We start from the raw sequence: 72,089 nt of genomic DNA, 5'->3' as shown, positions 1-72,089 counted from the left end.
CATAAAGACCAGCCCTACTTACCCTGATATTTCAAACATAAAAACCAGCCCTACTTACCCTGATATTTCAAACATAAAGACCTGCCCTACTTACCCTGATATTTCAAACATAAAGACCAGCCCTACTTACCCTGATATTTCAAACATAAAGACCAGCCCTACTTACCCTGATATTTCAAACATAAAGACCAGCCCTACTTACCCTGATATTTCAAACATAAAGACCAGCTCTACTTACCCTGATATTTCAAACATAAAGACCAGCCCTACTTACCCTGATATTTCAAACATAAAGACCAGCCCTACTTACCCTGATATTTCAAACATAAAGACCAGCCCTACTACCCTGATATTTCAAACATAAAGACCAGCCTTACTTACCCTGATATTTCAAACATAAAGACCAGCCCTACTTACCCTGATATTTATGACATAAAGACCAGCCCTACTTACCCTGATATTTCAAACATAAAGACCAGCCCTACTTACCCTGATATTTCAAACATAAAGATCAGCCCTACTTACCCTGATATTTCAAACATAAATACCAGCTCTACTTACCCTGATATTTCAAACATAAAGACCAGCCCTACTTACCCTGATATTTCAAACATAAAGACCAGCCCTACTTACCCTGATGTTTATGACATAAAGACCAGCCCTACTTACCCTGATATTTCAAACATAAAGACCAGCCCTACTTACCCTGATATTTCAAACATAAAGATCAGCCTTACTTACCCTGATATTTCAAACATAAAGACCAGCCCTACTTACCCTGATATTTCAAACATAAAGACCAGCACTACTTACCCTGATATTTCAAACATAAAGACCAGCCCTACTTACCCTGATATTTCAAACATAAAGATCAGCCTTACTTACCCTGATATTTCAAACATAAAGACCAGCCCTACTTACCCTGATATTTATGACATAAAGACCAGCCCTACTTACCTCTGATATTTGAAACATAAAGACCAGCCCTACTTACCCTGATATTTCAAACATAAAGACCAGCCCTACTTACCCTGATATTTCAAACATAAAGACCTGCCCTACTTACCCTGATATTTCAAACATAAAGACCAGCCCTACTTACCCTGATATTTCAAACATAAAGACCAGCCCTACTTACCCTGATATTTCAAACATAAATACCAGCCCTACTTACCCTGATATTTCAAACATAAAGACCAGCTCTACTTACCCTGATATTTCAAACATAAAGACCAGCCCTACTTACCCTGATATTTCAAACATAAAGACCAGCCCTACTTACCCTGATATTTCAAACATAAAGACCAGCCCTACTTACCCTGATATTTCAAACATAAAGACCAGCCCTACTTACCCTGATATTTCAAACATAAAGACCAGCCCTACTTACCCTGATATTTCACACATAAAGACCAGCCCTACTTACCCTGATATTTCAAACATAAAGACCAGCCCTACTTACCCTGATATTTCAAAGATAAAAACAATTTTTCGAGATTACTGATGGATATGTTCATTGCGAACGAAAAATGACATTATTAGCTTTACCACGAGTTATGACTTGACTTTTCATCTATCTAACATATTTCACATTAAATGATCTAGACCTTATGCAGTTGTCTAAAGATATGCAAAAGTCACACCTTCCTCTTCTCATAAATTGTTCTTTGACCTGTAAACTTGGTCCAGGTTGGATAATACCAAAATATTAGGTTGTCCAGAAATAAATAATACCAACATATTTACAACAAAAATTTATTCATAAAAGTCACAAAGCGTCATTTGTATTCCATATAATCACGTGTTTCTGTTTAAAATGTATTATCTTAATTAGTATATTTGTATTCCATACAATCACGTGTTTTTGTTTAAAATGTATTATCTTAATTAGTATATTTGTATTCCATACAATCACGTGTTTCTGTTTAAAATGTATTATCTTAATTAGTATATTTGTATTAGATACAATCACGAGTTTCTGTTTTAAAATTTATTATTTTAATTAGTATATTTGTATTAGATACAATCACGAGTTTCTGTTTTAAAATTTATTATTTTAATTAGTATATTTGTATTAGATACAATCACGTGTTTCTGGTTAAAATGTATTATCTTAATTAGTATATTTGTATTAAATACAATCACGTGTTTCTGTTTTAAAATGTATTATTTTAATTAGTATATTTGTATTAGATACAATCACGTGTTTCTGTTTAAAATGTATTATCTTAATTAGTATATTTGTATTTAATACAATCACGTGTTTCTGTTTAAAATGTATTATCTTAATTAGTATATTTGTATTAGATACAATCACGTGTTTCTGGTTAAAATGTATTATCTTAATTAGTATATTTGTATTAAATACAATCACGTGTTTCTGTTTTAAAATGTATTATTTTAATTAGTATATTTGTATTAGATACAATCACGTGTTTCTGTTTAAAATGTATTATCTTAATTAGTATATTTGTATTTCATACAATCACGTGTTTCTGTTTAAAATGTATTATCTTTTGTATTTGTATACAATCACGTGTTTCTGTTTAAAATGTATTATCTTAATTAGTATATTTGTATTAGATACAATCACGTGTTTCTGTTTTAAAATGTATTATCTTAATTAGTATATTTCTATTAGATACAATCACGTGTTTCTGGTTAAAATGTATTATCTTAATTAGTATATTTGTATTTCATACAATCACGTGTTTCTGTTTAAAATGTATTATCTTAATTAGTATATTTGTATTAGATACAATCACGTGTTTCTGTTTTAAAATGTATTATCTTAATTAGTATATTTGTATTCCATACAATCACGTGTTTCTGTTTAAAATGTATTATCTTAATTAGTATATTTGTATTAGATACAATCACGTGTTTCTGTTTTAAAATGTATTATCTTAATTAGTATATTTGTATTAGATACAATCACGTGTTTCTGTTTTAAAATGTATTATCTTAATTAGTATATTTCTATTAGATACAATCACGTGTTTCTGGTTAAAATGTATTATCTTAATTAGTATATTTGTATTTCATACAATCACGTGTTTCTGTTTAAAATGTATTATCTTAATTAGTATATTTGTATTAGATACAATCACGTGTTTCTGTTTTAAAATGTATTATCCTAATTAGTATATTTGTATTAGATACAATCACGTGTTTCTGTTTTAAAATGTATTATCTTAATTAGTATATTTGTATTCCATAAAATCACGTGTTTCTGTTTAAAATGTATTATCTTAATTAGTATATTTGTATTAGATACAATCACGTGTTTCTGTTTTAAAATGTATTATCTTAATTAGTATATTTCTATTAGATACAATCACGTGTTTCTGGTTAAAATGTATTATCTTAATTAGTATATTTCTATTCCATACAAACACGTGTTTCTGTTTAAAATGTATTATCTTAATTAGTATATTTGTATTAGATACAATCACGTGTTTCTGGTTAAAATGTATTATCTTAATTAGTATATTTGTATTAGATACAATCACGTGTTTCTGGTTAAAATGTATTATCTTAATTAGTATATTTGTATTCCATAAAATCACGTGTTTCTGTCTAAAATGTATTATCTTAATTAGTATATTTGTATTACATACAATCACGTGTTTCTGTTTTAAAATGTATTATCTTAATTAGTATATTTGTATTAGATACAATCACGTGTTTCTGTTTTAAAATGTATTATCTTAATTAGTATATTTGTATTTCATACAATCACGTGTTTCTGTTTTAAAATGTATTATCTTAATTAGTATATTTGTATTACATACAATCACGTGTTTCTGTTTTAAAATGTATTATCTTAATTAGTATATTTGTATTAGATACAATCACGTGTTTCTGTTTTAAGATGTATTATCTTAATGTTTAGAGAACGGCAGGGTTTGTCAACATTATGGAAGGTCATCTCCAATTACATTAATGACTGTGTTTATCATATTAACATGACGATATTGTTTGTCAACATTACAGAAAATTAAATATTTATGTAAAAACGGTTCGTTTGGGTTGAGAAAATTTTTATGTAAAGGAGCGAACAACGTTTCGACTTTCTTCGGTCATCATCAGGTTCTCAAAGAAAGAAAGAGGTAACTGACCGATAGCTGACCAGATGTTGGTTATTTTTCTGCTGATGTCAGGAATATATGGTATGCAGCAGTATATGGTTTCGTGATTTTTTGATTCGTTAGATATATTTACTTTTGTTACTTGATTTTGCTTTCTGTCTAGGTGTGTGCGTAAAATGTTTTCTACGGTTTGTGAAGGAAGCTTATTCATGCTGATGAAATATTGTTTTATTTTGTCTAATTCATCGTTAATTTTATCTTGTGAGCATAGTTTTATGGCTGTGTTTATTTGGTTTCTTAGTATGTTGAGATATTGTTTTGTTTCATGTGCTGAGTCCCAAGGAATGTATAGTCCAGTATGGGTGATTTTTCGGTGGATTTCTGTTTTGAATTGTGTATCGGTTCTTGTAATTTTGAGGTTAAGAAATGATATTTGATTGCTTTCTTCCTGTTCATATGTGAAGTTAATGTTGGGATGTATAGAGTTAATGTGATTGAAAAAATTAAGTGTGTGTTCTGTAGATCTGAATCCCACAACCGTGTCATCTACATACCTGTACCAGTATAGTGGTGGATGTAATGCTGTGTTAACTTCTTGTGTTTCAACTTGTGTCATAAAAATATTGGCTAGAACTGGTGATACTGGGTTGCCCATGCTTAGGCCATTTGTTTGTATACAGTTGTGGTTGTTGAACATTTGGCAAAAACTAGTAACAAAATATGACATTCCAGTTAACACTAAATTTATTCAAAAACCAGGCACAAAACTGAGGTCTATACTATGTAAAGACTACACTGACAAATACCACACCAACATTATTTATAAAATACAATGTGATAACTGCCACAACTTCTATATTGAAAAATGGAAACCAGATTCAAAGAACATAAAAAAGTCACCTTCACACGTTTTCGAACACTGCAAATCAAATAACCACAACATAACCATAGAAACTACTCAAATACTAAATAAAGAAACAAACATAAACAAACGCAAAATTAAAGAAGCCTTACTTATACAACAACACAAGCCCAAAATAAACCAATACAAAAGAATCCCTTTATACCTATATTAATAAATATAGTCAAATATAACATCTAAGTACCTCCTCTAGATTCATATAGTCAGTTACACAACCCCCTTCAAACATGTGGTCAGCTTCGGTCAGTTACCTCTTTCTTTCTTTGAGAACCTGACGACGACCTAAGAAGGTCGAAACGTTGTTCGCTCCTCTACATAAAAATTTCCTCAACCCAAACCAGTCGTTTTTACATATATATTTCTCTACAAGTGGGTCATCACTGATTACAGAAGGTTGTCTCTAATTAAATCAATGACTACTTTCATCATGTCTCAGTCTTCTCGCTGCGACAATGAAATCAGAGCATTATCTCTATCTTGAAACGTATTCCACAAAATTTAAGACACATCTATATGGATCCTAATTGTTCAACAAACAGATAAGTTTTAAATTAGTTTCTGGTGTTACTAAAAACATATAATAATCACCATTGTGGTAATAGATATTTTGGTATATTGAGAAAAGATATTCAATACTATTGCAGATCAGAAATGAATATATCAGCTATTTATTTGTGTAAATATTGTAATCAGGTATTTTTCGATTAATGTCCTTTTGTTTTATTAGTTTACCTTCAAATCTCACGTTAATTGTAGGCCTAACCTCACGTTACTAGTAGGCCTAATTATATATATGACTAATTGTTTTTTTATCAAACAGCTACGACAGAGGGCGACATCTGGTGGAATAAAGAAAAACAGTTTAATGCTAACGTTTTGGTGAGTCTTTTGTATTAAGTTTTTCAAACGTTTTTTCAGTGAAGTAGAGACAGGGGGATCTGATACCCAGTAATTTTTTGTTCCCTCAACCACTATCTTAAAATAAAACACGTGTTTCAGAGAAAGAGAGATGACCATTGGTGCAACGATTGAAAGAGAACAGATACCCATTATGTACCTTTGGCCATAGAAAACAACATACAGAGAGAGTTAAAGAAGCTGAACATGTATAGACTAAGATAACCAATAAATAAGTATCCTGTGTTGGAAAATTGGTCTATAATTCTCAGAATTTTTATAACAGTCTCAGGCAACAAATATATAACACATTAGTAACAGTATCACGGTATTTAATATATGACACTTTACTAACCGGATCACGGTATTTGATACATAACACTTTACTAACCGGATCACGGTATTTACTATATGACACTTTACTAACCGGATCACGGTATTTAATATACGACACTTTACTAACCGGATCACGGTATTTGATATATGACACTTTACTAACTGGGTCACGGTATTTAATATATGACACTTTACTAACCGGATCACGGTATTTAATATATGGCACTTTACTAACTGGATCACGGTATTTAATATATGACACTTTACTAACCGGATCATGGTATTTAATATATGACACTTTACTAACCGGATCACGGTATTTGATATATGACACTTTACTAACCGGATCACGGTATTTAATATATGACACTTTACTAACCGGATCACGGTATTTGATATATGACACTTTACTAACCGGATCACTGTATTTGATATATGACACTTTACTAACCGCATCACGGTATTTAATGTATGACACTTTACTAACCGGATCACGGTATTTCATATATGACACTTTACTAACAGGATCACGGTATTTAATATATAACACTTTACTAACCGGATCACGGTATTTGATATATGACACTTTACTAACCGGATCACGGTATTTACTATATGACACTTTACTAACCGGATCACGGTATTTAATATACGACACTTTACTAACCGGATCACGGTATTTGATATATGACACTTTACTAACTGGGTCACGGTATTTAATATATGACACTTTACTAACCGGATTACGGTATTTAATATATGACACTTTACTAACCGGATCATGGTATTTAATATATGACACTTTACTAACCGGATCACGGTATTTGATATATGACACTTTACTAACCGGATCACGGTATTTAATATATGACACTTTACAAACCGAATCACGGTATTTGATATATGACACTTTACTAACCGGATCACTGTATTTAATATATGACACTTTACTAACCGCATCACGGTATTTAATGTATGACACTTTACTAACCGGATCACGGTATTTCATATATGACACTTTACTAACCGGATCACAGTATTTAATATATGACACTTTACTAACCGGATCACGGTATTTAATATATGACACTTTACTAACCGGATCACTGTATTTGATATATGACACTTTACTAACCGGATCACTGTATTTGATATATGACACTTTACGAACCAGATCACGGTATTTAATATATGACACTTTACTAACCGAATCACGGTATTTGATATATGACACTTTACTAACCGGATAACGGTATTTAATATATAACACTTTACTAACCGGATCACAGTATTTGATATATGACACTTTACTAATCGGATCACGGTATTTAATATATGACACTTTACTAACCGGATCACGGTATTTGATATATAACACTTTACTAACCGGATCACGGTATTTACTATATGACACTTTACTAACCGGATCACGGTATTTAATATATGACACTTTACTAACCGGATCACGGTATTTGATATATGACACTTTACTAACCGGATCACGGTATTTAATATATGACACTTTACAAACCGAATCACGGTATTTGATATATGACACTTTACTAACCGGATCACGGTATTTAATATATGACACTTTACTAACCGGATCACGGTATTTAATATATGACACTTTACTAACCGGATCACGGTATTTGATATATGACACTTTACTCACCGGATCACGGTATTTGATATATGACACTTTACGAACCAGATCACGGTATTTAATATATGACACTTTACTAACCGAATCACGGTATTTGATATATGACACTTTACTAACCGGATAACGGTATTTAATATATAACACTTTACTAACCGGATCACGGTATTTACTATATGACACTTTACTAACCGGATCACGGTATTTGATATATAACACTTTACTAACCGGATCACGGTATTTACTATATGACACTTTACTAACCGGATCACGGTATTTAATATATGACACTTTACTAACCGGATCACGGTATTTGATATATGACACTTTACTAACTGGATCACGGTATTTACTATTTGACACTTTACTAACCGGATCACGGTATTTAATATATGACACTTTACTAACCGGATCGCGGTATTTGATATATGACACTTTACTAACCGGATCACGGTATTTAATATATGAAACTTTACTAACCGGATCACGGTATTTAATATATGACACTTTACTAACCGGATCACGGTATTTGATATATGACACTTTACTAACCGGATCACGGTATTTAATATATGGCACTTTACTAACTGGATCACGGTATTTAATATATGACACTTTACTAACCGGATCATGGTATTTAATATATGACACTTTACTAACCGGATCACGGTATTTGATATATGACACTTTACTAACCGGATCACTGTATTTGATATATGAAACTTTACTAACCGGATCACGGTATTTCATATATGACACTTTACTAACCGGATCACGGTATTTGATATATGACACTTTACTAACCGGATCACGGTATTTAATATATGACACTTTACTAACCGGATCACTGTATTTGTTATATGACACTTTACTAACCGGATCACGGAATTTAATATATAACACTTTACTAACCGGATCACGGTATTTGATATATGACACTTTACTAACCGGATCACGGTATTTGATATATGACACTTTACTAACCGGATCACGGTATTTAATATATGGCACTTTACTAACTGGATCACGGTATTTAATATATGACACTTTACTAACCGGATCATGGTATTTAATATATGGCACTTTACTAACCGCATCACGGTATTTAATATATGTCCTCTCCTAAAAGTCCACTGTCTAGACTGATTTGATACAGCGAGTGGCATCTCTTCAAAGTCCAGTCTAGATTTGTTTGATACAGTGTCTAGCCTCTCCTCAAAGTCCACTGTCTCGGTTCGTCTGAAACAGTGTATACTCTCTCCTCAGCGTCCACTGTCTATATTAGTTTGATACAGTGTGTAACGTCTCTTCAAGTCCACTCACTGTCTTGGATTGAAACAATGTGTACTCTATCCTCAGAGTCCGCTGTCTAGGTTGAATTAAAAAGTGTGTACTCTCTCCTCAAAGTACACTGTCTAGGTTGGTTTGATATAGTGTGTACTCTCTCCTCAAAGTCCACTATCTAGATTGGTTTGATACAGTATGTAGCGTCTCCTCAAATCCACTCACTGTCTAGGTTGGTTTGATACAGTGTGCACTCTCTGTTCAACGTCAACTGTTTAGGTTGCTTTGATACAGTGTGTACTCTCTCCTCAAAGTCCACTGTCTAGGTTGGATTGATGCAGTGTTTTCTGTCTCCTCAAGGTCCACTGTCAAGGTCGGTTTGATACAGTGTGTACTCTCTCCCCAATGCCCACTATCTAGGTTGGTCTGAAACAGCGTGTAGCGTATCCTCAATGTCCTCTGTCTAGGTTAGTCTGATACAGTGTGTACTCTCTCCTCAAAATCCTCTGTCAAGATTGGTTTGATACAGTGTGTACTCTTTCCTCAATGTCCACTGTCAAGATTGGTTTGATACAGTATGTACTCTTTCCTCAATGTCCACTGTCAAGATTGGTTTGATACGGTGTGTACTCTTTCCTCAATGTCCACTGTCAAGATTAGTTTGATACGGTGTGTACTCTTTCCTCAATGTCCACTGTCAAGATTGGTTTGATACAGTGTGTACTCTTTCCTCAATGTCCACTGTCAAGATTGGTTTGATACAGTGTGTACTCTTTCCTCAATGTCCACTGTCAAGATTGGTTTGATACAGTGTGTACTCTTTCCTCAATGTCCACTGTCTAGGTTGGATTGATACAGTGTGTACTCTCTCCTCAAAGTCCACTGTCTATGTTGGTGTGATACAGTGATTGTATAGGCTGTATCACGTCTTGCTGACTGTACAATAAACATTTCGATGTATCTTTAATTAATAATTATTCACTCCTAATATCTCTTTTGTCATTGTCTGTTTCAGTGCAACCAGGTAGTTAACTCATGTATCCATGATATTTCTGTGCTCATGGTTACGAGGAGAAACTGAGTTTTAGAATATTTTCATCAATATGAAAATACCAAATCATGTCAGTCACACAACCGTTTAAACCGTGGTGACGTTATAATGTGACGGTCAATCCCACTATTCGTTGTTAAAAGAGTAGCCCAAGATTTGGCATTGGGTGGCAATGACTAGCTGCACTCCCTCTAATCTTACACTGCTAAATTAGGGACGGCTAGCGCGGATAGCCCTCGTGTAGGTTTGCGTGAAATTAAAAACCAAAAAACATTTTAATGAATAGAAATTATTACTAGGAAATATTAATTCGAAGAACTTCTTTACTGGGGAAGTGTTGTTTTGTGACGACTCGGGTCATTTAACAACTAAACACAAAAGTCTGGTATGGAATATTACAGGAATATCTTTCTGGTATCAGCTATCCTTTATTTTGTCTTTTTGCTGAACGTGAGGTTCTGCGTTTTCCAAATAATTTAAAATTCACATGTGAGAAGGATCTCGTTCACCCAAATAGCTTGATATTAACAACTGCGTCACGTTACCTGTCATAACCTCTGTCTCACTTCTAAATCTATTTATATCCATCACAAAATTATTTGTCCGCTTTACTAAACAAAGACATTAACATGTGGCTACATCACACTTCAAATACACGAGTTGTGTGGAAATGAAAGTCAAACACTTAACGCTAGGTGTCCTGTCCTCGTTTCCATTACTGCCACATGACAAAATCATTTTATTTAACTAATTATTAAATAGAGCATCAAAACATTTATCATATCGTTGGTTTAGTCCGGTTTATAGGACTTCCCTGAATTAAAACATCTGTTATTCGTTTTGGATCTATCATTATAATAAAATATTTCTTATTCTCAAAACAAATAAACCATTTCAATTTTTCAAACAAAAGTTAAAACGGGAGATATTAAACCAGTTTTATATATAACAGAAATTACACAAATGACCTTACTTCGTTCAGTTTTCGTTTCGGTTTTGTTGTTTACAAGTTCTACCACCATGGAAATGATAGCTACGGTAACTCCATTATCCCCTAACGTAGAAATACAAAACAAACAAATACTAACTTTGGAACAATCGTGTAAAAGTTTTAATCTCTCTACCGAAAACTTAACATACTTTGGTGTATCTAGAGCAGTGGTGCACAAAGTCCGGCCCGCGGGCCAAATCCGGCCTGCGACGAGTCGCCGAGTGGTCCGCGATGTCCAACGGGAAAGTAAAACATAGAAAAATCGCGCGCTTAGAGTTCGCGCCTGCGCGAAGATTAAGCGCAATCGAAAGAATATGCATTAGATTAGATACTGGATGGTTCCATATTTGTATCGAGCAATAAAGAAAATTTTATAAGCAAATCTCGTTAATGCATAGGCATTTAATTATTGGCGCAATGACGTAATATTTCCGTAATTACGAAATCTCACGCGTTCCAATTGTTCTTCGAGATTTACTTACGAGCCCTATTTTAATATTATTTCGTAACAAAAACGGCAGCTTATTGTAAAAGAAAAGTTGACGACGAAACCGGCAGTTTCATGATGATTGGGCTGCGCAATACTGTTTGTTCAACAACAGTGTGTTTGTGTTTTTGTGTGTTTTACTTTTAGCAAAGCCACAAAGGCTATCTGCTCAGCCCACCGAGGGGAATCGAACCCCTGATTTTAGCGTTGTAAATCCGGAGACATACCGCTGTACTAGCGGGGGGCATTCAATAACAGAAGAACGTGATTTGTCTGCTGTGTCATTCGACAGTAGCAGTGGCGAAGGTATCCAATATAAAGCGTCATTATAAGTCGAAGTATAAAGATTTCCATAATGTTGTCGGGGATGAACGAACAGCTTGAATTGAATCTCTGTGGCGGTCGCTGAATCACCAGCAGAACGTTTTCTCAAAGCAGTCAGCAGATTTAGGTACAGCATGTGAGGTAAGTTACGATAATTCATTGATGATAGCGAAATCTGGCCGACCGTTCACTGACGGTGATTTTGTCAAGCAATGTATGATTACTGCATCGAAAAAGTTGTGTCCGGAAGCAGTTCGCAAGCTACAGACAGTGGCTTTGAATCGTATGACAGTTCAACAAAGAATTTCACACCTCTCAGCAGACGTGACAAGGCAGCTAACAAATAAAGCAACCAACTTTGTTTAGTTCTCTTTGGCAGCAGACGAGTCGACTGATATCAGTTCAACAGCACAGCTACTAGTTTTTGTTCGTGGTGTGTCGTCATCGTTTGATATCACAGAGGAACTAATCGGCATGGGTTCCATGAAGGGTCAGACAACTGGGTTTGCTCTATTCGAGGAGACAGTACGATTGTGTAGTAGTGTTTCATTGGATTTCACGAAACTGGTAAGTGTGACAACTGATGGAGCACCAGCCATGACCGGAGAAAGTAGCGGGCTGGTAGCACTGTTGATGAAACACCGAGGAAAGCAGAACAGACAGTTGGTGAAGTTGCACTGTATTATTCACCAACAGAACCTGTGCTGTAAAGAACTTGGTTTTCAGGCACTGATGGCATTAGTGACGAAAACCATTAATTTAATCAATTTACGAGGGCTCAATCACCGTCAGTTTCGAAGTCTTCTTGAAGAAATTGATTCAGACTATGGTGACCTTGTGTATCACTGTGAAGTATGCTGGCTGAGTCGAGGGAAGATGTTCAGAAGATTCTGGGAGTTGATTGATGAGGCTATAGAATTCCTCAGAAGCAAGAACAAAGACACAGAAGTGATTTCCATGACTGATCCAGCATGGCAAGCTGATTTGACCTTTCTGGTAGACATGACACAACACTTGAATGATCTGAATTTGAAGTTGCAAGGCAAAAATCAGCTTGTCTGTCAGCTTGCAAATCACGTCTCAGCTTTCAGGACAAAGCAGCAAGAAGCATCAGGCAACTTCGTGCACTTTCCCACTTTTCAGTCACAGCTACAGAAGAATCAGGACATTGACACACAGGTTTATGTTGGGAAGCTAGATACCTTGATTCAATCCTTAAACTCACGGTTTCATCACTTTGACATATGCAGATTGTTGATGAGAGTTCTTCCTTATCTGTTCAGTGTGTTAGTAGATCACTTGTCAGCAGAATGTCAGCTCAAACTTACTAATCTCCAGGCATATGATGAACTGTGTGCTATTTACCGAGAAAACAGTTTGCTTGACTTCTACAAAACATCGTCTAATACATTTGCTAATCTGAAAGAGAACACACTTGTCCACACCAGCATGTTTGGCAGCACGTACTGCTGCGAACAGGCTTTCTCGCATATGAAACTGAACAAAAACAACACTCGCAATCAGCTGACTGATGATCATCTGGAATCAGTCTTGCGTCTTTCAACGTCAAACATCAAGTCGGACATTTCTAAGCTCGTAGATGACATGCAGCACCATCCATCGCAATGACTTTGTGACAGTTGACGTATCATAACATTTCTTAGAATAATGTGCAAACTCTTTGATGTAATCGTTATTTGTGTGTTCTTAAATGTGATGTCCATCTTGTGTGAAACAACTGTGAGACGATTTTAGTCTTCACTTTTTTGTGGCTCCCAACGGTTACGAGAAGTCTGTTTGTGGCCCCTGACTCAAAAAGATTGTGCACCACTGATCTAGAACTTTAGATATTTTATACGTGTGATCATTAGTGAAAAAAACACGTATAAGTTATCCACTTATTAATGACAAGTTATCCACTTATTAATGACAAGTTATCCACTTATTAATGACAAGTTACCCACTTATTAATGACAAGTTATCCACTTATTAATGACAAGTTATCCACTTTTTAATGCCAAGTTATCTACTTATTAATGACAAGTTATCCACTTATTAATGACAAGTTATCCACTTATTAATGACAAGTTATCTACTTATTAATGACAAGTTATCTACTTATTAATGACAAGTTATCCACTTATTAATGACAAGTTACCCACTTATTAATAACAAGTTATCCACTTTTTAATGACAAGTTATCCACTTATTAATAACAAGTTATCCACTTATTAATGACAAGTTATCCACTTATTAATAACAAGTTATCCACTTATTAATGACAAGTTATCCACTTATTAATGACAAGTTATCCACTTATTAATGACAAGTTATCCACTTATTAATAACAAGTTATCCACTTATTAATGACAAGTTATCCACTTATTAATAACAAGTTATCCACTTATTAATGACAAGTTACCCACTTATTAATAACAAGTTATCCACTTATTAATGACAAGTTACCCACTTATTAATAACAAGTTATCCACTTATTAATAACAAGTTATCCACTTTTTAATGACAAGTTATCCACTTATTAATGACAAGTTATCCACTTTTTAATGACAAGTTATCCACTTTTTAATGACAAGTTATCCACTTATTAATGACAAGTTATCCACTTATTAATGACAAGTTATCCACTTATTAATAACAAGTTATCAACTTATTAATGACAAGTTATCCACTTATTAATGACAAGTTATCCACTTATTAATAACAAGTTATCCACTTATTAATGACAAGTTATCCACTTATTAATAACAAGTTATCCACTTATTAATGACAAGTTATCCACTTATTAATGACAAGTTATCCACTTATTAATAACAAGTTATCCACTTATTAATAACAAGTTATCCACTTATTAATGACAAGTTATCCACTTATTAATGACAAGTTATCCACTTATTAATGACAAGTTATCCACTTTTTAATGACAAGTTATCCACTTATTAATGACAAGTTATCCACTTATTAATAACAAGTTATCCACTTATTAATGACAAGTTATCCACTTATTAATGACAAGTTATCCACTTATTAATGACAAGTTATCCACTTATTAATAACAAGTTATCCACTTATTAATGACAAGTTATCCACTTATTAATGACAAGTTATCCACTTTTTAATGACAAGTTATCTACTTATTAATGACAAGTTATCCACTTATTAATGACAAGTTATCCACTTATTAATGACAAGTTATCCACTTTTTAATGACAAGTTATCCACTTATTAATGACAAGTTATCCACTTATTAATGACAAGTTATCCACTTTTTAATGACAAGTTATCCACTTATTAATGACAAGTTATCCACTTATTAATAACAAGTTATCCACTTATTAATGACAAGTTATCCACCTATTAATAACAAGTTATCCACTTATTAATAACAAGTTATCCACTTATTAATGACAAGTTATCCACTTATTAATGACAAGTTATCTACTTATTAATGACAAGTTATCCACTTATTAATGACAAGTTATCTACTTATTAATAACAAGTTATCCACTTATTAATGACAAGTTATCCACTTATTAATGACAAGTTATCCACTTATTAATAACAAGTTATCCACTTATTAATAACAAGTTATCCACTTATTAATAACAAGTTATCCACTTTTTAATGACAAGTTATCTACTTATTAATGACAAGTTATCCACTTATTAATGACAAGTTATCTACTTATTAATAACAAGTTATCCACTTATTAATGACAAGTTATCCACTTATTAATGACAAGTTATCCACTTATTAATAACAAGTTATCCACTTATTAATAACAAGTTATCCACTTTTTAATGACAAGTTATCCACTTATTAATGACAAGTTATCCACTTTTTAATGACAAGTTATCTACTTATTAATGACAAGTTATCCACTTTTTAATGACAAGTTATCCACTTATTAATGACAAGTTATCCACTTTTTAATGACAAGTTATCTACTTATTAATGACAAGTTATCCACTTATTAATAACAAGTTATCCACTTATTAATAACAAGTTATCTACTTATTAATGACAAGTTATCCACTTATTAATAACAAGTTATCTACTTATTAATAACAAGTTATCCACTTATTAATGACAAGTTATCCACTTATTAATGACAAGTTATCTACTTATTAATAACAAGTTATCCACTTATTAGTGACAAGTTATCTTATTAATGACTGAATGATTTCAAAATATGGTTAGTTAGTAAAATTTATTACAGTTTATTATATTTTTTTTAAATTAAACAAAATTAATTTCAGCATGTGTTTATTAAAAGTAATATTTCAAGTTCATCTTGATCAGACGAGAGACAAATGCGTGAATTATTAACAAAACTGTCAACTTTCTAATATCTGTCATAGTTACACCCTAACGTGTATTAAAATAAAGGTGAAATGTAACTCAAATAACACCTGCTATAACATACTTCCAAGAGTTACAATTAATAGTAGTTATGTATAGTTTCTCTCAATACAGTCACATCTAATCCTATAATTAATGAATTATGTCCAACCCCACGTGGGAAGTGTTATTCTAACCCCATGATAAATCATATCCTGCCACAGCGTGGTTTTGAAAGTTTCACTATATGACTATATAAAACACGCATATCTGCCACTGCGTGGTTTTGAAAGCTTTACTATATGACTATATAAAACACGCATGTGGTTTTCAGAGCGTTATTATATGAATTTACAAATTCTGGTAAATCATACAGTCTCAAATAAGATATCACCGTTATTCCGTGAACGTCATTACACACGTCATGTCCCAACACAAATGTATGGTGTTTGCACGTTTATACTTATAACACAACAATGCTGTGGTCATGAGAGTATCGAAACTCAGTTTCTAATGTCGCAGACTTCTGTGCCATTAGTAGGTGAGTGGGAGAACGTGAAATTGCTAACAGCATTCTAGCTACAAATCGGACAAGCTTTAGGTGAATTGGTCAGCTACACTTAGGTACAATTCTATCATAACGAAAGTTCCATTTCTTAAAGTTGACGAAAGTTAGAAGGGTGTTCTGTGGTGTGTGAAGAAGGGTGTTCTGTGGTGTGTGAATTATTTTTAAAAAGTGGAATTTCTTTAAAATGGTGAAACATTAAATATTGTAGCGTGATGCAAAACAAATAATTTAAATAATTAACTACTTCTTTATTAGTTTAGTTTAGATTAGAACTTGAAGATGTGTAACTAATGTCACTATTAGTTTCACTGCTGCTCAGGGTTTCGGTGTTTAAAACCATTAGAGGATTGACATTAATTGATCTGCGAATATGCTATTGTTCGTCATTAATTAATCTGAGAATGTTGTATGTCATTGGTTCGTCATTAATTAATCTGAGAATATTGTATGTTATTGGTTCGTCATTAATTGATCTGATAATGTTGTATGTTATTGGTTCGTCATTAATTAATCTGAGAATATTATATGTTATTGTCCCGTCGACCTGACAAGTTCCAGGATTAAACGAAAGCCCTTATTAAAATCAGGCAACAACCTGAGTTCGTTTATTCTTTCTTCTCTTTTTAGTTTTCTATGGAAACCCTTCTTGGATTTATAAAATGTGAAACGGCTGACATGTTTCTAGTTCTATTTTGATTTTTATTACACTTACGAACTTGTTAGTTACCTAAGCTCTAGTCCAAAATAAACTGCCTTATTCAAAACGGTTTATTGGAATTCCTAACACGAGGGTACAGCTATTATAGAAATGTTGTATACATTATAATCGTACCTGGTCGGTCAAGCCACACTAGGAACCAATAGAAAGAATAAAGTGGGTTTACAATGAAGGCCTACTTCGAGAACCTATTAATGACAGGGTTTGTAGCCTATCTCATGTTATCTTAGTATTTTTCGTTAAAATTACAGAGAACAAGTACTTGTAAAGTCCACACTTCGTTATGAAAATAACAACAAAACGTTAAAAAAAACCTACATTGTTCTATAAACCTTCAAGAATCAAGTCTCCGTTTTTTGAGTTTCTTTGAGATGATATCATAGTATTAGGCTTAGCACAGGTATACGAAATGGAGCGTATGATTTGAAAAGTTGTATCGTTACTGTGGTTATATTTCTTCTTGTCACATTCAATTTCTCTTCATAAGAAGACGACCCTAAAAACTGCAACATCGCAAGGGAAACTTGGTTGTAATTTAACTACTTAAAATAAGTATTGAAATTAACAGATAATACCCGTTTTTACCGACATTAACAGTACACACCTTTCTCATGGGTAGGTCACGCTCTCTGCTGAACTAGGCCACGTCTTCTACTAAACTATAATTATTCTGCTTATCCTTGCACGACAGATAGGAGTTACTTAAATTTATAACCAATTAGATCAGCTTAAAGCGCCGGCCTAATCAATAGTTAAAAAAGATGGCATTTTATAAATGACTTTCTGTAGCTTTAGATATCCCATATACACAAGAATGTCGATATAACAAAAGAAACAAACAAAAATGAACGAGAGCATTTTATCTTAAAGCTCTATTTTCTGCTTTTCATTCTTATACCAATGTGCGTCTGTACAGATGATAAATTAACTAACTATATAGATTTACTATAATCAGTTTTAGATCACCAAATTTTCGCTCTGATAGATATCGAGAGGAGAAATTATTCAGGATAGAATAAATTTTATTTGTAATTGAATTTCAACAGTAATTTGAAAGAGTTATTTTATTCGCCATAAAAGTCTACAGAATATGATATATGAATTTCGGTTGTTTAAAATAATTACGAGTCTATTTATTTATTGCTCATATTTACTTGCCAAGAAGATAACTAACTAGGAAAATTAATACCTAAGAAAATTAGCTGTTACCTAGCGTTAGCCTAACAATTATTATTTAATTATAGGTAAAACAACAAGATGGCGAACACAACTCTACTCAGAATCAAGACCCTCTGTCAGAAATCATTTCGCGGATGACTTTCAAGTGTGAAAATAGAAGAGAAGGATATTACCCAGACAGAACTTTCAACTGTCAAGTGTTCCACTACTGCAACCAAGATGGAAAAAGATTCACATTCATCTGTCCTCCAAAATCCTATTTCAACCAAAAGTTCTTGATTTGTCGTTATCAGTCAGAGAGTATTTGTACAGGTTCGAAAACATACTTTCACTTGAAAGAAAATGTTAATCATAAACAAAATATTACATCAGATAAAGGCGTTGTTTCTCCGATAGAAACCACTCAGAAAGTAAGTTCTCGCAGACGTGTGAAAACTTTCAATCAGGAAAATACCTTTTTAAAAACCCCAACAACGTCCAATCAAGAAGAACCCCTTATACCTCAAACCACGACCAGTGAGGAAGAAACTATCTACAAACCTACGCCAACAATTAGCCAGGAAGAAATATCTCTGACAATGACAGATCGAGAATTAACCTTCCTAGAATCTCAAGGAATGATAAATCAGGAAGAAATTCTCTCAGAATTTTCGACAACGGCGAATTACGAAGAACCCACCTTAAAACTCCCAACAATGATCAATGGGGAAGAAGCTACTCAGAAACATCCGACAACGATAAATGAGGAAGAAACCCCACCCGAATCTTTGACAATGATAGGTGAAGGAGACACCTCACCCAAACTCCAAACAACAACAGGTCAGAAACGTATTGTTCACAAACCTTTGACAATGATAGGTGAAGGAGACACCTTATCCAAACTCCAGACAACAACAGATCAGAAACGAACTGTCCACAAACCTTTGACAATGATAGGTGAAGGAGACACCTTATCCAAACTCCAGACAACAACAGATCAGAAACGAACTGTCCACAAACCTTTGACAATGATAGGTGAAAGAGACACCTTATCCAAACTCCAGACAACAACAGATCAGAAACGAACTGTCCACAAACCGCCCCTTGAAAACGGTAAGCCTCTTGAAACTCCCTCCTTAAGGATTCAAGATCCACTTAAAACAAAAATATCGCTCTCACATCTTCCTCACTCTGCTGCAACTTACTCAGACGATACAAGAAATGCTACTTTCAGTGAGCATCCATCAAGTGTAGATTCATATGAAGAAGGCCTCAATCCTTTTGGAGCGATAGGAAGAATATATGAAAAAGATTATCTTACACTCTCTCGCTTCAAAGAACAAGAGTTACCCTTGTTAGAGGAAGAAAACAAAGCAGTGTTCAACACCAGGAATCCACACAAGAGAAGAAAAGAACACTTAATCTACAGGAAAGTGAACGAAAAAGCCGATCTACGCCATGCGAAAGCTAAAACATCAAGTCTATCTGATAAATACCCTAATAAAGAAGTAACGTTGAGTCATCTGTCTGAAATAACTAAAAATGGTGACACTAACTACAGGCTAGCTGGAGATTACAAATACCCACAGAATATTGTAGGAAAATACCATCTACCCAGCAAAATGCAAGACAATAATGGTTCCAGAAGAAAAGAGTATAGTCAAAACGTGAAGCATTACGGTGGTAAACATGCATATGGTTCCAGGTTGAGCACCAATACACATTATCAACCGATCTCAAACAGTTTTAGACATCCAGCACCACACATCCAGTACAACCATCTGATACTCAACAAACATAATACTCAAGATGATTTGCTATTTACTCCAGCACAAATAACCAGATCAGAAGAATCATCCCATTCCTTTTCTAATATTAATAAACATTTCACATTTCCAAATGAGATTGATTTTGAAACAAATTATGAACACTCAAGACCATTTCGGCAATACAACCAATCTCTGCACTTAACCAAACACCAACAAAATTATTATGATCTTTCACTGAATACTAATGCAAGGAATAAATATCTTAATCCCCCTTTTATTGGTACAACAAACGTAAAGCATCCTCAGCTTTCATCTGTAAGCTACCCATTACAACATAATAATGAGCAAGAGTTTTGCACAGTCTAAAAACAAGACAGGGTGTGGAAGACTTTAAGTTAATTCTAACAGGACTGGAAGATCATCCAGAAAACGAGAATTTCATAGTAAGAACTTCAAAATTCAAGGTCCCATAATCAATGTATCTTTTCGACCCCGCCAATACAACCAAAAACGTTTACAGAGTCGTCCATTTAAAAGGATAGAAAAGTCATCCCCTACTTCTCCAACCATAAATACATATTTTCAAAGTGCTCACCTAAGTCCTTCTAATATTCCTACGACACTTTATATAAAGAAGAAAACGATCCAATCATTCGAACCAAAAGGGAGACTTCTGTCCACGTAGAGATAGAAGAAAGTCTTCCTTCGTTTCATGATTTACAGTTCAAAATTCTAAAAGATATACAAAATGTTGGCATCCAACGTAAAAGACATCGTCGTCAGTTGTACAATGGTTCTATTAATCGTTCAGGAAACAGTAACTTACCAAATGCTTTCATTGACCATTCCTCTTCCCGAGGATCCTTGTTGCCCTATCAGCAACATTTCTTTAGAGACTCTAGTGTTGGGAAGGCAGAGCAGGCTTATCCATCATTCGAAGATGCAACAAATTATTTCAAATTTCGGCCTTCCCAAAATTTGGCATATGAAAGAGGTTTTCACCAGTTCCCTACAATAAATCCCTCTCCAGTTTTTTATCCCGAATTTCAAGATGTGAGAATTTTACAATCGTTTTCGCCTTTTAGGTCACAAGAAAATGAAAATTCAAACAATGTCCATTCTAACCACAATCCTACACCAAATACGTCTTCTCAAACTAAAGAAAATGAAGACGCTGAAACAGATCTGAAAGGTAAGACTGATGAAAACTCTGAAAGGATATCACATTCACTCAGAGGTACATCAAATGGATATAATAATCCACACACGCAACAAAATGGCATTTCAAATTATCGAAAACCTCTCATTTCTCCCCCTGTTAGATACCCATATTCACCAAGAGAAATCACACCTGCTCTTGGATACGGTCCTAATCCTTATACTAGATTCCAACATTCACCATTCTCCAACTTAAATAAAGAGATTCGTCAACAACCAGAACGACCATCTAGTACTAACCCACAAACTGATGATTTACAACAGCCAAAACCTTCATATGGTGTGTCAAGACCTGACCATCCCCTACAGTTTAATCGTTTCAGGCCATTTCCTTCTTTTCGTTTTGTACCTAGAAACGGTAATCGTCCATTTTTTATTCATTCGGATTTGTTTCAAGGTCCTGTGCTGATTCCTCCCTCAAGAAATCTGTCAAAAAATACAAGACAAAGACCAGATATAAATCTTAAGGATGATAATAATCCATTTGAAAGATTTTTCTCAGAAAATGACAGAGGAATACCTAAGCAAGATCTCAGATATCCCAAACAATTTGAAAAAGAATTTCAGTCACCCTTCTCTCCATATAGTGAGAAACAAAGATTTGAACTTGATTCTAATGTCCAAGACAATCATAAACTACCATTTTTACCTAGAAATGTACCAGGATCGATAAATTTAGATAAAGATCCATATTCTCTCGAGGTACATTCCGAACTCCCATCCACAGGAAAGTTTACATTGGAAAGTGATAAAAGAAGACTTGAACATGGTGTTGGTTATCCTGGAAAAGGCACTAAATTCCCTGGAAATGTTTTTAGAATCCATACAGAACTGAAACCTCACGAAAAGGCCCTTCGAACACAACTTTCTCAGATTCGTCGACCTCATATAATGTTTCCAGGACCAAGAGTAGATCATAAAGAAGAGAGTTTGAGAAATCCTCTATCAGAATCTGATATAGCAGACGATGTTGGCCTAAAATCGCAACTTGTTTCCAGCAACAAAGAACATACTCAGATATACAGTACTATAGAAAAAACTAAAGTTGGTTTGGAGAATGATCCTAACAAGTTAAATCGTGGCCAAGCTTCTACTGAAGGTAGCAATCATCAAACAGTAAATACGACAAGAAAATCGCTAAAATTTAAGAATTTGAGCCTTCCAGATCCTTTTGTCTCATCACTTCATGAAGATGTGAAAATACCATTTGGAGTAAGAATTAAAGCATTAGACGAACCTTCGGAGAGTAAAGAGCATCAGGTCCACCATCAAAAAGGAAACATTGAACCTGAAACGTTTCCTACTAAACACTCTCAGTCATTTGAATCTTCAAGAAAACATCATCGCCCCCAACATGATATTAAACAAAATCCTTTTTCCGAAACGTCCGACAGAGGACTAAAGACTAAAGAGAATAGACCAGCTCAGTCTGTAGAGCTGCCAAGATCATTCTCAAGTCATCAGATTCTAGCCAAGCCAAATATTCAAGAAGGTTTTCATCTGAAGCAGTAGTATCAGATAAAAAAGAAAAAATAATTTTGAGCATCAAGGAACTTTGAGGTCTGAAGAAAATCCACATTCTACAATAGGACCACTATCACGAAACGCTTACATATCGAACAAAAACAGACTATTCACAAGAGATTCCCATTTCCAAAACCTTTACGTCTGGTTAATGATTCAAGAAGAACACACAACAAACGACTAGAGCCAGAAGATGATAATTCGTTTACTAATGATGATGATCAAGAAGAAAACAAATACCCATCCACTTCATCATCAGTGCCACATCCCATCCCTGCACCTCATCAAGGAGGATCTACTCCTATCACCTTGTCAGATTTACCGCATGATTCTCTTTCAGTTACAGATGATGAAGTAACGCGCAGTTCTTCTGAAACTGAAAACACAAAAGATACTGTACGACATGGACCTCGTGTCTTTGAACGTATATCTTTTAGAAATCGAAAGAGACGACCCTCTTTTACGAGAAGATTTCGACGTCTACATCTGCATCCCAACAATAGGAAAACTGTTAAAGAAACAACTCCTGAAGGAGATGGGAAATATGAAGAAGAAATTAAATATAAAACTGAATATAGTTTGACACAACAGCCCTTACAAGAAGTGAAAACAGATCATAAGGACGTTACAACAGAAACTACAGGTAACAAAAGACTTACTTTCACACGAAGAAAATTCAATAATTTTCGACGTCCATCTTTGTTTAATAGTCCGCGAAGGTCATCTACGCATAACAACAAACATTTTCATGCAACCATAACATCAACTTCCACCCCAGAAAATAATATCAATCCAACTCAGACTTCGACTCAAGAAAGTATCATTCGTGTTTTATCATCTACCAAGACAGAGACAAACACTCACAAAGAAGAAACAACAACGAACAAACCTAGAAGAGTCTATTCCTCTAGGAGTGGGGGATCCCTCAGTTCAACCCTCGGAAGGTTCAAGAAAAGACCGAGGTTATTATCATTTGGACGACCACGCCTTGACCATGAGGGCTCAAATGACCACGAGACACAAGATCAGGCTACAATAAATGTATAATAATAATTAACTTCATATATCAACAATTTGATTCTACAAATGTGCTCTTTCAACGTCTTTTAATTTTAAAGACAAAGATCAAATCTCAGTAAATTTAGAAGCACTCCAACAAAAAATAAAAAATAAAACTGTCACCGAATTTAAATGTCATGAGATTATGTAATCCTTGGATATTTAAGACACACTTTATTAATCTGTCGTTTTAAGCTATTTAGCTTATATTGTGTTACCAAACCTGTAGGTAATAGTTGTAGCTTATATCCTGCTACAAGAAGCCAGTAGGTAGTTGTTGTAGGTTATATCCTGCTACAGGTAGCTTGTAAGTAATGGTTGTAGCTCATACATATTCTGCTACAGACAGCCTGTTGGTGGTGATTATATATCTTGCTATGGTAGCGACTGTTTCAAAGTAGAAGGTGACAATAATTACTTTTTATCATAACTTTTGATCATGAGTTGTAAACGTCCAATAATCGATGTTGTTACATAATGTATTTTACTGTTTATATAAACGCCTGTCTAATCCTCTTTATCATTGGCTTAACGAAAGCATATCTTAGATTAGTGCTATTTATCGTTAAAACTGTCGTATCTGCTTCAATATTGTTAATACATAACCATAGAGTATTAGGTTCTAAGAATTTGTATTTCGATATGATTATTGTTTATTGAACTTCTATGAAATATTAAATACATTTATGAAATAAAACTAAACTACCAGTTGTGCTTTTTCGCGTTATGAATGTATTATTACTGTGACAGCAATACGTCAATGTGTTGTGTTTAATACATCACAGTAGCACTACAAGAATGTGTTGCGTTTAACACACCATAGTAGCACTACAAGAATGTGTTAGGCTTAATACATTACAGTAGCACTACATTAATGTGTTGTGTGTTTAACACACTTTAGTAATGCATAAAATATTAAGTATATATTTTCTAAACAATACTAGTTGATTCCATGCTGCTTTCTTCTTTGAACGCTCTAGTGGACTAGATGAGAAACTATGTTTTGAGCTCGATACTAAAGCTACCGTATCTGTAACAATTGTTTAACGTATAATTTGAATATACTTGATTTTTCAGTTGACAAACACTGCCACTCGCCATCTTTACACTTGATTGTAAAACGCTTATAAGTCAACTTTTGTATTGCAGACAAGAACAATAAACAGAAGAAATAAAAAGAACAAGTTTAACATTTCTGGAGTATCTCTGATGCGCAGACCAGAGATATTAAAACACAAAGAATTAGTTGGTTCTAAAGAACGGAGGTAGCTGCTTTTACCGTTTTCATATAAACTTGCAGAGACCTGCAAAGTATTTACGGTCAGAATAGTATCTTTATTACAACCAGGGGCGTAGATCCTGGGGGAAATGGGGTATACACTCCCCTTCATTTTATGTGTCGGGTATGGTACATACAATCATCCCCCTACAGTTTGGTCTGTTGAATTGTTTTATTGCATCACAGGCTTGCACATTGTGTGTTTGTTCTTGTGATTCTCGTGTTCTTACCAATCGAATTACATAATTAGGCCTATATGTAGGATTTTTCAAGAGCCGAGATGTACATCTTTAATATAGGCGTGCTTCTAAGCTTTTCGATCTAAGCGATAGTTCGTAAGTATCAGTCAGTTTGCTTTCTTCACAAGAGCAGTTATAAAGCGTCTCTGATGAACAAGCGTATACTCGCCACAGATATAGAAGAATGTATCGCGGCTGTTACGACATTCACGAGACATATTGACCGACACTAATCGTCCTGTAAAACGTCTATAACATCTAACTTACTTGTTACAGTGCTACTGAGGCAATGCTATATTCTGAAACAATACATACACACTATAAGGTCTATATTAATTCAATGAGCAGCATCTATGTATGGAAGCCACTTTTATAGCCTGCTGAGACAGTGTCAAACTGGCTCTGGCCTGCCAAGACATGCCCGGGCTGCATACTTTCACAGAACAGCTTCCAACCAGGCCTGATTTCATACTTGGACATGCCCAGACTGCACAAAACATTGTTCATAGATCTCTTACAGAAGAAAATTTTTGGGCCCAAATATAAGAAAAAACATGACAAAACTAAAGATTTCAATTAAACGATACGTGATGGGCGAATTTAAATATGATTTTCGTGATCAGCAACCAAGAATCTATAAGGAATACCCAACAGTGTTGAAGAAGCAAAAACTTTGTTGTACAGTGACATTAACACAATTTGAGGTCTGTTTCTATTTGAGACGTACTTTCTTATTCCTAATTTTTTATTTTTAGTAAATTAAAAAAATAACACATGCGCATTAAGTACCTTTATGATTCTTTTACCCAGTAATTTTCTAATGTTGATAATTTGATTTTGCTAAGTTTACACATGGTACTCGACCGATTGTATGTTTACTTAGTATATTCATTTCTTATTAAAATTATTGTGACTAAGTCTATATACACACGGTACTTGGCAAACAGACAATACGTTTTTTTTGGGTATTAACAATTGCAATTTCCATTATTTTCCTAAGCTGATACTTGACAGGCTTTTAGTGAAAATTATATTTCTGTCGCAAACTTAAGGAGACCAAATATTTAAGCTAAAAGACAAATAGAAATCATTAATACAAGAGACAGATCCTTACAGTTTCACCCCTTGTGTAATAAAATGATAGCATGTTGTTAGGCGGTTAATTGTATCAATTATTTAGACAGGTTTTTCTTGTGGGTAACTTGTGTCATCGTAGCAATAAGTTGCAGTCGTGACGAGTTCAAAAAGAATCGAATCGTGTGACACAAGCTTCAATAGTTTCAGGATGTTGTGTTATAAACCTAAACAACTCGTGTCTCCTTTTGACAAGACTGATTAATTATATTTGAGAGAAGTGGAAAATACAAATCTTTTAATGTTACTTTACGTAGAAAGGAATAAGATAAGAAATTAATTCAGGTCCTAGAATCGATAACGAGGTTTTCTAAGATACAACACATATTGCTTTACAACGAGCATGAGGTATCGAGGCAAGTTAGGCCTTCACTATGGGTTATGAGCCTATTCAAAGATAAACATTATATAAATAGTACTAATAATACAAATAACTAGCTTAAATTAACGAGTCTGAGCTGATAAGTAAGTCTAAATAGAAAAACAAATGACATTATAGAGGAGAGTAAATGTAGTACTTTAACATCTGTTAACACAGTTTTCTATAGAAAATTAATTTAGTAGGTTAAAGAACTTACATTTTTCTTTTCTATACTCGTAAGAACAATTTATCATTAGATTACTTGTTAAACTTAGCGTGGGGGATAATCTCTAGAGCAGATCTTACTGATGATTATCTCCGCTGCTACTTGTGGCTATTATAGAATTAATATTCTCCATCCCCAGAGTTAACGCTTGCAGCTTTCACTTAGGTTTGTATTTATCATTGTGAGTATTTTACTGATGGAAAAGTAAAATCTCTCTCTTTATGGGATGAAATAAATTTTGAGGTAATGGGTTATCCTCCCCTACCTTCCTGTCTACAGCCCTGGGTTGTTATACAGAGCAATCAGCGCTTACTTAGTGTGAGATCACGCACGTGAACAGAAATATATTCTCTTTTCAGAAATTTAACAAAATTGTGATTAGTTGCATTTAGAGAATTATCGTGGAGGTTTCCCAACTTTTGTTGTTTTTATTGTTCTTCAGAAGTACTAGAAGGTAGACATAGAAGCTGCTGTACGTTTTTAATTACTCTCCTTTTAGTAAATTCACAATTAGTGCCTTCACTATTTTTAATTGCATGTTTATGTTCAAGGTAGCTCTAACTTATCGTTTGAGTTTGTTCGTTTGTTGCGATTTAGAGCAAAGCTACATAATGGCCTGTCCATAAACTCATCTTTTTACCAACTGTAACTTATGTGAGAGTGGTTGTACACGTTTAGCATGTTATTTTTATTTTATCTAAAATTTCCCTAAGTCGCAGCGTTATGAAGCGGTAACTCTTATCTTTTCTCGGCCTTGCATAATTGCTTAACTTTATTGGAAGTGTAGGGGTGGAGGTAGAAAAAAACTAAGTCACTTTAACAAGTTTATAAATAATAGTGTATGTACACTCACTAGAAAAAGTAGTGAAGTAGACACAGATACGTGTTAGGCGGCTGTATCTAGAACCATAGGAAACCGCGTGTTTTTTAATAATTTTCAATCACCAAATGATGAGACACTTCGTCATGGAAACGATAATGTTGAATGTTTCAAATCTCATAAGTTATTATTTTTTATATAATTACCAAAAATATTTTATCTCATATTGGTTATTACAGGATCAATGGAACATAAATTTAGCCCAATAATTAATAAAAAAAACAATTTAATTGACTATTTATTAAATTAATGGAAAATTTAAAGTCACTAACAGTAATAAAATTATGTAGAAAAAAAATTAATAAAAAAGGATTCGTCCCGTGCCGGGATTGAACCTGGGTTATGCCAGGTCTACTAGTCAACTAGACTACACGGGAACAAAATAACTATCTGCTAATATTCTATTAATAGTCTCTCCGATTAAGTATATAGTTTTATTATTTTATAATATGAATATATAAACTATATATTGTTCTATTATTAGAAAAAATTCGTAAACTTACCATTTTATTAGTTTAAAATAACTTAAGCAAACTATTGTACAATAATAAAATCTAACCGTGATACGTACGTATTTTCTTCTCACTCGGCAACACTAACGACCCGTGAAATCATTTTCAAACACATAAATTATATTTAAAGGTATATATTTCTTTTATTTAGGATACTAATTAATTTACTAATCTGTATTTACACATTTACTTTGCATTCGCTATGCAATAATTTCTAGCTTCTATGTTGTAAATAGGAAGATCTCTGTAAATATCTTTATTATTTTGTTCTTTTTGAATTTCGCTCAAAGCTACACCAGGACTACTTGCGTTAGCCCACCCTAATTTAGCAGTGTTATACTAGAAGGAAGGCAGCTAATAATCAGCACCCACCGCCAACTATTTTACCAACGAAAACTGGGATTGACCTTCACGTTATAATGCCCCTCGGCTGAAAGAGCAAACATGTTTGGTACGAAAACTCAACCCTGGGATTACGCACGAGTCGGGTGCCTTAACCACCGTGCCTTCTTTATTACTATACTCGAATATGCACTCCTGTACTCTTTCAACATACTTAGATATAGCAGCAAGAAAACATAGTCCATCATCTGTGTAATGTACACCCATTAATTGACATGTACAGGGCGTAGATCCTGGGGAGGGATGGAGGATACATCCCCTTGATTTCAGGTGGGGTATGGTGCATACAGTTTGGTCTGTTGAATTGTTTTATTGCATCACAGGCCTACAAACTTGTGTTTGTTCTTGTGATTCTCGTGTTCTTACCAATCGAATTACATAATTAGGCCTAGATGTAGGCTTCTTCAGTAGCCGAAATGTACATCTTTAATATAGCCGTGCAACTAAGCTTTTCGATCTAAGCGATAGTTCGTATCAGTCAGTAGGCCTAAGTATACACGTAATTATCGTTGCAACAAGATTACTGCATGTTTACAGCTTTCAGGTTCACGTAATCAGATTACCAATTTGCAAATTGAACAGTTCACATAAATGGTTGCAAAAATCATCCCCCCCATCGGGTGTAAACAATCTACGCCCCTGATTACAACACTTCTTCTTTTAATACAAGACTTCCAGAATATTACAAAATAATTCTAATTGCAGACTCCGAAATTTGCAAGTTCATTTATCTTGAGCCTAACATCAGTTAAGCCTAATTTAAGGAACGGTCTGTATCCCATTGAGATAAAACTAATTTATCTGCATTGTTTGCTTTAGTCTAATTAGGGTTAAACTTTGACGTAATTAATACTATAAATAATGAAACTAATCATGTTATCCTACGACTTAAAGGGAGATGATTTTTAAAACTTTGATAAGCGTTTAAAAAATACAAAAAAATCATGTATGGTTTGTCATAGCAAAACTTCATCGGGCTCTCTGCTGAGTCTACAAAATCGAACCCCTGATTTTAGCGTTGTAAATACGCAGACTTACCACTGTACTAGTGGTGGACTGCAAAAAAAAGTCTTAAATCATATTGACATTCTTTCAGCACAAACACATATTAAGATAGTAACGTGAGTGCACATATTTTCAGGAAACGAAACTCGAGTATTATTTTAATAGAAGGTATCTTACATGTTCCAATGTTTGCTATCAGTACAGTTCTTCATCCTTGTATTTAACACACAAAAACACAATCATCAGTCAACAAGTGCAGTAGAAAATTATTCATCACGTAAAGAAACAATATTTAGTTTCTCAGTTACATCTGGCCACTAACTATTTAAATTACATAATTTTCAGCACTGCCTCTGACCATAATGACTTTCGAAAGGTCCACCTTTTGACAGTTCTCGGGTTCTAAAGTTTTTGTTTCATTGACTCAAATAGGTAATTTTCTAGTCCTTGACTTATTTAGTCACATCATCAAAATTATTTTTAAATTATGATCCATTTTAAAAATAAATAACTGCAACACGGTATACATGAATTTATACAAGTTTAAAGGGATTACTGCGGTTTTCGGGAGACAAGAGAAATGACTGATAATATACTGAAGAGATCACATAAAGAGATTACTTCATTAATCTGAATGATATGGATTAATAAAGATGAGTGAGTACATAAGTTTCGTTACATGTAACTTTTAACATTTCGAAAGTATATACGACCCAATGTTATACCACCACGTGCTACGTCATCAGAAAATGTAAACACATTTTCCATAATTTAAAACCGATCTGCAGGCCTATACTTATGACTGTTGTATATCCGTTTGTCTACAAAGCACAATAGCATTTACAGGGACCCTCTACAATAAACCAATATATTTATAAAGTAAACGACATAGAGGGAAACTGAATTTGTTTCACACTCGCAACATTTGAGACTCATGTGATGTGTTCACATAGTTACACAAAGAAACATATGTTAAACAAAATATTGCTACTTTTTTTCAATCTTTATTTCAGTAATGTGATGACAAAAATACTGTTTGGGAGCCTCTTTCTTACAAACACGACTGTTCCACAGGACAAAGTTAATAATAAGGGTATGTTTCCATTTTACCTCATGAGATGACACCACTAGCTAAAGTAAATATTAACATTTCTCCAAGTTGCTATTCCTTCAAGTATTTTCATATAACACTAACGGCTTTTAAAACCGCCTTTAATTCTTGTGACCAGAGACTGACCACAATATACTGTCAAACGTATCGCTGTAACTCTGGTAAACCAAGTTACACAGTTTTATAACATGATCACATTTCAAGACTAAACCAGCTGTAAGAACAATTGAACAGAAATATGGTATCACACAGTTCAAACTATCGATAAGTATAATTATGATAAAACTTGACCAATCACTGTTAACATTTTCACATTTAAATGAAAGACATAACTTAGACCTTCGTTTCCATACACAGTATACTGACATTTAAATGAAAGACATAACTTAAGACCTTCGTTTCCATACACAGTATACTGACATTTAAATGAAAGACATAACTTAAGACTTTTGTTTCCATACACAGTATACTGACATACAAGTTTCTGTACAATTTCAAGTTACATTAGCTTACAATAATACTCCAATTAGATCACAGTAAATACCAGAAGACTGAAAAAAATTACAAACTAGGTTTCAGTTATGACCGAAATCAACTATGGTAAATTATTTTATTCTCAGAAATAAATAAAAAAGTACAAAATGAAAAGGAAATACTTTAAACTTTATTTACAGATAATGTTATAATTGAATTTTTTTATTTTCTTAATACAAGTTATTTTTCAGAAACATGGTTTAAAATTACTATATAAAAAAACAACAATTCTATATTAAACCCCTTCATTTACAAACACGTCTCCACGACTCATTTTCAGTTGCTACAAGTAGATGTTTTCAGGTATCTAGGGTGCCTGGAAAAAGTTAAACAAGAAACAAATGATTACATTGTTAAGTATAAAACATGTTTTCTTGATAAAATAAACCTAATGAGAAGACTTAGTCATTTCTGTAACTTACAGATCAGTTATAATTGTTGTTCATGTCAGTTTCTACTTAAGACATGGTTAAAACGTTGAGAGTCTAGACACTGAAAGTATAAAATAAAGTAATATTGTTGTTGAGAGTCTAGACACTGAAAGTATAAAATAAAGTAATATTGTTGTTGAGAGTCTAGACACTGAAAGTATAAAATAAAGTAATATTGTTGTTGAGAGTCTAGACACTGAAAGTATAAAATAAAGTAATATTGTTGTTGAGAGTCTAGACACTGAAAGTATAAAATAAAGTAATATTGTTGTTGAGAGTCTAGACACTGAAAGTATAAAATAAAGTAATATTGTTGTTGAGAGTCTAGACACTGAAAGTATAAAATAAAAGTAATATTGTTGTTGAGAGTCTAGACACTGAAAGTATAAAATAAAGTAATATTGTTGTTGAGAGTCTAGACACTGAAAGTATAAAAAAAGTAATATTGTTGTTGAGAGTCTAGACACTGAAAGTATAAAAATAAAATAATATTGTTGTTGAGAGTCTAGACACTGAAAGTATAAAATAAAAAAATATTGTTGTTGAGAGTCTAGACACTGAAAGTATAAAATACTGAAAAAAAAATATTGTTGTTGAGAGTCTAGACACTGAAAGTATATAAAAAAAATATTGTTGTTGAGAGTCTAGACACTGAAAGTATAAAATAAAAAAATATTGTTGTTGAGAGTCTAGACACTGAAAGTATAAAATAAAAAAATATTGTTGTTGAGAGTCTAGACATGAAAGTATAAAATAAAAAAAAATATATTGTTGTTGAGAGTCTAGACACTGAAAGTATAAAATAAAAAAAAATATTGTTGTTGAGAGTCTAGACACTGAAAGTATAAAATGAAAGAATATAAAATAAAAAAAAATATTGTTGTTGAGAGTCTAGACACTGAAAGTATAAAATAAAAAAATATTGTTGTTGAGAGTCTAGACACTGAAAGTATAAAATAAAAAAATATTGTTGTTGAGAGTCTAGACACTGAAAGTATAAAATAAAAAAATATTGTTGTTGAGAGTCTAGACACTGAAAGTATAAAATAAAAAAATATTGTTGTTGAGAGTCTAGACACTGAAAGTATAAAATAAAAAAAATATTGTTGTTGAGAGTCTAGACACTGAAAGTATAAAATAAAAAAAATATTGTTGTTGAGAGTCTAGACACTGAAAGTATAAAATAAAAAAAATATTGTTGTTGAGAGTCTAGACACTGAAAGTATAAAATAAAAAATATTGTTGTTGAGAGTCTAGACACTGAAAGTATAAAATAAAAAAATATTGTTGTTGAGAGTCTAGACACTGAAAGTATAAAATAAAAAAATATTGTTGTTGAGAGTCTAGACACTGAAAGTATAAAATAAAAAAAAAATATTGTTGTTGAGAGTCTAGACACTGAAAGTATAAAATAAAAAAATATTGTTGTTGAGAGTCTAGACACTGAAAGTATAAAATAAAAAAAATATTGTTGTTGAGAGTCTAGACACTGAAAGTATAAAATAAAAAAATATTGTTGTTGAGAGTCTAGACACTGAAAGTATAAAATAAAAAAAAAATATTGTTGTTGAGAGTCTAGACACTGAAAGTATAAAATAAAAAAAATATTGTTGTTGAGAGTCTAGACACTGAAAGTATAAAAAAAAAAAAATATTGTTGTTGAGAGTCTAGACACTGAAAGTATAAAATAAAAAAATATTGTTGTTGAGAGTCTAGACACTGAAAGTATAAAAAAAAAAAAATATTGTTGTTGAGAGTCTAGACACTGAAAGTATAAAATAAAAAAATATTGTTGTTGAGAGTCTAGACACTGAAAGTATGAAAATAAAATAAAAAAAATATTGTTGTTGAGAGTCTAGACACTGAAAGTATAAAATAAAAAAAATATTGTTGTTGAGAGTCTAGACACTGAAAGTATAAAATAAAAAAATATTGTTGTTGAGAGTCTAGACACTGAAAGTATAAAAAAAAAAAAAATATTGTTGTTGAGAGTCTAGACACTGAAAGTATAAAATAAAAAAATATTGTTGTTGAGAGTCTAGACACTGAAAGTATAAAATAAAAAAAAAATATTGTTGTTGAGAGTCTAGACACTGAAAGTATAAAATAAAAAAATATTGTTGTTGAGAGTCTAGACACTGAAAGTATAAAATAAAAAAATATTGTTGTTGAGAGTCTAGACACTGAAAGTATAAAATAAAAAAATATTGTTGTTGAGAGTCTAGACACTGAAAGTATAAAATAAAAAAATATTGTTGTTGAGAGTCTAGACACTGAAAGTATAAAATAAAAAAATATTGTTGTTGAGAGTCTAGACACTGAAAGTATAAAATAAAAAAATATTGTTGTTGAGAGTCTAGACACTGAAAGTATAAAAAAAAAAAAAATATTGTTGTTGAGAGTCTAGACACTGAAAGTATAAAATAAAAAAAATATTGTTGTTGAGAGTCTAGACACTGAAAGTATAAAATAAAAAAATATTGTTGTTGAGAGTCTAGACACTGAAAGTATAAAATAAAAAAATATTGTTGTTGAGAGTCTAGACACTGAAAGTATAAAATAAAAAAAAAAATATTGTTGTTGAGAGTCTAGACACTGAAAGTATAAAATAAAAAAATATTGTTGTTGAGAGTCTAGACACTGAAAGTATAAAATAAAAAAAAATATTGTTGTTGAGAGTCTAGACACTGAAAGTATAAAATAAAAAAAAAATATTGTTGTTGAGAGTCTAGACACTGAAAGTATAAAATAAAAAAATATTGTTGTTGAGAGTCTAGACACTGAAAGTATAAAATAAAAAAATATTGTTGTTGAGAGTCTAGACACTGAAAGTATAAAATAAAAAAATATTGTTGTTGAGAGTCTAGACACTGAAAGTATAAAATAAAAAAAAAATATTGTTGTTGAGAGTCTAGACACTGAAAGTATAAAATAAAAAAATATTGTTGTTGAGAGTCTAGACACTGAAAGTATAAAATAAAAAAAAATATTGTTGTTGAGAGTCTAGACACTGAAAGTATAAAATAAAAAAATATTGTTGTTGAGAGTCTAGACACTGAAAGTATAAAATAAAAAAAATATTGTTGTTGAGAGTCTAGACACTGAAAGTATAAAATAAAAAAAATATTGTTGTTGAGAGTCTAGACACTGAAAGTATAAAATAAAAAAATATTGTTGTTGAGAGTCTAGACACTGAAAGTATAAAATAAAAAAATATTGTTGTTGAGAGTCTAGACACTGAAAGTATAAAATAAAAAAATATTGTTGTTGAGAGTCTAGACACTGAAAGTATAAAAAATAAAAAAATATTGTTGTTGAGAGTCTAGACACTGAAAGTATAAAATAAAAAAATATTGTTGTTGAGAGTCTAGACACTGAAAGTATAAAATAAAAAAATATTGTTGTTGAGAGTCTAGACACTGAAAGTATAAAATAAAAAAATATTGTTGTTGAGAGTCTAGACACTGAAAGTATAAAATAAAAAAAATATTGTTGTTGAGAGTCTAGACACTGAAAGTATAAAATAAAAAAAATATTGTTGTTGAGAGTCTAGACACTGAAAGTATAAAATAAAAAAAATATTGTTGTTGAGAGTCTAGACACTGAAAGTATAAAATAAAAAAAATATTGTTGTTGAGAGTCTAGACACTGAAAGTATAAAATAAAAAATATTGTTGTTGAGAGTCTAGACACTGAAAGTATAAAATAAAAAAAATATTGTTGTTGAGAGTCTAGACACTGAAAGTATAAAATAAAAAAATATTGTTGTTGAGAGTCTAGACACTGAAAGTATAAAATAAAAAATAATATTGTTGTTGAGAGTCTAGACACTGAAAGTATAAAATAAAAAAAAATATTGTTGTTGAGAGTCTAGACACTGAAAGTATAAAATAAAAAATATTGTTGTTGAGAGTCTAGACACTGAAAGTATAAAATAAAAAAAATATTGTTGTTGAGAGTCTAGACACTGAAAGTATAAAATAAAAAAAAAAAAAATATTGTTGTTGAGAGTCTAGACACTGAAAGTATAAAATGAAAGTATAAAAAAAAAATATTGTTGTTGAGAGTCTAGACACTGAAAGTATAAAAAAAAAAAAAAAAAATATTGTTGTTGAGAGTCTAGACACTGAAAGTATAAAATAAAAAAATATTGTTGTTGAGAGTCTAGACACTGAAAGTATAAAATAAAAAAATATTGTTGTTGAGAGTCTAGACACTGAAAGTATAAAATAAAAAAAATATTGTTGTTGAGAGTCTAGACACTGAAAGTATAAAATAAAAAAAAATATTGTTGTTGAGAGTCTAGACACTGAAAGTATAAAATAAAAAAAATATTGTTGTTGAGAGTCTAGACACTGAAAGTATAAAATAAAAAAATATTGTTGTTGAGAGTCTAGACACTGAAAGTATAAAATAAAAAAATATTGTTGTTGAGAGTCTAGACACTGAAAGTATAAAATAAAAAAATATTGTTGTTGAGAGTCTAGACACTGAAAGTATAAAATAAAAAAAATATTGTTGTTGAGAGTCTAGACACTGAAAGTATAAAATAAAAAAAATATTGTTGTTGAGAGTCTAGACACTGAAAGTATAAAATAAAAAAATATTGTTGTTGAGAGTCTAGACACTGAAAGTATAAAATAAAAAAATATTGTTGTTGAGAGTCTAGACACTGAAAGTATAAAATAAAAAAATATTGTTGTTGAGAGTCTAGACACTGAAAGTATAAAATAAAAAATATTGTTGTTGAGAGTCTAGACACTGAAAGTATAAAATAAAAAAAAATATTGTTGTTGAGAGTCTAGACACTGAAAGTATAAAATAAAAAAATATTGTTGTTGAGAGTCTAGACACTGAAAGTATAAAATAAAAAAAAAAATATTGTTGTTGAGAGTCTAGACACTGAAAGTATAAAATAAAAAAATATTGTTGTTGAGAGTCTAGACACTGAAAGTATAAAATAAAAAAAATATTGTTGTTGAGAGTCTAGACACTGTATAAAATAAAAAAATATTGTTGTTGAGAGTCTAGACACTGAAAGTATAAAATAAAAAAATATTGTTGTTGAGAGTCTAGACACTGAAAGTATAAAATAAAAAAAAAATATTGTTGTTGAGAGTCTAGACACTGAAAGTATAAAATAAAAAAATATTGTTGTTGAGAGTCTAGACACTGAAAGTATAAAATAAAAAAATATTGTTGTTGAGAGTCTAGACACTGAAAGTATAAAATAAAAAAATATTGTTGTTGAGAGTCTAGACACTGAAAGTATAAAATAAAAAAAAATATTGTTGTTGAGAGTCTAGACACTGAAAGTATAAAATAAAAAAATATTGTTGTTGAGAGTCTAGACACTGAAAGTATAAAATAAAAAAAATATTGTTGTTGAGAGTCTAGACACTGAAAGTATAAAATAAAAAAATATTGTTGTTGAGAGTCTAGACACTGAAAGTATATAAAAAAATATTGTTGTTGAGAGTCTAGACAAAATAAAAAAAAAATATTGTTGTTGAGAGTCTAGACACTGAAAGTATAAAATAAAAAAAAATATTGTTGTTGAGAGTCTAGACACTGAAAGTATAAAATAAAAAAAATATTGTTGTTGAGAGTCTAGACACTGAAAGTATAAAATAAAAAAATATTGTTGTTGAGAGTCTAGACACTGAAAGTATAAAATAAAAAAATATTGTTGTTGAGAGTCTAGACACTGAAAGTATAAAATAAAAAAATATTGTTGTTGAGAGTCTAGACACTGAAAGTATAAAATAAAAAAATATTGTTGTTGAGAGTCTAGACACTGAAAGTATATATAAAAAAAAATATTGTTGTTGAGAGTCTAGACACTGAAAGTATAAAATAAAAAAATATTGTTGTTGAGAGTCTAGACACTGAAAGTATAAAAAAAAAATATTGTTGTTGAGAGTCTAGACACTGAAAGTATAAAATAAAAAAATATTGTTGTTGAGAGTCTAGACACTGAAAGTATAAAATAAAAAAATATTGTTGTTGAGAGTCTAGACACTGAAAGTATAAAATAAAAAAATAAAGTAATATTGTTGTTGAGAGTCTAGACACTGAAAGTATAAAATAAAAAAAATATTGTTGTTGAGAGTCTAGACACTGAAAGTATAAAATAAAAAAATATATTGTTGTTGAGAGTCTAGACACTGAAAGTATAAAAAAAAAATATTGTTGTTGAAAGTCTAGATATTGTTGTTGAGAGTCTAGACACTGAAAGTATAAAATGAAAATAAAATAAAAAATATTGTTGTTGAGAGTCTAGACACTGAAAGTATAAAATAAAAAAATAAAGTAATATTGTTGTTGAGAGTCTAGACACTGAAAGTATAAAATAAAGTAATATTGTTGTTGAGAGTCTAGACACTGAAAGTATAAAATAAAAAAATAAAGTAATATTGTTGTTGAGAGTCTAGACACTGAAAGTATAAAATAAAAAAATAAAGTAATATTGTTGTTGAGAGTCTAGACACTGAAAGTATAAAATAAAAAAAATAAAGTAATATTGTTGTTGAGAGTCTAGACACTGAAAGTATAAAATAAAAAAATAAAGTAATATTGTTGTTGAGAGTCTAGACACTGAAAGTATAAAATAAAAAAATAAAGTAATATTGTTGTTGAGAGTCTAGACACTGAAAGTATAAAATGAGAAAAAAAATAAAGTAATATTGTTGTTGAGAGTCTAGACACTGAAAGTATAAAATAAAAAAATAAAGTAATATTGTTGTTGAGAGTCTAGACACTGAAAGTATAAAATAAAAAAAAAAGTAATATTGTTGTTGAGAGTCTAGACACTGAAAGTATAAAATAAAAAAAAATAAAGTAATATTGTTGTTGAGAGTCTAGACACTGAAAGTATAAAATAAAAAAATAAAGTAATATTGTTGTTGAGAGTCTAGACACTGAAAGTATAAAATAAAAAAAAATAAAAATATTGTTGTTGAGAGTCTAGACACTGAAAGTATAAAATAAAAAATAAAGTAATATTGTTGTTGAGAGTCTAGACACTGAAAGTATAAAATAAAAAAATAAAGTAATATTGTTGTTGAGAGTCTAGACACTGAAAGTATAAAATAAAAAAAATAAAGTAATATTGTTGTTGAGAGTCTAGACACTGAAAGTATAAAATAAAAAAAATAAAGTAATATTGTTGTTGAGAGTCTAGACACTGAAAGTATAAAATAAAAAAATAAAAATATTGTTGTTGAGAGTCTAGACACTGAAAGTATAAAATAAAAAAAATAAAGTAATATTGTTGTTGAGAGTCTAGACACTGAAAGTATAAAATAAAAAAAATAAAGTAATATTGTTGTTGAGAGTCTAGACACTGAAAGTATAAAATAAAAAAAATAAAGTAATATTGTTGTTGAGAGTCTAGACACTGAAAGTATAAAATAAAAAAAAAAAAGTAATATTGTTGTTGAGAGTCTAGACACTGAAAGTATAAAATAAAAAAAAAAAAAGTAATATTGTTGTTGAGAGTCTAGACACTGAAAGTATAAAATAAAAAAAAAAAGTAATATTGTTGTTGAGAGTCTAGACACTGAAAGTATAAAAAATAAAGTAATATTGTTGTTGAGAGTCTAGACACTGAAAGTATAAAATAAAAAAAAATAAAGTAATATTGTTGTTGAGAGTCTAGACACTGAAAGTATAAAATAAAAAAATAAAGTAATATTGTTGTTGAGAGTCTAGACACTGAAAGTATAAAATAAAAAAAATAAAGTAATATTGTTGTTGAGAGTCTAGACACTGAAAGTATAAAATAAAAAAATAAAGTAATATTGTTGTTGAGAGTCTAGACACTGAAAGTATAAAATAAAAAAATAAAGTAATATTGTTGTTGAGAGTCTAGACACTGAAAGTATAAAATAAAAAAATAAAGTAATATTGTTGTTGAGAGTCTAGACACTGAAAGTATAAAATAAAATAAAGTAATATTGTTGTTGAGAGTCTAGACACTGAAAGTATAAAATAAAAAAATAAAGTAATATTGTTGTTGAGAGTCTAGACACTGAAAGTATAAAATAAAGTAATATTGTTGTTGAGAGTCTAGACACTGAAAGTATAAAATAAAGTAATATTGTTGTTGAGAGTCTAGACACTGAAAGTATAAAATAAAAAAATAAAGTAATATTGTTGTTGAGAGTCTAGACACTGAAAGTATAAAATAAAAAAATAAAGTAATATTGTTGTTGAGAGTCTAGACACTGAAAGTATAAAATAAAGTAATATTGTTGTTGAGAGTCTAGACACTGAAAGTATAAAATAAAGTAATATTGTTGTTGAGAGTCTAGACACTGAAAGTATAAAATAAAGTAATATTGTTGTTGAGAGTCTAGACACTGAAAGTATAAAATAAAGTAATATTGTTGTTGAGAGTCTAGACACTGAAAGTATAAAATAAAAAAATAAAGTAATATTGTTGTTGAGAGTCTAGACACTGAAAGTATAAAATAAAAGTAATATTGTTGTTGAGAGTCTAGACACTGAAAGTATATAAAATAAAGTAATATTGTTGTTGAGAGTCTAGACACTGAAAGTATAAAATAAAGTAATATTGTTGTTGAGAGTCTAGACACTGAAAGTATAAAATAAAGTAATATTGTTGTTGAGAGTCTAGACACTGAAAGTATAAAATAAAGTAATATTGTTGTTGAGAGTCTAGACACTGAAAGTATAAAAAATAAAGTAATATTGTTGTTGAGAGTCTAGACACTGAAAGTATAAAATAAAGTAATATTGTTGTTGAGAGTCTAGACACTGAAAGTATAAAATAAAGTAATATTGTTGTTGAGAGTCTAGACACTGAAAGTATAAAATAAAGTAATATTGTTGTTGAGAGTCTAGACACTGAAAGTATAAAATAAAGTAATATTGTTGTTGAGAGTCTAGACACTGAAAGTATAAAATAAAGTAATATTGTTGTTGAGAGTCTAGACACTGAAAGTATAAAATAAAGTAATATTGTTGTTGAGAGTCTAGACACTGAAATAAAGTATAAAATAAAGTAATATTGTTGTTGAGAGTCTAGACACTGAAAGTATAAAATAAAAGTAATATTGTTGTTGAGAGTCTAGACACTGAAAGTATAAAATAAAAGTAATATTGTTGTTGAGAGTCTAGACACTGAAAGTATAAAATAAAGTAATAGTTGTTGAGAGTCTAGACACTGAAAGTATAAAAAATAAAGTAATATTGTTGTTGAGAGTCTAGACACTGAAAGTATAAAATAAAGTAATATTGTTGTTGAGAGTCTAGACACTGAAAGTATAAAATAAAAAAATATTGTTATTGTTGTTGAGAGTCTAGACACTGATTGTTGTTGAGAGTATGAAAAATAAAAAAAATAAAGTAATATTGTTGTTGAGAGTCTAGACACTGAAAGTATAAAATAAAAAAATAAAGTAATATTGTTGTTGAGAGTCTAGACACTGAAAGTATAAAATAAAAAAATAAAGTAATATTGTTGTTGAGAGTCTAGACACTGAAAGTATAAAATAAAAAAAATAAAGTAATATTGTTGTTGAGAGTCTAGACACTGAAAGTATAAAATGAAAGTATAAAATAAAGTAATATTGTTGTTGAGAGTCTAGACACTGAAAGTATAAAATGAAAAAAAAATAAAGTAATATTGTTGTTGAGAGTCTAGACACTGAAAGTATAAAATAAAAAAATAAAGTAATATTGTTGTTGAGAGTCTAGACACTGAAAGTATAAAATAAAAAAATTGTTGTTGAGAGTCTAGACACTGAAAGTAATATTGTTGTTGAGAGTCTAGACACTGAAAGTATAAAATAAAAAAAATAAAGTAATATTGTTGTTGAGAGTCTAGACACTGAAAGTATAAAATAAAAAAATAAAAGTAATATTGTTGTTGAGAGTCTAGACACTGAAAGTATAAAATAAAAAATAAAGTAATATTGTTGTTGAGAGTCTAGACACTGAAAGTATAAAATAAAAAAAATAAAGTAATATTGTTGTTGAGAGTCTAGACACTGAAAGTATAAAATAAAAAAATAAAGTAATATTGTTGTTGAGAGTCTAGACACTGAAAGTATAAAATAAATAAAAAAAATAAAGTAATATTGTTGTTGAGAGTCTAGACACTGAAAGTATAAAATAAAAAAATAAAGTAATATTGTTGTTGAGAGTCTAGACACTGAAAGTATAAAATAAAAAAAAATAAAGTAATATTGTTGTTGAGAGTCTAGACACTGAAAGTATAAAATAAAAAAAAAAATAAAGTAATATTGTTGTTGAGAGTCTAGACACTGAAAGTATAAAATAAAAAAATAAAGTAATATTGTTGTTGAGAGTCTAGACACTGAAAGTATAAAATAGAAAAAATAAAATAAAGTAATATTGTTGTTGAGAGTCTAGACACTGAAAGTATAAAATAAAAAAAATAAAGTAATATTGTTGTTGAGAGTCTAGACACTGAAAGTATAAAAAAAAAAAAATAAAGTAATATTGTTGTTGAGAGTCTAGACACTGAAAGTATAAAATAAAAAAAAATAAAGTAATATTGTTGTTGAGAGTCTAGACACTGAAAGTATAAAATAAAAAAAAAAATAAAGTAATATTGTTGTTGAGAGTCTAGACACTGAAAGTATAAAATAAAAAAATAAAGTAATATTGTTGTTGAGAGTCTAGACACTGAAAGTATAAAATAAAATAAAAAAATAAAGTAATATTGTTGTTGAGAGTCTAGACACTGAAAGTATAAAATAAAAAAAAAAATAAAGTAATATTGTTGTTGAGAGTCTAGACACTGAAAGTATAAAATAAAAAAATAAAGTAATATTGTTGTTGAGAGTCTAGACACTGAAAGTATAAAATAAAAAAAAATAAAGTAATATTGTTGTTGAGAGTCTAGACACTGAAAGTATAAAATAAAAAAATAAAGTAATATTGTTGTTGAGAGTCTAGACACTGAAAGTATAAAATAAAAAAAAATAAAGTAATATTGTTGTTGAGAGTCTAGACACTGAAAGTATAAAATAAAAAAATAAAGTAATATTGTTGTTGAGAGTCTAGACACTGAAAGTATAAAATAAAAAAAATAAAGTAATATTGTTGTTGAGAGTCTAGACACTGAAAGTATAAAAAAAAAAAATAAAGTAATATTGTTGTTGAGAGTCTAGACACTGAAAGTATAAAAATAAAAAAATAAAGTAATATTGTTGTTGAGAGTCTAGACACTGAAAGTATAAAATAAAAAAAAATAAAGTAATATTGTTGTTGAGAGTCTAGACACTGAAAGTATAAAATAAAAAAATAAATAAAAAAATAAAGTAATATTGTTGTTGAGAGTCTAGACACTGAAAGTATAAAATAAAAAAATAAAGTAATATTGTTGTTGAGAGTCTAGACACTGAAAGTATAAAATAAAGTAATATTGTTGTTGAGAGTCTAGACACTGAAAGTATAAAATAAAAAAATAAAGTAATATTGTTGAGAGTCTAGACACTGAAAGTATAAAATAAAAAAAAAATAAAGTAATATTGTTGTTGAGAGTCTAGACACTGAAAGTATAAAATAAAAAAAATAAAGTAATATTGTTGTTGAGAGTCTAGACACTGAAAGTATAAAATAAAAAAATAAAGTAATATTGTTGTTGAGAGTCTAGACACTGAAAGTATAAAATAAAAAAAAATAAAGTAATATTGTTGTTGAGAGTCTAGACACTGAAAGTATAAAATAAAAAAATAAAGTAATATTGTTGTTGAGAGTCTAGACACTGAAAGTATAAAATAAAAAAAATAAAGTAATATTGTTGTTGAGAGTCTAGACACTGAAAGTATAAAATAAAAAAATAAAGTAATATTGTTGTTGAGAGTCTAGACACTGAAAGTATAAAATAAAAAAATAAAGTAATATTGTTGTTGAGAGTCTAGACACTGAAAGTATAAAATAAAAAAATAAAGTAATATTGTTGTTGAGAGTCTAGACACTGAAAGTATAAAATAAAAAAATAAAGTAATATTGTTGTTGAGAGTCTAGACACTGAAAGTATAAAATAAAAAAAAATAAAGTAATATTGTTGTTGAGAAAGACACTGAAAGTATAAAATAAAAAATAAAGTAATATTGTTGTTGAGAGTCTAGACACTGAAAGTATAAAATAAAAAAAATAAAGTAATATTGTTGTTGAGAGTCTAGACACTGAAAGTATAAAATAAAAAAAATAAAGTAATATTGTTGTTGAGAGTCTAGACACTGAAAGTATAAAATAAAAAAAAATAAAGTAATATTGTTGTTGAGAGTCTAGACACTGAAAGTATAAAATAAAAAAAAGTAATATTGTTGTTGAGAGTCTAGACACTGAAAGTATAAAAAAATAAAGTAATATTGTTGTTGAGAGTCTAGACACTGAAAGTATAAAATAAAAAAAATAAAGTAATATTGTTGTTGAGAGTCTAGACACTGAAAGTAAAATAAAATAAAGTAATATTGTTGTTGAGAGTCTAGACACTGAAAGTAAAAAAATAAAGTAATATTGTTGTTGAGAGTCTAGACACTGAAAGTATAAAATAAAAAAAATAAAAAGTAATATTGTTGTTGAGAGTCTAGACACTGAAAGTATAAAATAAAAAAAAATAAAGTAATATTGTTGTTGAGAGTCTAGACACTGAAAGTATAAAATAAAAAAAAATAAAGTAATATTGTTGTTGAGAGTCTAGACACTGAAAGTATAAAATAAAAAATAAAGTAATATTGTTGTTGAGAGTCTAGACACTGAAAGTATAAAATAAAAAAATAAAGTAATATTGTTGTTGAGAGTCTAGACACTGAAAGTATAAAATAAAAAAAATAAAGTAATATTGTTGTTGAGAGTCTAGACACTGAAAGTATAAAATAAAAAAAAATAAAGTAATATTGTTGTTGAGAGTCTAGACACTGAAAGTATAAAATAAAAAAATAAAGTAATATTGTTGTTTGAGAGTCTAGACACTGAAAGTATAAAATAAAAAAATAAAGTAATATTGTTGTTGAGAGTCTAGACACTGAAAGTATAAAATAAAAAAATAAAGTAATATTGTTGTTGAGAGTCTAGACACTGAAAGTATAAAATAAAAAAAAAAATAAAGTAATATTGTTGTTGAGAGTCTAGACACTGAAAGTATAAAATAAAAAAATAAAGTAATATTGTTGTTTGAGAGTCTAGACACTGAAAGTATAAAATAAAAAAATAAAGTAATATTGTTGTTGAGAGTCTAGACACTGAAAGTATAAAATAAAAAAATAAAGTAATATTGTTGTTGAGAGTCTAGACACTGAAAGTATAAAATAAAAAAATAAAGTAATATTGTTGTTTGAGAGTCTAGACACTGAAAGTATAAAATAAAAAAAAAATAATATTGTTGTTGAGAGTCTAGACACTGAAAGTATAAAAAAAAAAAAAAGAAAGTAATATTGTTGTTGAGAGTCTAGACACTGAAAGTATAAAATAAAAAAAGAAAGTAATATTGTTGTTTGAGAGTCTAGACACTGAAAGTATAAAATAAAAAAAGAAAGTAATATTGTTGTTGAGAGTCTAGACACTGAAAGTATAAAATAAAAAAATAAAGTAATATTGTTGTTGAGAGTCTAGACACTGAAAGTATAAAAAAAAAAAATAAAGTAATATTGTTGTTGAGAGTCTAGACACTGAAAGTATAAAATAAAAAAATAAAGTAATATTGTTGTTGAGAGTCTAGACACTGAAAGTATAAAATAAAAAAAAATAAAGTAATATTGTTGTTGAGAGTCTAGACACTGAAAGTATAAAATAAAAAAATAAAGTAATATTGTTGTTGAGAGTCTAGACACTGAAAGTATAAAATAAAAAAATAAAGTAATATTGTTGTTGAGAGTCTAGACACTGAAAGTATAAAATAAAAAAATAAAGTAATATTGTTGTTGAGAGTCTAGACACTGAAAGTATAAAATAAAAAAATAAAGTAATATTGTTGTTGAGAGTCTAGACACTGAAAGTATAAAATAAAAAAATAAACTAATATTGTTGTTGAGAGTCTGGACACTGAAAGTATAAAATAAAAGTATAAACTAATATTATTGTTGAGTCTAGGCATTGAAAGTATGAAATAAAAGTAGAAACTAGAAGGTTGAAAAAATATTTGTGATTTATATCTATAATTTGCAGTGTAAGGAACCACTTCTTTTCTATATGTTTTTCACTCATTACAAAGTTGCATAATGTTGCACACACATGAATAAAACACAATACCCTCAGGGTCCTCTTTCCTCTTGAAGATATGGCAGTCAAACACAGACACAGAAGTGTATGTTTCTGTAAGTGTGTTATTTCTATTTCTAATATAAGAAACCATTTCTTCCGAGTTGTTTTTCGTTAGCTTGCCTCATCAATACGATGTTGCTTTAAATTCTCCAGAATGTTAGCTGTGTATCCATTATAAGTGGCAACCAATATACTTTATTTGGTTCAAAGCCAAACAGACTTTACTCATTTCAGAAATCTCAAACAACAAGTAATTGCTGAGATAATAATAATTACTAGATTACCACAGACAGCATTAACTAGAAGCTGCTACTGCATCCAAGTCATTTTGACAAACAGTAATAGTACTAATTAGTAAATAACGACTGACTGCTTTAGCTAAAGGCTGCTACTGCATACAAGCAATTTTGAGGACAAATAATAACAATAATTATTGGATTTCTACCGAAAGCTTTAGCTAGAGGCTGTTACTGCATACAAGTACTTTTAGAGAACAATAATACTAATAATTAGTGGATTACTACCGACAACTTTAGCTAGAGGCTGTTACTGCATACAAGTACTTTTAGAGAGCAATAATACTAATAATTAGTGGATTACTATCGACAGCTTTAGCTAGAGGCTGTTACTGCATACAAGTTATTTTAGAGAACAATAATACTAATAATTAGTGGATTACTACCGACAACTTTAGCTAGAGGCTGTTACTGCATACAAGTACTTTTAGAAAGCAATAATACTAATAATTAGTGGATTACTACCGACAACTTTAGCTAGAGGCTGTTACTGCATACAAGTACTTTTAGAGAGCAATAATACTAATAATTAGTGGATTACTATCGACAGCTTTAGCTAGAGGCTGTTACTGCATACAAGTACTTTTAGAGAGCAATAATACTAATAATTAGTGGATTACTATCGACAGCTTTAGCTGGAGGCTGTTACTGCATACAAGTTATTTTAGAGAGCAATAATACTAATAATTAGTGGATTACTACCGACAACTTTAGCTAGAGGCTGTTACTGCATACAAGTACTTTTAGAGAATAATAATACTAATAATTAGTGGATTACTATCGACAGCTTTAGCTGGAGGCTGTTACTGCATACAAGTACTTTTAGAGAACAATAATACTAATAATTAGTGGATTACTACCGACAACTTTAGCTAGAGGCTGTTACTGCATACAAGTACTTTTAGAGAGCAATAATACTAATAATTAGTGGATTACTATCGACAGCTTTAGCTAGAGGCTGTTACTGCATACAAGTTATTTTAGAGAACAATAATACTAATAATTAGTGGATTACTACCGACAACTTTAGCTAGAGGCTGTTACTGCATACAAGTTATTTTAGAGAACAATAATACTAATAATTAGTGGATTACTACCGACAACTTTAGCTAGAGGCTGTTACTGCATACAAGTTATTTTAGAGAACAATAATACTAATAATTAGTGGATTACTACTGACAACTTTAGCTAGAGGCTGTTACTGCATACAAGTACTTTTAGAGAGCAATAATACTAATAATTAGTGGATTACTATCGACAGCTTTAGCTAGAGGCTGTTACTGCATACAAGTTATTTTAGAGAACAATAATACTAATAATTAGTGGATTACTACCGACAACTTTAGCTAGAGGCTGTTACTGCATACAAGTACTTTTAGAAAGCAATAATACTAATAATTAGTGGATTACTATCGACAGCTTTAGCTAGAGGCTGTTACTGCATACAAGTTATTTTAGAGAACAATAATACTAATAATTAGTGGATTACTACCGACAACTTTAGCTAGAGGCTGTTACTGCATACAAGTACTTTTAGAGAACAATAATACTAATAATTAGTGGATTACTATCGATAGCTTTAGCTAGAGGCTGTTACTGCATACAAGTACTTTTAGAGAACAATAATACTAATAATTAGTGGATTACTATCGCCAATTTTAGCTAGAGTCTGCTACTGCATAGAAGTACTTTTAGAGAACAATAATACTAATAATTAGTGGATTACTACCGACAACTTTAGCTAGAGGCTGTTACTGCATAGAAGTAATTTTGAAGAAAAATAATAATATTTAGTGGATTACTACCGACTGTTGTAGCTAAGTTCTGCTTGAAAATATATATACATACATGCCTTTTTGGTTTTAGTTTTTACATATATGAGACAATACTTCTGTTTATACTGAAACAGCCTATTTTGTACATTAAAAGAAAGACACCTAAAATTACATTCATTTTAACAATGATAACCAAGAACATTACACCAATGGTATCAATGGTTTTATAAATACAGATCTGACCATCATGTTTATTATCATTATAATTAGAGTGATAAATACCCTGGACCAACAGGTTTTGAATATTTAGTTAAAAGTTTCAAAACAAGTTATTTAATGACTATTCTAATCTTTTAGAGGACATGTTGATCTGGTAAAATCATTTTAACTCATTGTCAGTATAAACATCAGTGTTCTTACACAAACCACATACAAGTTTCAGTAATCTAAATCCTACATCGACAAAACCTGAAAAGTAAAAAGCAAGTAAGAGATATCCATGTTCTAATCAGTATAGCTTCTAGAAATATATATAGTTTTTAGACAACTAATCAGTGTAGGTTCTATAAATATATATATAGTTTTTAGACAACTAATCAGTACAGCTTCTATAGATATATATATATAGATTTCAGACAACTAATCAGTACAGCTTCTATAGATATATATATATAGATTTCAGACAACTAATCAGTATAGGTTCTACACATATATATAGTTTTCAGACAACTAATCAGTATAGGTTCTATAAACATATATATAGTTTTCAGACAACTAATCAGTATAGGTTCTATAAACATATATATAGTTTTCAGACAACTAATCAGTATAGGTTCTATAAACATATATATAGTTTTCAGACAACTAATCAGTACAGCTTCTATAAACATATATATAGTTTTCAGACAACTAATCAGTACAGCTTCTATAAACATATATATATATATAGTTTTCAGACAACTAATCAGTACAGCTTCTATAAACATATATATATATAGTTTTCAGACAACTAATCAGTACAGCTTCCATATATATATATATATATAGTTTTCAGACAACTAATCAGTACAGCTTCCATATATATATATATATAGTTTTCAGACAACTAATCAGTACAGCTTCCATATATATATATATATATAGTTTTCAGACAACTAATCAGTATAGGTTCTATAAACATATATATAGTTTTCAGACAACTAATCAGTATAGGTTCTATAAACATATATATAGTTTTCAGACAACTAATCAGTATATGTTCTATGAACATATATATAGTTTTCAGACAACTAATCAGTATAGGTTCTATAAACATATATATAGTTTTCAGACAACTAATCAGTATAGGTTCTATAAACATATATATAGTTTTCAGACAACTAATCAGTATAGGTTCTATAAACATATATATAGTTTTCAGACAACTAATCAGTATAGGTTCTATAAACATATATATATAGTTTTCAGACAACTAATCAATATAGCTTCCATAAATATATATATATAGGTTTCAGACAACTAATCAGTATAGGTTCTATAAATACATATATAGATTTCAGACAACTATTTTGTATCAATTCACTGTGAACCCTAAGTATATATAATGATGAAACAAGTTTATTTCTAACATCATTGCAATTACTGGTTGGTTCTTTCAAGACTTTATATTTCTTTTATAAAAATATGTGTTTGAAACAGCAAATGTATTACAAAGTGACACACCAAAGTGACTGAAACTAAAAGAACCATAAACATGAGGTTATCATAAGTGTTCCAAAAACAGTGATAACAAGAAGGGCAGATGAAACGAGACATTCCAGTGTTTTTATGTAAGAAAAGCATGTTTAATTAACTACACTTGTTCCCCATAGCTTGATGTCGATACTGGTATCATCCATTCTATGACTGACGATATGGTGAGTTATTTCACATTTCCCTCATTCTCTCTTAATTACTGATAAACTATATTAAAATCTTGAACGTGCCCACAATATTTCTCTGACATAGTCCTAATTAACACGTTAAGTATCTTCAAGTTTTATATATGTAAAGAGCTTTACCTTACATGTTATCAACTGCTTCTTACCTTCCAGAAAAAACAAGGAATCAACTAGTTCAATACATGAGTCTGCAAATAAAAAACAAGTCATAACAAACTTTCAGTAGTATCTAACTATATATATAAACAATAAAAAACAAGTCATAAAGAACTTTCAGTAATATCTAACTATATATATAAACAATAAAAAACAAGTCATAAAGAACTTTCAGAAATATTTAACTATATATATAAACAATAAAAAACAAGTCAAAGAACTTTCAGTAGTATCTAACTATATATATATAAACAATAAAAAACAAGTCATAACAAACTTTCAGTAGTATCTAACTATATATATAAACAATAAAAAACAAGTCATAAAGAACTTTCAGTAATATCTAACTATATATATATAAACAATAAAAAACAAGTCATAAAGAACTTTCAGTAATATCTAACTATATATATAAACAATAAAAAACAAGTCAAAGAACTTTCAGTAGTATCTAACTATATATATATATATATAAACAATAAAAAACAAGTCATAACAAACTTTCAGTAATATCTAACTATATATATATAAACAATAAAAAACAAGTCATAACAAACTTTCAGTAGTATCTAACTATATATATATATATATAAACAATAAAAAACAAGTCATAACAAACTTTCAGTAATATCTAACTATATATATAAACAATAAAAGACGAGTCATAAAGAACTTTCAGTAGTATCTAACTATATATATATAAACAATAAAAAACAAGTCATAAGGAACTTTCAGTAATATCTAACTATATATATATATAAACAATAAAAAACAAGTCATAACAAACTTTCAGTAGTATCTAACTATATATATAAACAATAAAAAACAAATCATAACAAACTTTCAGTAGTATCTAACTATATATATAAACAATAAAAAACAAGTCATAACAAACTTTCAGTAATATCTAACTATATATATAAACAATAAAAGACGAGTCATAAAGAACTTTCAGTAGTATCTAACTATATATATATAAACAATAAAAAACAAGTCATAACAAACTTTCAGTAATATCTAACTATATATATATATAAACAATAAAAAACAAGTCATAACAAACTTTCAGTAGTATCTAACTATATATATAAACAATAAAAAACAAATCATAACAAACTTTCAGTAGTATCTAACTATATATATAAACAATAAAAAACAAGTCATAACAAACTTTCAGTAGTATCTAACTATATATATATAAACAATAAAAGACAAGTCATAAAGAACTTTCAGTAGTATCTAACTATATATATATATATATAAAATAAAAAACAAGTCATTAAGAACTCAGTAGTATCTAACTATATATATAAACAATAAAAAACAAGTCATAAGGAACTTTCAGTAGTATCTAACTACATATATATGTATAAACAATAAAAAACAAGTCATAAGGAACTTTCAGTAGTATCTAACTACATATATATGTATAAACAATAAAAAACAAGTCAAAGAACTTTCAGTTGTATCTAACTATATATATATAAACAATAAAAAACAAGTCATAAGGAACTTTCAGTAGTATCTAACTATATATATATGTATAAACAATAAAAACAAGTCATAAGGAACTTTCATAACTACATATATATATAAACAATAAAAAACAAGTCATAAAGAATTTTCAGTAGTATCTAACTATATATATATATAAACAATAAAAAACAAGTCATAAGGAACTTTCAGTAGTATCTAACTATATATATATAAACAATAAAAGACGAGTCATAAAGAACTTTCAGTAGTATCTAACTATATATAAACAATAAAAAACAAATCATAACAAACTTTCAGTAGTATCTAACTATATATATAAACAATAAAAAACAAGTCATAACAAACTTTCAGTAGTATCTAACTATATATATATAAACAATAAAAGACAAGTCATAAAGAACTTTCAGTAGTATCTAACTATATATATATATATATAAAATAAAAAACAAGTCATTAAGAACTCAGTAGTATCTAACTATATATATAAACAATAAAAAACAAGTCATAAGGAACTTTCAGTAGTATCTAACTACATATATATGTATAAACAATAAAAAACAAGTCATAAGGAACTTTCAGTAGTATCTAACTACATATATATGTATAAACAATAAAAAACAAGTCAAAGAACTTTCAGTTGTATCTAACTATATATATATAAACAATAAAAAACAAGTCATAAGGAACTTTCAGTAGTATCTAACTATATATATATATGTATAAACAATAAAAAACAAGTCATAAGGAACTTTCATAACTACATATATATATAAACAATAAAAAACAAGTCATAAAGAATTTTCAGTAGTATCTAACTATATATATATATAAACAATAAAAAACAAGTCATAAGGAACTTTCAGTAGTATCTAACTATATATATATAAACAATAAAAGACAAGTCATAAGGAACTTTCAGTAGTATCTAACTATATATATATATATATAAAATAAAAAACAAGTCATTAAGAACTCAGTAGTATCTAACTATATATATAAACAATAAAAAACAAGTCATAAGGAACTTTCAGTAGTATCTAACTACATATATATGTATAAACAATAAAAAACAAGTCATAAGGAACTTTCAGTAGTATCTAACTACATATATATGTATAAACAATAAAAAACAAGTCAAAGAACTTTCAGTTGTATCTAACTATATATATATAAACAATAAAAAACAAGTCAAAGAACTTTCAGTAGTATCTAACTATATATATATATATATAAACAATAAAAAACAAGTCATAACAAACTTTCAGTAATATCTAACTATATATATATAAACAATAAAAAACAAGTCATAACAAACTTTCAGTAGTATCTAACTATATATATATATATATAAACAATAAAAAACAAGTCATAACAAACTTTCAGTAATATCTAACTATATATATAAACAATAAAAGACGAGTCATAAAGAACTTTCAGTAGTATCTAACTATATATAAACAATAAAAAACAAATCATAACAAACTTTCAGTAGTATCTAACTATATATATAAACAATAAAAAACAAGTCATAACAAACTTTCAGTAGTATCTAACTATATATATATAAACAATAAAAGACAAGTCATAAAGAACTTTCAGTAGTATCTAACTATATATATATATATATAAAATAAAAAACAAGTCATTAAGAACTCAGTAGTATCTAACTATATATATAAACAATAAAAAACAAGTCATAAGGAACTTTCAGTAGTATCTAACTACATATATATGTATAAACAATAAAAAACAAGTCATAAGGAACTTTCAGTAGTATCTAACTACATATATATGTATAAACAATAAAAAACAAGTCAAAGAACTTTCAGTTGTATCTAACTATATATATATAAACAATAAAAAACAAGTCATAAGGAACTTTCAGTAGTATCTAACTATATATATATATGTATAAACAATAAAAAACAAGTCATAAGGAACTTTCATAACTACATATATATATAAACAATAAAAAACAAGTCATAAAGAATTTTCAGTAGTATCTAACTATATATATATATAAACAATAAAAAACAAGTCATAAGGAACTTTCAGTAGTATCTAACTATATATATATAAACAATAAAAAAACAAGTCATAAAGAACTTTCAGTAGTATCTAACTATATATAAACAATAAAAAACAAATCATAACAAACTTTCAGTAGTATCTAACTATATATATAAACAATAAAAAACAAGTCATAACAAACTTTCAGTAGTATCTAACTATATATATATAAACAATAAAAGACAAGTCATAAAGAACTTTCAGTAGTATCTAACTATATATATATATATATATAAAATAAAAAACAAGTCATTAAGAACTCAGTAGTATCTAACTATATATATAAACAATAAAAAACAAGTCATAAGGAACTTTCAGTAGTATCTAACTACATATATATGTATAAACAATAAAAAACAAGTCATAAGGAACTTTCAGTAGTATCTAACTACATATATATGTATAAACAATAAAAAACAAGTCAAAGAACTTTCAGTTGTATCTAACTATATATATATAAACAATAAAAAACAAGTCATAAGGAACTTTCAGTAGTATCTAACTATATATATATATGTATAAACAATAAAAAACAAGTCATAAGGAACTTTCATAACTACATATATATATAAACAATAAAAAACAAGTCATAAAGAATTTTCAGTAGTATCTAACTATATATATATATAAACAATAAAAAACAAGTCATAAGGAACTTTCAGTAGTATCTAACTATATATATATAAACAATAAAAACAAGTCATAAGGAACTTTCAGTAGTATCTAACTATATATATATAAACAATAAAAACAAGTCATAAGGAACTTTCAGTAGTATCTAACTATATATATATAAACAATAAAAAACAAGTCATAAGGAACTTTCAGTAGTATCTAACTATATATATAAACATATATACATTTCAGGTGTTAATTTTTTTCAGTAGTTATTTTAATATACAACATTATAATTTTGTGTTTGATGTTGAGAGGCTTCACTTGAAAATACACAACATCACAATCAACATTATAATAATAAATAATAACACATGAATAAACAGTAATAAAAAAAACTTTTTAAATTAAGCAAAAAACACAGGTGGAGATTTTTTCCACTTTCATTTACAGTGATCTGTAACCATTAACTTTCAGCAGAGTTCTTAGATTTGATTACATTTTCAATTCTGGAAACCATAGAATTAAAAATTACAGCCTTTATCACTGTTTTTTATACAATTACAGAATGTAGCAAGTTACAAACAGTATATGTACCTATGTCTTTTTTCTGTAGTGTCTTCTTTTTAGCTTGAGAAGTAAATGAAAATGCTTCCTTGGCTAAAGAGTCAACAAAAAGTTCCTGAAAATAATAAAGATTCTGTTAAAAACTGACAGACACAACACCTAATACAGTCATCTAGAGGCCCACTCATGAATGGGTACCACTGCCATGCAGTTTTGACCATGTCTGTCATTATCAATGGACACAGATTATCTTTGGCAGGACAGTTAATAACATGCCAAACACATCCACCAAGTTTCATCAAACCATTAATTTTTGACTTAGTGATAGCCCAAAAATAGTATGTAAAAATCTGTCTCCCTGTTAACAATTTTTTTTTTATATTTTTGTGACCGTGATCTTTGATCAACCAAAAAAACTATTCACTTCTAAGTTGGGTCATAATCAAATGTATATCAACTTTCATCCAATGTCATTCTGTCATTTTTGAGAAATCTTGCTGACAAATGCATGCACACACACAGGAGCAAAGACACAGCTTCCATCTACCTTCAGTAGCAGAGATAACAAACAGTTCCTGAAAAACAGTAAACATTCAGATACAAACTTATGGAAACACAAACCTAATAATGAGTAAAAGAGTTAAACATTTAACTACCAACTTGACAAAAAAGGGGAAAGTGTGGTGAGTAAAGCTCACTGAAAGAAGGACAGGAACACGTTTTCTAAACAATCCAACCTGTCATATTTATGAAGGGCTCAACAGAAGTAGTATGAACTTATTTGTTCATAATGTTTCAATGTATTATATACACTGCTGGCCAAAATTTTAAGGCCAATGAACACACAGAAAAATTATGCATTTTGCATTGTTAGACTCAACCACTTATTTGAGTAGAGCTTCGAAAGATAAAAATAAGAGAAGGGAAAATAAAAATAAAAACGTTTTTAGCATTTAATAGGGAAAATGAACACTATGAAATTAGCCTAAATACTAGCTGGTCAAAAGTTTAAGACCATACTGAAACGAGGCGTTAATCTGTAAACACGTGATGAAATTTAGTCATTTGTGTTGAGCATTAGTATTGCCAACATCTCCTGTGTTACATTGGGTAAAAATATGACAAAGGCTAAAAAGTTGAAAAAGTTTGAACGTGGCAGAATTGTCGAGCTGCAAAGGCAAGGTCTCTCTCAACGTGCCATTGCTGGAGAGATTGGGCGTAGTAAGACTGCTGTTGCAAATTTCTTAAAAGACCCTGAGGGATACGGAATGAGAATTTCAAGTGGTTGGCCCAAGAAAATTTTGCCAGTGTTGAGCAGGAAGATTTGACAGGTTGTCTGGCAAGACACCAGCCAATTGTTGAACCAGATTAAGGCCCTTACAGATGCAGAATGCAGCTCAAGAACAATAAGATGGCATCTACGAAATGCTTTAAAAACCACAAGTCTTTTCAAAGACAACTCCTCCTTCCACACCACAAGACAGCTCAGTCAAACTTTGCTGAGAAGCACTAAACATGGGGAGTAGAAAAGTGGACGAAGGCTTTGTTCTCTGATGAGAAAAAAGTTAACCTAGTTGGTCCAGATGGCTTCCTACGTTACTGGCACAATAAGGATGTCCCACCATAGACATTTTATACACGACACAGTGGAGGAAGTTCCATCATGATCTGGGGTGCTTTCTCCTTCCATGGAACAATGGAGTTTCAGATTATATAGGGGTGTTAAACAGCAGCTGGCTACACTGGCATGTTCGAGAGAGCATCCTTATTGACTGAAGGCCCTCACTTGCTGACTGGATCTTTCAGCAGGACAGACAACTCTGCAATCCACAATGCCTGCAGGACCAAGGACTTTTTCATGGCAAATAAAGTGATTCTTTTGGACCATCCAGCATGTTTGCCCGAACTGAACCCCACTGAAAATGTTTCGGGGTGGATGGCAAGGGAAGTCTATAGAAATGGATGTCAATTCCAAACAGTGCATGATCATCGTGAAGCGATCTTCACCACTTAAAATAACATTCCGGCCAGCCATCTGCAAATGCTTATATCAACCATACCAAAGCGAATGTTTGAAGTTATTCGCAATGATGGCTGTGCAAGTCACTACTGAGACCTCTTTCTTGGGCATTTCCTACCCTGTTTAGGACTTCTTTTTGGTATGGTCTTAAACTTTTGACCAGCTAATATTTAGTCTAATTTCATAGTGTTCACATTTTCCCTATTAAATTCTAAAAAAGTTTTTTATTTTTATTTTCCCTTTTCTTATTTTCATCTTTCGAAGCTCTACTCAAATAAGTAGTTGAGTCTAACAATGAAAATTGCATTTTTTTCTTTACTTTCATTGGCCTTAAGATTTTGGTCAGCAGTGTATAACAGTAGTTGTTTGTGTGTATGTTTCAATATATTTATATTATAGTAGTTGTGTGTATGTTTCAATGTATTTGTACACTAGTAGTTTTTTTTGTGTAACGCTTCCATGTATTTATAAATATAATGGTACTTTTCTGTGTACATTTCAATGTACTTACATATATAATGGTACTTGTTTGTGTACACGTTTCCATGTATTTATATATGTATTGGTACTTGTTTGTGTACACCTTTACATGTACTTATATATCTAATGGTAGTTGTTTGTGCATGTTTCTATGTATTTATATATATAATGATACTTGTTTGTGAATATGTTTTCATGTATTTATATATATAATGATACTTGTTTGTGAATATGTTTTCATGCATTTATATATATAATGATACTTGTTTGTGTGTATGTTTCCACGTATTTGTATATATAATTGTACTTGTTTCTGTATATATTTTTCTCGTATTTATATATATATAATGGTACTTGTTTGTGTACATTTCCATGTATTTATACATAAAATGATAGTTATTTGTGTATATGTTTGTTAGTAAGAATGTACCTGGAAAATAGACTAATCACATTTGGTTTTACCTCAAATGGAACTTTGCATTTCACTACTGAATCAAGAATGATTTTTTAAAATATACACCATATGGGAATAACTTGACATAACACTTAGTGACAAGGTTTAGGCCTAACACACATCTAATAAACAGTTTAAATCACATCAGACATTACTGGTTAAAACCAGTTAACACTCCTATGAAAAGTGGGGCCTGATAGGCCCCAGAGCAACTTGAAAGGTTATTAATATTAGGCTTATAATTTTGTATTTAAATGAAATTGCCATTTAAATCCATTAATGAATGGATTAACGAGATTCCCACTGTCCGTATCTACTATCTAGCGAAACCACAGCCAGGGGAACGGGCTTGGAGAAATCAGGACTAGAAGCGTCTTTTCGTAGGAGTGTTAAGAATGAAGGTTCCACCTGAAAACTGGTTGTGAATGTATTTAGTATAGGTTAGTAAATAGACTGTATGCACATATAAATATGAAAAAATAAATATATTGGCATAGCTGTGTTTTTAAAGTTCATCACTCTTAACAATGTACTGTGTATGTCTAACTCTTTCAACTTATCATTCATATTAACCAACTAAATGAATGTTACCTAATTATTAACAGATTTAAACACACAAATCAGGTACTTTGTGGAGTACAATATGAGCACACTTAAGATCATAAGGTCACTATCTACAGACTGGGATTCAAACTGACAAACATGAGACCAATGCCAACATTCTCAAGATAATCCTCACAAACAATTCACAAGTGTATAAGTAATATATGTGAACAAGTCACTAGATACAAAAACTACATCTTCTCTCCATATGGTTTAATTTACAGAGTGAGCTGTCACAAGCAACATACTGTTCAAATCACACCTTTCCGGGTGAGCTGTCACAAGCAACATACTGTTCAAATCACACATTTCGGGGTGAGCTGTCACAAGCAACATACTGTTCAAATCACACCTTTCGGGGTGAGCTGTCACAAGCAACATACTTTTCAAATCACACCTTTCGGGGTGAGCTGTCACAAGCAACATACTGTTCAAATCACACCTTTCCGGGTGAGCTGTCACAAGCAACATACTGTTCAAATCACACCTTTCGGGGTGAGCTGTCACAAGCAACATACCGTTCAAATCACACCTTTCCGGGTGAGCTGTCACAAGCAACATACCGTTCCAATCACACCTTCGGGTGAGCTGTCACAAGCAACATACTGTTCAAATCACACCTTCGGGTGAGCTGTCACAAGCAACATACTGTTCAAATCACACCTTCGGGTGAGCTGTCACAAGCAACATACTGTTCAAATCACACCTTCGGGTGAGCTGTCACAAGCAGCATACTGTTCAAATCACACCTTTCGGGGTGAGCTGTCACAAGCAGCATACTGTTCAAATCACACCTTTCGGGGTGAGCTGTCACAAGCAACATACTGTTCAAATCACACCTTCGGATGAGCTGTCACAAGCAACATACTGTTCAAATCACACCTTCGGGTGAGCTGTCACAAGCAACATACTGTTCAAATCACACCTTTCCGGGTGAGCTGTCACAAGCAACATACTGTTCAAATCACACCTTTCGGGGTGAGCTGTCACAAGCAACATACTGTTCAAATCACACCTTTCGCGGTGAGCTGTCACAAGCAACATACTGTTCAAATCACACCTTCGGGTGAGCTGTCACAAGCAGCATACTGTTCAAATCACACCTTCGGGTGAGCTGTCACAGGCAACATACTGTTCAAATCACACCTTCGGGTGAGCTGTCACAAGCAACATACTGTTCAAATCACACCTTCGGGTGAGCTGTCACAAGCAACATACTGTTCAAATCACACCTTCGGGTGAGCTGTCACAAGCAACATACTGTTCAAATCACACCTTCGGGTGAGCTGTCACAAGCAACATACTGTTCAAATCACACCTTTCCGGGTGAGCTGTCACAAGCAGCATACTGTTCAAATCACACCTTTCGGGGTGAGCTGTCACAGGCAACATACTGTTCAAATCACACCTTTCGGGGTGAGCTGTCACAGGCAACATACTGTTCAAATCACACCTTTCGGGGTGAGCTGTCACAAGCAACATACTGTTCAAATCACACCTTTCAAGTTGAATGATAAGTATATAGCATGATAAGGAACCAACTACTCTTGCAAGGCTATCCTTGCACATCCATAAGGAACCAACTGGCCCTGCAAGGCTATCCTTGCACATCCATAAGGAACCAACTAGCCCTGCAAGGCTATCCTTGCACATCCATAAGGAACCAACTACTCTTGCAAGGCTATCCTTGCACATCCATAAGGAACCAACTAGCCCTGCAAGGCTATCCTTGCACATCCATAAGGAACCAACTAGCCCTGCAAGGCTATCCTTGCACATCCATAAGGAACCAACTAGCCCTGCAAGGCTATCCTTGCACATCCATAAGGAACCAACTAGCCCTGCAAGGCTATCCTTGCACATCCATAAGGAACCAACTAGCCCTGCAAGGCTATCCTTGCACATCCATAAGGAACCAACTAGCCCTGCAAGGCTATCCTTGCACATCCATAAGGAACCAACTAGCCCTGCAAGGCTATCCTTGCACATCCATAAGGAACCAACTAGCCCTGCAAGGCTATCCTTGCACATCCATAAGGAACCAACTAGTCCTCAAGGCTATCGTTCACACTCTACATTTCACTGAATACCCAATTCAAGTCTGGAAAAGTACTGGCTGCCACTACTGCCAATAACATGCCCTCATTAAGTCTTTCTTAACCTGAAGATGACCGAGGAAGGTTGAAACGTTGTTCTCTCCATATCAATACAAGTATTAATACCCATACCAGCTGTTCTGGGATACATTTTCATTAAGCCTGTCACCCTGTTATAAAAATAAAACTGTACTGACTGTAACCTAACCTATCTGTTCTTGTCCTCTCATCCTATTATCTTAAGAACACACAGTACAAAGAAATGGGTAGTTTTTATCCTATTGGTTGCTGGATAAAATTGTAGACTTCAGTAAGACTACTTTCTATCGTACAACCTTAAGGTAAGGTATAAGAGATCTTAAACTGGCCATGTAAGATAACTTGTCCATTTCTGGACTTCATTTCTTGGCAGACTTCATCTAAATTCTTTCCAGTAAGCCACTGCTTTATCTTAGACATGGAAAACTGTACATATTCTTCAAAAGGAGATCTAACTAGTGGACAATAACTCTTCAACATGTAATAAAATTCTATTAATGTTACTATTAACAGCAGAACACAGCCATAAAGACTTCATTCTCAAACCTTCAGTCATGCCAATGAATGAATTCTAAATGTGTGGTTTAAATTATCACCACTCAAGTGTTTGTATTGTCATAAAGAGCCATCTATTAAATATGTGTTTAACTATTCCATGTAATACAAAATCCTTAATACAGCTACAAATATCAACTATTGGTCCATGCAAAATTAAAAAGGTATTTGCTCATCTGGTCTCTGGCTTCTAAAACCCCAGGGAAAACCTTCTCTTGCCCTGTAGAATATGTATTTTAAATCCCCCAGTCTTTCCTCATAAGTGAATACTTCTTACGTCTAGCCCAAGAAATCACTCCAATTAATCACAATGTGTTTCTTTATAAACCTCTGGAGTTCTTCACTCCATTTATGGTAGGGAGGTATCCTACCATTTATTATTTCTAATGTCCCATGTATTGCAAAAAGGAAATGTTATTTGATATTAATAACAAAACTGTTATCTCACCCTATAATATTCTGTATATCAGCACCTGGTCAGCAAAGTCTAGTCCTATTCTTTAAATACTTTCCCACCACAAAAAACTTCATCCATATAGTTAATGAGGGGCTTCTCTGGTGTGAGAAACTGATTTATTATCTGTAATTAGTGAGGAACTTCTCTGGTGTGAAAAACCTACTGACATCTCTAATTACTGAGAGACTACTCTGGCGTGAAAAACCTACTGACATCTATAATTAGTGAGAGACTACTCTGGCATGAAAAACCTACTGACATCTGTAATTAGTGAGAGACTACTCTGGCGTGAAAAACCTACTGACATCTGTAATTAGTGAGAGACTACTCTGGTGAAAAACCTACTGACATCTGTAATTAGTGAGAGACTACTCTGGCGTGAAAAACCTACTGACATCTGTAATTAGTGAGAGACTACTCTGGCATGAAAAACCTACTGACATCTGTAATTAGTGAGAGACTACTCTGGCGTGAAAAACCTACTGACATCTGTAATTAGTGAGAGACTACTCTGGCGTGAAAAACCTACTGACATCTGTAATTAGTGAGAGACTTCTCTGGTGTGAAAAACCTACTGACATCTGTAATTAGTGAGGGACTTCTCTGATGTGAAAAACCTACTGATTATCTAATTCCTTATTTCAAGTGGCCAAGGTTAAAATCTATTCAAGATTGATATAAATATACTAAACTTACATAAACGACAATGGTAAGAAGATAAATAACAAATACAAGGACTACTTAATTATAATACTATAATTATTAGATACTGTTCTAAAGAATGAGATTATGTCATACTATATAATTAAAGAAAATTAGTAACACATCACACTCAAAAGGGCCAAGTTGTTCATTATGTCCTTATTATAACAAAGTGATCAATCGTTCTGTGCTAGGGTCATGTTATCTCGCTTGTTGACTTGCATTCAAATTTTATTGAACTATTTTGTCAATAAATTTGGAATCAAACTGTAGATTATAATTCAAACTTTACAATCATATATGAATTTTCTTAATTTAAAAGTAAATATTAAAAGAACACATCTAAATACATATTTTAGTGAGTCACATGGTATGTTGAATACACCACTGTTTAGAATTAGATGTTTGTGATGTCAAAATACCAAGTGTATAGTTCCATACAAGTTAGGAACTCAAATTACTAATATTAACAAGCTAGAATATAAAAAAAAACAATCTCATATCTTTTTATTTTACTGAGATATGGATTATATACTGAATCAAACACATTCACTTCTTTCCACTCTTAGAAACAGTCCTCACATACACTCATTTCAATATATGTAGAGAGAACAGAGAATTGTTTTATTTACTTCTTGATTTATTGCTTTATATTTTAAGAAAAACATGTTTAGTAATTTATTTCTAAATAGTAATAATTTATATACATATATATATAATGTATAATAATTGAAATGGGAATCTATATTACAAAATACTAGTCTACTACAACACAGCAAAGACTAAAGGTTAGTTTTATATTATTGGATATGTAACACATGTGCATATGACCAAGTCAATGCAACTTATTTAATGTTAGTTAGGCATGATTAGAATGTCAATATAAATGTATAACATTATGAGACTTAAACTACTTAGACTAAACATATGTAGATTTATGTTATAATATGTAGTAATTCTAGCATGAAGAAACCAATGTATATTTTTATAAATGTTACAATGTTGGCCAAGTAACAGGACCACATATTTATATAAAACAACATGAAATATAGTATTAGTGAAAACAAATATTTGAAATGCATTTAGAAGGTTCTAGAAATTACAGAAAAAATAATATTTGAGATTTTTGTGCAAATAATAGATTTTTGAATCATAACATGAAATCACTTTGTACTCAGACTAGTAACAAAACAGAATCAATATTTCAAACAAAACATTAGTAAAAATATTTCATTAAAAATCTGATTTTTTGTGTACAAAACACTTGTAATCTTTACCAAAAGTGTACCACATTATGTAAAGATACACATGCTGTATCAAATGTTATAGTGTGCATATTTAATGTGTGGAAATGTGTAGACAAACTCATGTATACTATACTGATCCCGTCACAAAAGGGTTAATAAAAAATGTGCAGTCATGTAATATTTAAAATGGATGGGAAATATCACATCACATGATCACTTGGCGTGATATTACACTATTTCTCTCATTAATAGATTTTAAGGTCACTCTGTAATAATTATTAATTACAAATATTTTTAATTCTCAATACCATCATAAAAATTATTTCACATTACATTAGCTTAATTTATGGATTTACTATTAGACCTAATCTAAATCTATAACTTTTCCCATAGTGTGACAGTTCATATTTAGAAATCAGACTAAACAAGTGAGTTATAATTTTCCTTCATTCAAAATGTATTTCAGATAGGTACTTACCTTCTCTCACAAGATTAGCAAGAATCACACATTGAAAAAGAGGAGAGACCAATGTGACGGAACAACAGAAGTATCTATCAAAAGCATCCAAAGGATAACTCTGGAAATGAGAGAATCGGATCTGAAGCTCAGAAGTTGGGAACTTCTGAGTGAGGTATACTCTTTACCCAACTGTGGAATGTTTGAGATACAAGATCAGACAATGAAAGAAGCACATCCAAGTGGAAGAGAAAGTGATCCTAACCATAGAAATGTACTGTAACTCAATACCAGATAAAAATATATAAACAAACAATATGCCCCTGTGTATAGAATGAAAAGAGAGCAGCAGACCACACTTGATAAGTCAGCTACATCCAAAACCTACCTGTGAGGGTACCATAACCAACACACAGTTTTTACCTGAAACCCAAGAACTGGGGGATTAAGACTCACTTCAGTTTATGGGTGTAATACTAGGATTAGCTTTGAGCTATTGTTCTGAGAACTTGACATTGGGTTGTCAAAAGGCTGTCTATTGCATGCAGTCAATTCCCCTAACTGTGAAACTGGCCAGTACCATCCAAATGTTAATAACACTCCTGTAAAAAGAGAGAACAAAGGAGAGCCAATAACAGAACTGGAACAATCCCACGCACCACCATTGTAACCCTTGAAACCAACAACACAGACGGAGGAAATCGAGGGAGGAAGATAGATAACCTGAAGACTAATGTTGATTGTTTCACTCTAAATCCAAAACCTGCCCACGAGATACCAACATCCATGTGAAGGCAGAAGAAAGAATCCCAACTGAGGGGTGAACTGCATGTTTGATGTTTCACTCTGTTGTAATTGGTTATCACAAATAAGCCACAAAAAACCACCTGTAACAGAATGGCTATAATGGTTAATGTGGTACTCATTCAGAAAAATGCCTTCAAGGTCCACCATTCAAGTAAGACAGAACTGGAAAGTGGTAAGGAGGGTCTAGAAGAACATTATCGCCTGAAGCAGTAACCATGAAACTATATTTTGAAAAGCAAACCAAACAGAATTATTCATGCCAGGTATGGGCAGCAATCCTCTTTTGCTTCACCCATGCAGTCCATGGGTCATATGGGGCAAGCATATGGAGCAAAAACATCACAAAGTTATTCAAGTGATCTCGTGCAACACCCAATCTGAATGGTGTGTGTGCAAAGCCATGGAAAATAAAGCATGAATCATGTGTATACAGCACAGATTTCATGTTAAAAAATACCTGGTTAGGCACCAATTGTGACAAAGCAGGATTCACATAATGATGAATAAAGAGAAGGCTCCTGAAAAGAAAGTATGAACAGAAACTAACCAGTAAGAATTGCACTGAAGTCTGAAGAATAGCCACAGGTGGAATACAAAACCCCAGTTGAGAAGAAACTGTGATATAATATAGATAATGGGAGACAAATGTACTGGTTATGGTCCACATGCCAGAGTGTAAAATTTCCTCTAATGAATGACAAAGACAAGAAGCAAGGTAAAAAGTAAGGTGCTGAATCTAATGAGAGAACACCTGGAATAAATTCCAGGAGGAAGAAATCATGAAGGACAGTCAATTTGAACCAAAAAATGAACTCAGTTTGTGTGGGTAGAAAATGAAAGGTCACAATGGGAGGAGAACTGAAAGAGGATAAAGAGTTGGAAATGTGTACCTCAGAAGGAACACATACAGGAACTATAACAATGAAGATCCCAGAGCACAGAAACCTATCCAGATCTAGTCAGTGATAAGATGGGAAATGAAATAGGAGAAACGAAGGAACTAAGATTGAGCTGTTCAATAGTGAGTAAATCAGAATGTAGAAACCGAGATTGAGCTGTTCAATTGTAAGAAAATCAGAATGTAAAAACCGAGATTGAGCTGTTCAATAGTGAGTAAATCAGAATGTAGAAACCAAGATTGAGCTGTTCAATAGTGAGTAAATCAGAATGTAGAAACCAAGATTAAGCTGTTTAATTGTGAGTAAATCAGAATGTAGAAACCAAGATTGAGCTGTTCAATAGTGAGTAAATCAGAATGTAGAAACCGAGATTGAGCTGTTCAATAGTGAGTAAATCAGAATGTAGAAACCGAGATTGAGCTGTTGAATAGTGAGTAAATCAGAATGTAGAAACCGAGATTGAGCTGTTCAATAGTGAGTAAATCAGAATGTAGAAACCAAGATTGAGCTGATTAATAGTGAGTGAATCAGAATGTAGAAACCGAGATTGAGCTGTTCAATAGTGAGTAAATCAGAATGTAGAAACCAAGATTGAGCTGTTCAATAGTGAGTAAATCAGAATGTAGAAACCAAGATTGAGCTGTACAATTGTAAGTAAATCAGAATGTAGAAACCGAGATTGAGCTGAACAATAGTGAGTAAATCAGAATGTAGAAGCCGAGATTGAGCTGATCAATAGTGACTAAATCAGAACGTAGAAACCAAGATTGAGCTGATCAATAGTGAGTAAATCAGAACGTAGAAACCAAGATTGAGCTGATCAATAGTGAGTAAATCAGAACGTAGAAACCGAGATTGAGCTGATCAATAGTGAGTAAATCAGAACGTAGAAACCGAGATTGAGCTGATCAATAGTGAGTAAATCAGAACGTAGAAACCAAGATTGAGCTGGTCAATAGTGAGCAAATCAGAATAAACTGACAATAAGTTGATTAAATAAATCAGTCAATGAAGGAACTGGATACTTGTGTAACCACTACTGGCTGAAGACATTGACTACCAGACCTTAGGATAAGGTACAGGTGACCAAAGCAAGGCTGGTTGGTTTGGTGTTTTATGGCACAGAGCAACTAGGCTATCTGTGCCCCGAAAGCAAGGTAACAGAGTTGAAGGCTGTAACATCTACCTTGTTGGATATACTTGTTTGAGGCATGAAAAATGATCAATGACCAGAGTGAAAAACAACTGGCACATGAAACACAATAAGATGAATGCTATGTGCAAAGAACCAGTATATAAAAGCCAATGTCCAAAAAACAGAAACATCTGGAGGTGTTTCTCAGTGGTTGATATGTGCTCCTACCACAGAACTGTCTGAATAAACCATTACCAGACAATGTCAGGCAGGAAGAAGAAAACGATGCAATGCTTGACGTGTGGTGAGAAATTGAAGAATACTGACATGCAAGTAGCTTTTGTACCCCATAAAGAGATGCATCCATAAAAAGATAGAGATCCAGATGCCAAGGAGAAATCATTCCAAAGTATGGGGTTTGTACAACAACCAAAACTGATCATTTCACAGGGAAAATTAAAAGGAAATGGGAGAAGAAAGGGGATCCCGAATAAGGTGACATGCCCACTGAAGATATCAGTGATGTCATGTGTGTCTATATTCCCAAAAGCAATAGAACATAATGAACAGCAAGTGACTGAGACAAGAGGGTGCAGCAAACTGACAGATCTACTGAATGAATTTGTAAAGATTAAAGCCAGGCCCAACTGATACGAGTGTTGAGAAACACCACCAAATGAACGAGATATTGAGTGGGTCAGAGGAACAATTTCTAACTAGTCCACCACTGAAAGGAACTGCCAAGTAATAGTGGTTAATATCTGTTAAGAAGAAGCCAATCATTCATGTTATAAAGAAATTGCAGCCTCATAGAACAGAAATGTCGTTTAAAGCTCAGACTGCTTGATAACATAAGTAAGGTGCTGAGACGAGTCTGAAAGTAATAAACCACCCAAAGGGCACTATCAGTATATGTAGGTAAATGTTGGAGACACCCATAACTCTGGTACTGCTTGATAACATAAGGTGCTAAGACGAGTCTAAAATTAATAAACCTCCCCAAGGGCACTATCAGTATATGTAGGTAAATGTTGGAGACATCCACAACTCTGGTGTAAGTGCCCATTTCACGGTAAGAAACAGTTCTATGGTGAACTGTAGTAGGGTAACAAATTAGCTTAGATGAGATAAATGGATTTCTGGCTGCCAAATCCCTGGGTTTTTTAAGGGATAACAAAAATGCAGAAATAAAAATCCCGGGAAAAATAATGTACTGTAGCTTGGTCATTATTACTACTACTAAGTACATATGTTTTGTTCTGATCTATGTAGTACTAGTAGTTTACTTTGATTAAAGTTAATATTATTAAAAGACAGATCAACTGTTGAGTGTACTACTGTAAATTATCTTATTTAATAACATACTGCTAGTCCTAAGTAACTATAATATAATATTGTCATCTTATATTCACCTTTTGTCCTAATAGTCATAGTTGGTGGAGGTCAGTCTGAAATACGTTTTAAAACTTTTTTAGACAAAAATGTCTTTTCTGTTGTAAATACGGTAAAAAGTACGGTTCTCAATACCAATTACTTTTGTAGAATTGTACATATGATCGGCCTAACTGAAAGACTGAATAATAATATATTTTCAATTACGGCAGTAGTATGCAATTAACATCCGGTAGGCCTAAACTCGACCAAAAGGGCAGTTGTAGCCATAAAGTGGCTAAAACTGAAAGTAATTGCAACACAATACTGAGAATCCACAAGTACAAGAAAAAAGGTGCTTCGTTTGTCCGAACATGTTTTAAATGCTACCTCCAACTTTTACCAACACAGCCTATTACTGCTTGTAACACTAATTAAACCAAATATACTTATGTAATTATTATTTACCGTGGCTCTGGCAATGAGAAAAACTGCTTCCTGGCTTGCTAATGTAACATCTGGATCAAGTTTCATTAAATGCTTAACTCTTGTGAGCGGTATCCGAACTAATTTTTCCGTTTTGGTGTTGTTAGATGATTTTTCTTCTGCCTTTTCTATATTTTCATCTGCATCAATATTGACAATTTCTGTTTCAGGTGAAGAACTGTCAGACTCTCGATCCATTACTTCAATATCATTTGCCGCCATTTTACTATATCGCCCTCTGGACGGCTGATATGGGCATTAATACTTTTAAAGCAGAGTACAACCTGAAGATGACCTTAAGAAAGTTGAAATGTTGTTCTCTGCTTTATTAGTAAAAGTGTTGATACCCAGACCAACCTTCCTGAGATATGTATTGCCTTATTTCCTTCATTATTATTATACGTAATAAAAAACCTTACAAACACTCATAATATAATGAAAAAAGTAAATGTTTCACTCTGTTTTAGAAGTTTAGAACTGTATCATAATTAATTCTCCATCTTTATACTTTTAGTAAACACAACATATTCGATTTTGTCCACCAGTAAAGGTAAAATATTGAAATAGTTACTTAACATGTACCTAAGACACTCATAAATAACACAATTTTAGAAGAATTGGCCACTTTTCCTTTCTTAGTTTCCTTCAAGCTGGGGCACACGTCCTCCGTCTGGTGGTGTAAGTATTGAATATAGGGCCTTGAACTAATAAAGCAAAACCAGAATTTGTATTTATATGCATAATTAATTTCATATCTCATTTACCTTACAACTACTTTATTTCACTACATGTTACTCCACATAATAGAAATAGTCTTACAATTATTTTACTATCTATACTAATCCCTATTTACAGCCGTGTGTGCGTTATAATGTTTCAGTTAATTACCACTATTCGCTGGTATAAAAGTAGATCAACAGTTGGCGGTGGGTAATAATGACTAGCTGCATTTTCTCTAGCCTTTAACTGCTAAATGAAGAAAGTTTAGTTTTGCGCAAAATTCATAACAAACACATTCTACATATATATAACACATTCTATACAGTCTCAGTGTTTGTTGATAGTAAGAATGATATTTGATTGATCACATTAGAAGTTCTTCCTATTTCCTGTGGCAAAATGAAGAGATTTCTTGGTTACCCTGCTGTTGAACCAATGTAAAACTGACCACATGAAAATGAAGGGGTTTTCAGATGTAGTCTTGCTACTTTAAATGATTGACTTTGTGGTTTGGTTGCTATCTTTTCTCTAATCTTTGACATTCATATATATATTATCCGACAAAACTAAAAAAAAAATTCAAAATGAAACATTTCATAATTAAAAATTGCCCAAGATTGTGGAGATATTTTATAAACAAATATATTTTGACTGTAATCCAGGGTGAGTATGGTCAACTATTAGCCGTTTTATAACAGTTATTGGTCCATTGTATCAGCCTACCAATTTTGACTGAGGTGGGTTCAAAGGCCACGGAGTAGTTCGCGAACAAAAAACAAATAAATAAACTTGTTTTTCTCTTATATAAGTATAGGTTGCAAATCTACAGAACTCGTCGAAAGATCATAACATTTAATGTATTTTATTTTACATATAATTTATTTAAAATATTGTTTCTCTAGTTAATTTGTAGTTAATAAAATTAAGGTATTATAATATCCATTGTATTTATATGTAGTTATATGTACTTCTTATATGTTTTGATTAAATATTCTTTACTCTTATTAATCAAACCAAATTCAATAAAAACCTTTTGCTCTTCTTGAAGATAGCTCGTTACTATGGATAAAACGTTGCAGTTTTAATTTTCCACTCTAAAGCTGACCACGATACTGTTGTAGCGTATTATATTCCTGATTGAACAGCACCTAACACTAACTCTTAGCTGCTCTTATCTGATCGAAGATTTAACTTCGATCTTGTAGCTTACCCACGAATCCAAAGTACAGATTGTGATTTTGTGGCAATGGGACACATATTTTGGACATTCTTATTTATTATCCGGCGAACTAAGCAGTAGGCCACGCCTCGTCTAATTCTTTATGTTTTCAGGAAAACACTTTATTACCATACTATTTTAACTTTGTTCTTTTTAGCCCTAAATTTCGAAAGGTTTGGCCTGGCATGGCCAGGTGGTTAAGGCACTCGACTCGTAATCTGAGGGTCGCGAGTTCGAGTCCCTTTCCCACCAAACATGCTTGCCCTTTCAGCTGTGGGGTTGTTATACTGTGACGGATCAATGCAACTAATCGCTGATGAAAGAATAGCGCAAGAGTGATGTGGTGATGACTAGTTGCCTTCTCTCTAGTCTTACACTGTTAAATTACGGACGGCTAGCGCAGATAGACCTCAAGCAGCTTTGCATGAAATTCGAAACTAAACCAATTCCAAGGTTTAAACCACTGTTGGTTAAATATAATCAAACACCTTTTAAAGAGGATGTTTAATTCTCACAGTTTTAAATGTTTCATTAAACATTTTAAACTAACTGTTCATTCTATATTATCTTTTCTATAATCTCTGTCTCTCTCTATATATATATATAATATTATAGATGAAATCTCTATAAT

The 72,089-nt window shown here is 31.2% G+C and overlaps 1 protein-coding gene across 2 annotated transcripts; it reads right to left on the bottom strand.

The window, feature by feature from the left end:
* Positions 1-31,445: 31,445 nt before the first annotated feature.
* Positions 31,446-69,767, bottom strand: LOC143231839 (DNA polymerase epsilon subunit 4-like). Of its 2 annotated transcripts, none has more exons than XM_076466540.1 (4): positions 69,502-69,767; positions 55,742-55,826; positions 50,927-50,994; positions 31,446-32,418 (listed from the first exon to the last, which is right to left on the bottom strand). In XM_076466540.1, the coding sequence occupies exons 1-4, from the start codon at positions 69,739-69,741 to the stop codon at positions 32,410-32,412; spliced, it is 402 nt and encodes a 133-aa protein (XP_076322655.1). In that variant the 5' UTR covers positions 69,742-69,767; the 3' UTR covers positions 31,446-32,409. The 2 variants fall into 2 exon arrangements, with proteins under 2 accessions (XP_076322655.1, XP_076322666.1); XM_076466551.1 differs by having other exon boundaries at positions 32,167-32,418; positions 50,953-50,994; positions 69,502-69,766.
* Positions 69,768-72,089: the final 2,322 nt, after the last annotated feature.

This window comes from Tachypleus tridentatus, chromosome 1 (assembly GCF_004210375.1).
Source record: "Tachypleus tridentatus isolate NWPU-2018 chromosome 1, ASM421037v1, whole genome shotgun sequence".
NCBI lineage: Eukaryota > Metazoa > Arthropoda > Merostomata > Xiphosura > Limulidae > Tachypleus > Tachypleus tridentatus.
This window is presented reverse-complemented; position numbering and strand designations above follow the sequence as displayed.

Excerpts from the sequence above, each read along its gene's own strand:
- LOC143231839 (XM_076466540.1), bottom strand. The coding sequence starts at position 69,741 with ATGGCGGCAAATGATATTGAAGTAATGGATCGAGAGTCTGACAGTTCT. Across the intron at positions 55,827-69,501 it reads TTCTCATTGCCAGAGCCACG|GAACTTTTTGTTGACTCTTT; the intron begins GTAAATAATAAT and ends TATTATTTTCAG. Across the intron at positions 50,995-55,741 it reads ACTACAGAAAAAAGACATAG|ACTCATGTATTGAACTAGTT; the intron begins GTACATATACTG and ends TTTTATTTGCAG.